We start from the raw sequence: 72,089 nt of genomic DNA, 5'->3' as shown, positions 1-72,089 counted from the left end.
TGATGTTAAGTACTGTAGCAACATGCTTGTTATTACTGTAATATGAATTAAACTATCTAAGGTTGTTGACCTCCTGCTAGAGACAATGTTCTATAGGTCTACTCTGTTCTTATTCATGATGAATTTCTGTCACAGATATAGTGAAATACTCTGTCCTGTTGAATTCCTCTGTGTGTTAGGAGGCAAAGGACATCCAGAGCCTTCTGGGGAATTATGACTTACTAGCCTCGTGGCCTCTGCCATATTTCATTTTTCTGTTTTTCAATTTTCCATCTACAAATTGTAAGGGTTGAGCTGGTCACTGTCTATTCCCTTCTACTTATAAAAACTAAAATAATATGACTCTTTTTGTCATTCTTATTTGCTGGGGATGGAAGCTCAATTCTATGTGGACAGTCTCTGGTGGGTAAAGGTGGGAACTTCTAAATCTTAGAGTTCTCACGAGGCCCCCCCCAGGAAACGACTGGGAATCGAGGTGAACCGAGCTATCTCGTGTATTTCCGCCTCTTTCCGTGAGAAACGTGATGGGAGAGAGCTCTCCCTGCCCTCGAGATTGTCCCGGATCTGGGCACACCTAACAGCACGGTATTCAGATGCAAACTATGCGGCTGGAGAGCTTAAGTAGGATCAGGAAAGCCTGAAAGCGCTCTTTGGCGGAGGAGCCACATGTGAGGACCACAAGGCTCCACTTTTCCTCTCTCCTCTCTCCCCTCCCCCTCTCTCCCCACTTACACTTCTACTTCCAATCTCTTATTGTAAGATCTTTGCCTCCTTGGGAGATTCTTCGCTCTCTCCTAAGGAAGAATTCCCCTGCACTTGTAACTAGACCCTGAAATAAAGCTCAACCCTTGTTCGACTCTGGAACGTCCTTTCTCTCATACAAGCATCCGGTTTGGCCAGCCGAAGACCTCCGATAGAGGTAAGGGAAGACTCGGGTAGCCCACAGGCCTCTAGGCCTGGCACTTATTTCATTTCATCACTGATTTTCTAACCCTGGAACTGGAAGATGGTATTCCAAGCTTTAAGTTTTAGTTTCTGAATGGTGACTTGTCTATGGCCACACAGTCAGTATGTATCAGAAGTGGGATTTCAGTGAAGTTCTTTGTGACTCCAAAGTCAGCTTCTAGGCATCCTCACTCTCATCTCAGTTTTACAGATTAGAAGAACATGATGGTCACTTTTGTCATGATCACACAACTCATAAAGGCTGAGTCAGGATTTAAATTCATGTACCCAAATTTCACCTTAACACTTTTTTTAATTAAGTAACAGTTTTTTTCTCAACAAATAAGAGAAGTTGTTAACATTGATATACGTATTTGTCACTCAATGAAAAATTCAATATCAAAGATGTCATAGTAAAATGAAAGCTGACCTGGGAAAGTTGGAGAAATTCTCTACTGGGAATATTTGCAATATACCATCTTATTGTATACATTAATAAATTATATACTGACATATTCTTGGCCATTAGTTAGAGAGAATAACTAGAATACTGGAAGGGCAAAGCAGCTCATAAAAGCAATACTTTTTTTTATAAAGGAAGATATTACTTCATATGACATATAAAAGCAAGAGAATGTTATACTCTACATTATATAATTACATTAAATCAGTATATAGGAAATAGCACCAAACACTGTCTTGCACATGAAGACTAGCATTAGTATTCTTCAAAGACTTCTGAGTGTAGGACAAAACCAAAATACTTCATTTCAATGGATATAAAGAATGATGAAATAAGAAACATTTTACAATGATTTAGCAAAAATGGGTGCAGTCTTTCCTTTTTCACATCTAATAGACAGGATACAGTTAATTGACTCTGAATTATCAGCATACTAGGACTAGTATATCTCGGGGAGTTTAATAAAATTAATTGGTAAGGAGATAATCACATTTGATGAACTGTCTTTGCAAGGAGTTCATGAGAGAACTTCTTTACTTGGTACCCCATCCAGAGAAATTTTAGCCCTGGAGCCATGGCAGGTGCAATGCTTTCTTTGTCCTTATTATAGATGTATTGTATAAGGAAGAATGCTTTATGCACTTTCTACCACTTCAGTATTTATTACTTAATAAGATCGTCAACTAGGTGGCACAGTGGAGAATGTGTTGGGTCTCAAGTTAGGAAGACTAATCTTCCCGAATTAAAATCTGTCTCAGAAATTTAATAGCTAGTTGACCCTGGACAAGTCATTTCACTCTATTTTCCTTGGTTCCTTATCTGTTAAATGAGCTGGAGAAGGAAATGGCAAACCACTATAGTATCTTGGTCAAGAAAATCCCAAATGGGGTCAAGAAGAGTTGGACATGCCTGACATGATGGAACAGCAACAAGAAGGATTCCATAAACAGTCCTGGTTTCCCCTATCAAAAGATAACTGAAAAAATAAAGAAAGGAAGAAATGATGAGGGGAAGGGATAATGTGAGCAAGGGTATATTTATCATTCAAATATTTAGTTTAAGAATGTTTTGATGGTTATGTGATGTCACATGGAATTCTAAAACTGTGTTTTTAATATAGCAACCAATGAAATTTCATATAAACATTTTGATCTCTCTCCCACCACATACACTTCACTGATTTCTGCTGCACCTACAATAATGATACATTGTGAGTGGGGGTTAGAATTGAAATGACAAATCTATATTCTTAATGATTACTGACATTCGTTATAATTATATTTCATTAATGTATAGTGTAAAGATAATGCGCAGATCTGAGGTGAGGTACAATTCCCTTCATTACTAGATGTATTAACATTTTGTTGCTACTACTGCTGCCATCATCATCATCATCACCATCATCATCATCACCATCATTATTAATTGTTAGTGACCTTGGCCAAATCATTTAACTTTTCTGAGACACGTATTCTCATTCATAAGATAGACTTAGTAATACTTATATGGAGTTATTCAAAAGAAAGAACTTTCTAAATATTTAAAATTTCATATACATGTATGGTATTTTTTATCTTAATGTATTTTGAGGAGATATTACTTAGAAAGGATTACATATTTTTGATATGGAAAAGATCTTTCAAATAATATATTCCAGTCAATATATTTTATGATGAAGGAAATTCAAAGTTAAAGATTGATCAAAGACAAACAAGCGATAAAATAGATATGGAATAAAAATCTCTGTCTTCTGATTACAAGTTCCATGCTTTTCTCACTACCACTCATTGTCTGCCACATTTGATATTGGATAAAAATCCTGTGACATCAATGTGTTAAGATAGTGATATGGGAATATAGTCTGCTAAAAGTCTCCTACTGCATATCTCTGCAGAGAAGTAATTTAGACTATAAACACAGAGCTTATGGATACTTTAGTGAGCATTTAATAGAAGAAACATGTAATTTTACAAATGAGGAGACCCAGAAGTATAATACCCATTGTCACACAGGTAGTGAGTGGCAAAACCATGATCCAAACCAAGATCCCTTGACTCCAAATCCCACATTTCTCACAGTGTACCATATTGCCATTGCAACTGTATCAATGACTTTCAAGGAGGAAACAACTCAGCATTTTTCATAAGACAACTGAAAATAATTAAAAGTTCCCTCTTGACCTCAGCTCTTGGAATGTTATGCAAAATGTAATTTTGTGTGTGTACGTACATATGTATGTGTATGTGTGTTTCTGGGTATGTGTTTATATGATACCACATGACATGATGAATAGACTTTGCCTTAAAGCCCAAATAGGTGACTCTGGGCAAGCCATTTAACTTCTCAGTTATCTGGGTAACTTTTTAGATTATAAGTGGCAGAGAAGGTGTAACTTGTATTAGTAGAGGAAGTTTCCTCACCTAGAAATTCCCTATATGAATTAAATCAGAGATTTAGTTTCTAGAATAGATAGTCTGATGAACAGGAAGACATAAATGTATGTAATTACAGATAAATATAGATGGATAGCTAGATATAGCTCTAGATGTATAGGCTGATAAAGATAGAAGGATAGGAAAAAAGAAAGAAAGGAAGGAGTGAAAGAAGGGAGGAGGATAGGAATGAAAGAAGGAGGAAAGAAAAAGAAAGAGTTAAAGGATTATCTCATGTTGAAAATGATTTTCATTTCAGTAATTTTATTTGTCTCCTTGCTACACCAGCAGGGGGTGCCCAAGCATAGGGTAACATAGATCAGAATGTGGGCAAACACTATTAGAAAAAGCATACAGTTATGTCAGCCTCTGCTGTCATTCCAAATAAGGTTTACTTCTTCACTGATGTTGGGAAGGAACATAAGAAATTTTTCTTTTTGATAAATTCTTCTCCCCCCACCCCCCTTCTAGTCATGAATAATGAATGCTGAAATTCTGAGTAGAGGAAGGAGGCCAATTTGCAAGTTGATTTTCATGCTCATTTTCCCAATTCATTATTTTCGTAGTCCCTTAATGTCGTATCTCCACTTATAGCATATAGGTAGATTTGTTAAGATCCAAGACAGTTTCCTATCCGTATTTTTTTTTTTTTGGTTTTGAGATAGAAATTAGAGAGAGTTGCTCGTTACACTGATAGTTCAAATAAATTGTCTGTGATTCTGAGAATAAGTACTCAGGTCTTATAGATATAAATACGGTTCTTCTTTTCACTACGCTGTGATGTTTCTATTAATTATAAATACAAGTGTTATAGATGTGTTAGAATCCCTGAAATTATACACATTGTAAATTCCTTCAGTACAAGGCCAAGAACTATTCATACAGATAGAGTACTAGTTTTGGAGACACAAGGCCTAAGTTTGAATATCTACTCTCTCATACTTCTTATCTTTGTAAACGTGGAAAAATCACCATGTATTTGAGCTTCAGATTTCTTATTTGCAAAATGAGGCTTGTGTGTGCGTGTGTGCATGCGTGTGTGTGTGTTCATAAATGCATTCAATATGCCCTTCTAGCTTTATAATCCTATCATACTATAAAAACTAAATGTAGAGATACAAAAACCTGAATTCAAATCAAGACTAACATTTGTCAGTTATGTGACCATAGAGATGATGCTTACCTTTTCTCAGATTCAGTTTCCTGATACATAAAATGGGAATTATAACAAAATCTACCTCACATTGTTCTTTCTAGGGTGAAATGGAATTGTATTCCACACCCTACTATTGGGTTCATGCTAAAATTTCATGGAAGAAACCATGTGAATGCCAGCAAAATATATTAGGAAATACACTTACCACTTAATAGCTTGGGAAGCGGTGGAGGAAAGGGAAGGAACTTTGGACTTACCGGTAAGAGATCTTCTAGTGTGTTTGACTTGAACAATGAGGATAAGAGTTGAGAAGCAGTGCAACCCCGAGAGAAGAGGCATCAGTGATGTGCGCAGTAGGTCAGAGATTTTTCAAATGGTAGGTCAAGAGCTGCTGTAGTCACTCTGGGTCAGAAGCATTACCTTTCAATACAGACATATGATATTGCAGCAAGTAGAGTGGAATAAAAGCCTGATAGATAGTAGACTTCCTTGCTTTGTTGCAGAGCCAAGACAGCTAAGGAATACTGTTGTTTTTTTTTTTTTAAATCCTCCTTGCTTCTGCTCTCTGTTCTTCCATGTTATGATTCATAGAGATTCGGCACTAAAATCTTCTATTGCTTTATGCTGATAAATCCAGGTCCATTCTCCCCTGGTTTACTGAATGTGATTTTAATTGTTGACCAAGTGTATAAAGTTTTTACATTTTAAAGAAAATATATGTTGCAACCCTATAGTCTACATTGAGGGTCAAAGAGTTCACCCAGGGGCAGATAAAGTTGATGTTGGTTTTATTTTTACTCCTACAAGTGACCTTTTATATTCCATAGCAGACAGAGAATTTTAAAATTGAGTCCATGGCCATTTATTTCCATAAAAGTACCTTAACTTATCATTACAAGTACGGTTAGAATGAACAAGTTTCTAGCCTGTTCAGTGAAGAAAAGGAGAAAACAAAAGGACTGGGGAGCTAGAAAGAACTAGAGGACCTCCTTTGAGTAGATGGTGAAAGGATTTTTCTGTGAGAATTTTAGTTACTGTTCTTTGTATTGGGAGGACAGTGACCATACAAAGAGCACAGACCCTTTATATTCTAGTGTGCTATGCAGTGTTACAACTGAATAAAAAATTCTTTGTTAACCACAATGTACTAAATAAATCACAGTAATATAGCAGTAGTAGTAGTAGTAGTGGTAGCAGTAGTAGTAGTAGTAGTAGTAGTAGTAGTAGTAGTAGTAGTAGTAGTAGTAGTAATAGTAAGTGAATATTGAATTAAAAGATTTAATTCAGAAAGTAGACTAATAATTCATTTCAAAAAGATTATCCTTCTTGGATTTACTTAAGATAAGCAAATGAGGTGTAATGGTCAAAGGAAAAAAAAAGTTTTTCTGATTTTTACTTTGCCTGTCTAATAAAATGTCCCTCTGAGTTGTTTTCAGTAGTTTGTTTAATGTCATTATGGCAAGTGCGCTTTCTTTCCTTTTTATCTCCAGTGTAAATGGAAGAAATCCATAAGAAGCCAAGGTAGGTAGAAGAAGAAAAAAAGGCTAAGTAAATATTACACTGGTTGATTATTCTGGTGGTTGTATCACTTTTACAAATGGCTTTCCCTTCACTTAATTTTGAAGTAGGAGTTGGCAAGTGATCTGATGATCAATCACGTTTATTCTGGTTTTTTTTCTAAACCTCTTTAATATTTCACTGTATAAAGCTACTACTGTGGAGACGCAGTGGGATTTCATAAGGATTTTTATCTGACACTCTCTATTATAGCTTATAGAATGATTTAATTTACAATATAAACATTCCAAAGCTGATGACCATTGCATAAGAGACTGTGGGGTATGAAATATCAATCTGCAATTTTTTTTCAATTTTTAATCATTTTAAATAGAATTGTTGTTGAGTTTAAGGGTTCAATGACAGAAATCCAGGAAATGGAATGAGAGAAAAAAGAAACAGATATTATACATCACAAATGATAAAAATTTTAAGTTAGATAATGCCAGGTTTTCCTTTCTATCACCACGTAAAAGGTAGCTAAAATAGATAGAATCATTCTTAGAAGGTAGTAACCTCTAGGATTATTTTAGGCTTTAAATCAAGAATATGCACTCCCTATCTACATAAGAAAAATGAATCCTCCAGAGGAAGATACCAACAGGGATGTGAGTTTGAGTATTTTGAGGGATGTGAAGAAACTGAGGACTTAAATCCATTTTTTAAAGTGTTCCTGGGAAATTTAAAAATAATTATGACAGTTCATTTTCCTTAAAACCTTCTTTAAATTCTCATCCTCACTGAACAGAGGCCTTGATTTCTTAAAAGCTATTCTCATGGAACTCAAGGTTCTCAGTTTGAAACCCAACATGTCCTTTTCCTACTAAGATTAGCCAAGATCATCTGAAGATACTGTACCTTTTCCGCATTCTTCCTTCCTCCCCCCACCTTTCTCTCTCCCAAACCACTCATGAAGCTGTCAATTAACAAATGTGGCATGTACCCACATGCCCGTATGAATTGAATATGAATCCTTAGACTCAGATAATAAGATAATAAACTATGGCACACTCAGGCCACAGGAGGGTCACGAATGGAACTACTATCCCACTGAGGGATTAGCCTGAAGGACTCTTTCAAAAGGACCCCAGAGAGAGAGGAACAGAAGGCATGCTATTTCTCTAGTTGCTGCTGAGGCTGCTCTTAGGAGCTGAGTCTCAAGAGTTCAAAGGAAAAACTTTAGCTCTGATGAGGGAGCAACACTCATGAACTTGAAGAGATACCAGGAGGGCTTTTGAAGACCAAAATTCTAAGAAGTTACCCTAGGGCTGTAGAGGGTCAAAGGTCTGGATCTTTTGAAAGGAACTATTTTATGAAGAGTAATAGACAGAGGCCCAGTTTAATTATGCTAACTAAATGAATGACTGACAATGTAGCTGAAAAGAAAATGCCCAGATATCCTGAAGAAGAGGTGGCAGATTTCCCAGAAGGGGTAGGCAAGCATCTTAAACTACTCTTCCCTGGTCAACCTTTATCTTGTGTCAGTTTTTGTTCAGTTCTGGACATCTCTTTATAAAGGACATTGACAAACTGGTGTACACCCAGAAGGGGAACTAGCATGGTGAAGAGACTGGAAACCATTCCACACCATGCCACAGGAGCAGCATTGGAAGGAACTAGGGGTACTTAAATTGATGCATATGTATATATACAAAGATATCATAATCAAAATGTATACATACATGCACATATATGTATATAGGCATATATGTGCATATATACACATGTATTATATATAAATACACACACATATTTGAAGGAAAGGGACGTGGTAGGTGACAGTTATCTTCCAGTATTGAATGGATTGTCACATGAAAGAAGAAGTATATTTGTTATACTCAGCCACATATTACGCTGAAGTGGGATAAATTATTGGAAGTTGAACAGGCAAATTTAGGCCCTAATTAAAGGGCAAAACAAGCAAAACAACATCATAAATTTGGAACTAATTGAAAGTGGATTCCATGAAGTACTGGGGTCCTTCCTTTAGAGGTCATCTCACAAAGGTTAGATGATCACTTATCAGGTCTGTTTAAGAGGGAATTTTATCTTCAAGCAGAGGAAGAAGTTTCTCTCTGAAGTCCAATCCTGACATTCAGATCTTTTCTCCTTGTCTGGATTTCTATTGGTAAGCAATTTCCTTTAGATTTATAATATAGGACATATTATTAAGGGCTTCTGCAGTTTTAATAAATTTTTCTTTACATGACAGTTTTCTGTTTTTCAAATCCAAGAGGAGACTTAGAGATGAGATTTTAGTTTCTCATTTTTGAAAAAAAAGTGTTCCTTAATGCTAACTTCTTCAAACTGCAGGCACAATAAATCTAAGGGATCTGATATGCTATTGAGGGAAAAAAATGGTTATTTGCACTCTAAAGATCCAGGTATCATATATCATATATCATTGAACCTTTGCCACATGAAAGTCTTTAAGACTGGATTTGGTCAGTAACTGTGAAAGATGATTTCCAAGTGAAATCATTAAAGGCATGTGACACACAAATTGTGGAAAGGACAGCAGATCTAGAGTCAAAGGACACAGCTGAAATCTTCCCTTGTTGTTGTGAGTGATATTTCACTTTCTTATTAAGCAAACAAACAAAAACCCAACTGTGTAGACCAGATAACCAACCATTAGGTCTGACTGTAAAGGTCTGAATTTGGACTAGGTTACCTTTAATATTTCTTCTATTTCTACATCCTAAGTAAAATGGAATCTAGTAAAAAAAATATGATCTGATTCCTCTGATGAAAAAGACATTCTTTTAAATTTTAGATGGAAATTATTTTAAAATATGCCAATAGCTGTAATTTTCCTCTAAAATATGTTGAAGTCATTTCCCCATTTCTTCAGTTGTTCAAGTCAGCCGATTATTATATCATAGTGTTCTTAGGGTTTATTGAGATCAATATGATTGCAGAAATGCTTTGCCTTTGGATTTTGGGGGATTATTTTTAGGGGAGATTTTGTTTGTTTGTTTCTATTGCTGGGGGCCTATAAACTTTTCCTTTTCACAGCTTCCAAAGGTATTTTACCTGGAGCAACCATTCTGCTATTTCTAAATCACTGCTTATAATGTTACTGTAGTTTGTGGAAACCACATAATTAATCTGGCTCAAATTGCATATGAACTCTAAGTAAATGCACTATAAAATACAGTTAGAAGACTTCATGTGGAAAGTACAACAGACTGGCTTTGAGACATCAAACCCAAATTGACAGAGGCTTTATCAGTTTTACAACTAGATTCTGACCTATATTTTATTGATAGATAAGACAAGTAAATACTGGAATTCTTAATAGATAAGGTGTCGCACTAACTGTGACTCTGTTGCAAAACTGAATTTTTTAAAGCCGTCTTCACTGGCTGATGAGCACAGAGTCCTATAACCATCAATAAGTTATATATGAATGAGAAAAGTTTACACTAAAGATTGTATCAACATATTAAAACAGTTGTATTTCAGTTATTTTAAGTTTAGTATCAGGACGAGTTAGTTGTGAGTATATAAGGTGTTGGGGAATACGTTATACATAGGAAAAATGATGAATCTAGAGTTGGAAGAATTGTTTAAAATTCAACCATTGATGAATATTCTTTTGGGGATCCAGAATCAGTTATATATTCTTGTTGGGTCTCTGTTTCCTCATCTGTAAAATAAGAAGGTTGAGGGATTCTGGACCTACTGAGTGTGTGTGTGTGTGTGTGTGTGTGTGTGTGTGTGTGTGTGTGTGTGATGATGATTCCTTTGGAAGTCTCATGAATCCTATGAGACCCAGAAAAATGTTTTTAAATGCATAACATACAATACAAAAGATTACAGAAGAAATAAAGATCATTTTCAGATCTACCTCACTAAACCTAGGGCCCTAATTACTTTGCTTGGGTCATTCTTAAAAGCTGATTGATATGGAAGGAATTTCCAGTCTGCTATAAGCATCTGTAGCACTCTTTTCTCTTTCTTGTTTTCAAAAAAAAAAAAACATAGCTAAATAAAACATGTCAAAATAGTTTGACCCCTCTGTTGTAAGTAAAAATTAACTAGCTAGAACTGCATTCTAAGCCAGAAAAATATATCAGAGAATTGTCAAAATTAAGCCTGCATATCTTTTCTGATTTATAGCTTGCACCAGGAAATTATTGACAGAAGTCTAGGATTTTATTCATTTAATAACCTACCCTGAGTTAAATCCTTATTCCTCCTTCCCCTGGGAAGTGTCTGATGGTTTGCAACCTTTCTCTTGCCTCCTTGATAGGTAATTTAATACAGATGCCTCCCTGTGGGAAATAAAACTTGATCTGGGAGCAGCTTTCCTCAGTCACCTAAACAAAGGATGTTTTAGTCACTGTTGATGTTGACTCTGTCATAATGGAAAAGTGTAATTAATGCTTTGGCTTTTCATAGGTCAGGATCAGAATGAAGCCCCCTGACATGGATCCATAAGTGAGGATTGCATGGGGAACTTGTTCTTGCCTAACCATTAATACATTGGATTTTTAGGAAAGAGGTTAAAAAAAAAACACAAAAAACTGAGCTAGGGGATATTTCACACTGAGACTGATCACTGACCATATAGTTGGAATCCTAAATAAAGAAAATCTTCTAGAAAGAAAAAGAGAGAATGAAAAGCTTCTTCAGTGCATGGGAGAGTCTGTACCTTTCCTGATGTAAAAGTCTGAAAAAATAAGCCATTTTCCATTAGTTTCCTGAGGAGTTTGAAGCTGGGATCATAGACATATGTTAATTTTGCAACAACATGAAGTTATGAGATGGAGTTCTAGATATTATTTTTTACCTGCATGTTGACCTCGAATATTATCAATTAGCAACTCATCTTTTCTTGTTGTTGAATTCACAGCAGTGGCTGAACATCTGGTATACAGATTTCAAATACCCTCCATTTTTGAACTTCTGGGATTCAGTTGGGCTGGCTTCTATTTATACTCAGATCTGAATTTCTAAATGGCCACATTATTCAGCTGTAATAGGTCCTAAGTGACTTGAAATGAAAGTTCTCAGCATTTCCTTTTTAAAGAGGGACAGCCCTCCCACCTTTCTAAGCTACAGAGTTACAGAGAGAGAAAACTATTCAATGTAAAAGAAAATAAATATGACAGGGAAACCATTTCTGACAACAAAATAGACTAATGTATGTTGAAAGAAAATGATTTCCAATAAAAAGGAGTGAATTAAAAAGATATGTGGATAATACACTCACAAGAAAATGTAAGAAACAATGAAATAATATGTTCCAAAGATTAATGGTGCTCAAGATTCAGCCCAGGGTGACCTACCCTGTAAATCTGAGCCTAACCATAAATGAAAAAAGAAAGATGTTCAATAATAAAGAGCCATTTGAAACATTTTAAAAAGAAAATCACAGATGAAGAGACCACTGGCTTCTTGAATACTACAAACAAAAGGGATTGAGGAGGAGTGAATAAATACAGTAGCCAAGGACAGAAACAGCAACAGTAATAGCACAGAGACAAATAAGAAATTTATTTCAAAATTAGCAAAATGAGGCAGTGACGAAGGCAGAAATTCATTGGAGGGAATTGTGAAGAGGTAGATCTGGGGCATTATAACAGAACCTGGAGATATACCCCCTGTTCTCTAAGTGAATTAACACTTTTTGTAGTATCACATTACAACATGGTAGAACATATAAAAAGGATGTGGAGGGTGAAGCAGGGAGATAGAAAGGAACATGTGATATAGAAATGATGAAAAGGAATAGGTACAAAAGGAGGAAAATCCTTCCAGACCCTTTCATGAAAACCATCTGGTATTGGTTGCAGAATAGAGAGATCAATGGAACAGACTATCTAAGGGAAAATCAGAAATGATAGAACTCAGGAACCCAGTGCATGATAAAGTAGAAAACATAAGTTACCCAAACAACAATAAAAACAAAAACTCATCTGATAAAAATTGCTGGGAAAATTTGAAAAGGATTCTTACAGAAAGCAGACTCAGACCAACACCTGTATCATATTCTGTAACACATTCTAAATGGATATGCAACCTTAATTTTAAAGAAAAACACTACAAAGAAATAGAAGAGGAACAGTTAATATACCTCTCACAGTTATGAGTAGATATATCATTGATCAGACAGAGAAAATTACAAAAACATACAATGGATAACTTTCAGCACCTGAAAATGAAAATCTTGCACATACACACACGCACACACACACGCACGCACGCACACATGCACACACACACACCCCACCACCACGACCAACAACAGCAGCAACAACCCCCAAAAAACAAATAACTAAAAGCTTTAATGCACTTAAGATAAGAAGGGAAGTGATCAAATGGGGAGCAAATTCTTGTTTAAGTATGTGGCATCTATGATACAAATAATTCGTGGAACACTCTTTATGAGGTTTTCTTGACAAGGATAGTAGAGGTGTTTGTCATTTATTTCTCCACTGGATTAAGGAAAATAAGGGTTAAGTTATTTGCTCCGGATGATCCAACCCAAATTATCTGAGACCAGATCTGAACCCAGACATTCCTGACTTTCTGTCCGGTGCTCTTTCTATAGAGCTATCTAGCTACTTCCACCTTATATATAGCTTGTATATAGGCAATTATATGTATGTATACAATATTATATGTATGTATATATACTTTTACACATACATGTATATTCAGAAGCAAATATATAGTAGCCAAAATATATAAACATTGTATAGACCTTTATTACATATACATATATATTTTGATGTATTACTGTACTATAAGCAATGATGAATACAGAGAAGCATTGAGAGATCTATATGGACTGAGCAGAGTGATGTAGTCAAGAAATCAATACATACAGTGACTACAGCAATTGAAATGGAAAGAGCAACTCACTAAAATATCCAAAGTAAATGTAAAAACATCTTTAAAAGGTGAAGTAGGATCTGGAGGAAGAGATACAAAAGGATCCCCCAAACCTACCCTTCATGGAGAAGGAAAGTTCGGAGGTATTACACAATACACATACTTTTGGACTCTTTCAATGTTTTGATGAGTTGTGTTGTCCTCCCTCCCCCCATCCCCGAACTAAATAATACTGTTTGTTTTTGTTTTTGTTTTTTTGTTTTTTTTATGGGATGACTTTCTGTGAGGACAGGTGAAGGTTACTTGAAATCACGAGCATGTTTTAAGAAAATGAAAATATCAATAAACATGTCTTTAAACAAAAAGAAAATATCTAGAATGTGGGTTTGAGAAGTCTTCCTAACATGCTCATTATACTTGATTTTGGACAACACTTTTTTTTTTTACTAAAGATAAGTAAGAAAATGTGACAATATTAGTTATTATATGAAACAATATTATAGCTTCAAAATGTTTTGTTTTGGATTAAAGGGAAAAGGGAACTTTCCCCATATATTAAAAAAAAAAGTCAATTGACTTGAACTCTCTTACTAGAACATTTTTTTCTTTCTTATTGTAATGGGACTTTACACATGACCAAGTTACCCAAGCTGAAGATACTCATTTGAGTAATAGCAAGGGCTGAAAACATTCTGCCTTTCATTACTACCTGAGTGGAAATAGCTACTTTTATTTGGCTGGATGACTGGAAGAGGCTGCAGCTTTAAAGCTACCAGAATGGAGTCCTGCATGCAAGGGACTCTAAAATTAGGGAAACATTATCACTGGGAGCTTGAACCAATAATACATACTAGATACCCTTAAACTATCTTAAGGGTATGAGAGAGCCCAGAGGGAGGAATGGAATGGTATTTACCTGGCTTTTAGGCAGTGAGGCCTGGTGTAGTTACTGATATCTATTTACCCATCCATCCATCCATTCATTCATTTTTCCATCTATCCATCTAGGTATGTATGCATGTATCTATCTATCCTATTCATCATCTATCACTTTTTTGTTTTCAGTTTCACAGGGAGTTTTATTGAGCACATTCATTCTACTTCTGCTTATAGTCTGCCTGCCACAGAATTTCTCTCCATCTGGCTTTCTAATGGACGGTTGATTGAAATAAAATCCCAAACAGTAGAGTCTTTGAAACTCATTGCTGGGCCAGGATTAGAAGGTGGCAAATGGTTATCTAATGTAATATTTACATTTCTTTCCTGACCTTCAGGTAACCTATAGAAAGCATACTAAAAAGCAAAGACATCACCCTGCTGACAAAGCTTAGCTTACGTAGTCAAACTATGATTATTCCAGAAGAAATGTAATTAACGTGATCAAGACAGTCAATGCTTAAATACATTGATTCAGACAATTCACTGAAAGATCAAATACTGAAACTGAAGCTTAAATATTTTGGCCACATAAATAAATGAGAAGACAGAACTTTTTGGAAAAGGTTTTGATGTTTGGAAAAAGTTAAAAGTTAAAGGTAAAAGAGATGGTAGAGGATGAGATGGATAGATAGTATCATGGAAAGAATGAACTTAAAGTTGACCAGATGTCAAGAGATTGTGGAAGATAGAAGATCCTGGAGTGGTTCAGTTCAAGGGATCAGGAAGAGTCAGACATAGCTGAATGACTGAACTACAGCATGTGATAGAGATTCATAATCCGTGAAAATGTTTATTAACTCCTGGATCAGCAAATCTAAGCCTAAACCAATATGTGACACAGCTGTTAGACTTTTGGGAATCATCAACAGAGAGAGCTCTCTGACTATAAAACATATCTCACCTAACAAAGTAAGGGGTGTGAGGAAGGCAGGTGTCAGAGTCCAGGGGGATTGGGCCACCTGTATCCTTCTAATTAACAAATCCCAGAGCAATGGCAGCTGCTATGGAAATGCATGTTGACTTACAACCCTAGGGAATCACAGATGAGCTTATGATGGAGAATCTGAAAAAAGAGTTTCCTTCCTTGTGGCTTCCCTTAAATTACACAAAGGTAGGAAGAATAAGAGCTTTGAAATTCAACAAGTGGTCAAAGGAACATAATTTTGAACTAGAAAACGTTTAATTCCTCCCACCCTCAAAAAACTCATAAATCAAGGGGTCCTGACTATTATTTTTCCTGTTTACCCCTCACTAGACTTAATAAAAGTTTGATTTGAAAGTTTCATCATACTGTAGTCATCATCCTGGGTTCGCTAAGGAGCAAAGTAGAATTCCTAACAGTTTCTCTTCAGCCAGAAATACTACAACTGCACATGAAAAATAATGAATTCACTATCAAACTCTAGCCTTAATAATAATTTTTGGCCTGAACTTGGCCTGAATTAGAAGATGAATTCTCTGATATGGAAACTTCTATTACCAATCAATGCACACTGACAATCTCTCCTCCTCCTCCTCTCTTTATCTTCCTCTTATGAATTTTTTTCAAATAATTGACATAATTTTGATAGTATCTGTAAAATATTTGCAATGCTGAAGATGCTTTATAAGCTTTTTTTCAAAAAGTACGCTAGAGCTTTTTTTTTATAATTCCCTTTAATGCTCTCTCTCTCACACACATTCTCTCTCTCTCTCTCTCTCTCTCTCTCTCTCTCTCTCTCTCTCTCTCTCTCTCTCTCTCTTTTTCTCTCTCTCTCTCTCTCTCTCTTTTCCCCTCTGTCCTTTTCTCTATCTTGTCCTGATATGTCTGATTATCTTTTCTCTCTGAATGTAATCATCGTTCCTGTGATTTCCTATTTTTGATATAAACTTTAGAAACATACTCAGTACTTTGTACACAAATCCCCTATTAAAGTCATTCATTTCAGTCTTGAAAACAATAATAAGGAGAGTAGAATAGTAATAAGCCTCTTTAAATAAAAAGTGTAGGTAAGTGAACTAAATATGACCTTGGTCAGCATGGATGGAAATATGGGGAGAAATTGAATGCCAGTCTTTTTCTCAGTACTATGAAAGTGATGCATAACATTGATCCCCTAGGCCATTTTTTTAGTACTCCAGAGACACATTTGCACCTTACAAAGAGAAATAAAAAGTTGAGAAGTATATCTAAAAGTAAGTGAAGTGTGACAGAACTAAGGAGCTGTGTTATGTTCATTTCCCCTAAACAGCAGTTTGCCTATCTAGGGGAGTTTTCCAGGATCTACCAATGCAAAAGTGTGTCTTCAATATGGAATAAAAGTATAGATTGCTGGCAGAAACATTAAGGCCACCATGTCTGAACTTACATCATGTAAACTACTAGAGAACATTTAAACCGATGTGAAAAAAATGTTGTAGGATGGAGAATCCATTCTCTGTATGAAAGCGTCAGGCTGTGCATCTATGCTACCCCTACTTGACTTCTCATATTTTTCTTCACTTATTTTTATAAAGCTTTCTGTTTATGAAATTTAACAGACTGAAAAGGAATCCCTTACACACATCATTTCAGGCACACAGCATGTAAGAATTCCTTAGAGGTCTGCCTGGTGCAGTAAACAGATTTCCCCGTATTAACTTCCCTTACAAACAGCTATTTTTTAATCACCTCCTTAGTTTTAAGGTGCTGGGGGCATAATTTAATTTTAATTGTTTTGTTTGCAGGTCTGATGGCTACAGAATCTAAGCAAGAAATATTCTCAGGCTTCTGTTGAGGAAGCCATCCTAAAAGGTGGCCTAGTTCAGCTGGAAGGTAAAACAAAGCAATTTGGGCTTTATCATTTAATATGTTAACTCACTGAACACATTTTAAAGAGATAGTTCAATGAGTCAAGTAGAATAAAGCACCATACAGAATGTCTTGACAGAGATCTTGAGATACTATTATGAGTGCACACTATATATCAAAGCCATGGGAGACCCAATCTAGACTCATAGAAAGCCAGATGGGATATTTATCATTTATACTGCTTCTGGGGTTAGGACCTCAAGCTTCCTTATGATGGTTCCACTTGAGTGGCATAGGGATTAATGTATCTCTCTGTTCCTGAGCCTTCAAAGTTATACATTATTAGAACAGCTTCATACATACTGAGGCATTTCTCACACTGGCAGAAGCTGAAATATTATCAATTGAAAGTACCAGAGCTCTTAATTTTTTTTTTTTAATGTTGGGCAACCTTCATCTATACTCACTGCACATAGATCTTCTAAATAACTAGTTACAAATTATAAGCTCTAATGCCTTTTTAAAGTCTTTCTGTTCAAGTATACTTAGAAGAAGATTCATGTGATAGGTACCTTACAAGTTAACTATGAGCATCAGCTTCCTCATTAATAAAATGAGAGGTTTGGCAAGATTATCTCTAAGATTTTTTTCCACTTCTAAATTCTCCAATTCTGCAGCTATCACTTGTTTTTCAGACGTGATTTCTTTGATGAAAGGAACTTGCTGCTCTGATAAGAGAAGAGCAAATGATCTCTAATGTTTGTGTAGGGTCTGGAATTGACATTTCATTACTGTAAGGACCTTTCTGTGTAGAAATTCCTGAATGCAGATCAGCCCTTGTCTACAGTATATAGATTCTACAGAATGTGATGGGGGAGGGGAGGGGACCCAGAAACTGTTACTTAAGTCCAGCAGGCCTGATTGGAAAAAGGACTTAGTAGTCACTGCAGCATGCTGCCTCTCAAAGTTTAGGATACTGAGAAGTTAAATGGTTAAATGAATTGTTAAAGACCATTTAGTCTGTGATAGATGTTAGACTTGAACTCAGGTCTTCTTTACTTCAAGGCTAGGTCTCTCTCAGTCCTCTCTCTCTTTCTCTCCTACATATTGCTACTCCTCTCCAATAATCTAATATTAGCAATAGTTTGATATGATTGACAGAATTAAGATTTATTTTATATCAATGAAATATAAATACATTTGAGGAAAAGACTGATTTCAGTTTTTGTATTGCTAGCACTTAATACAGTGCTTGACACACAGGACACTCTTCATGAATAAATTCTTTATACTTTTTAAACATTGAATTGATTGTTAAGAGACATGAATTCTAATCCTGGTTTAGACACCAATGAACTTTATTATCTTGAACAAATTACTTCGTTTCTGTGCTCTTCAGTAGTCCCTTCTGTAAAACTTGTTAGTAACTACGTAAGGCATTAAGCGTCCTGGGCATCAGATTTCTCACATGACAAAGGGGAAATTGGAGTAGTACCCTACATAGTTTCCTTGGTGTCTAACACTCCATAAGTTTTTGAAATATACAAACAATTGTCCAGGGAATTGGCACAGGGAAACACCTTGCACACTCTTACTAGTACCATTATAATTGATGCTCTCTGCATTACCCCAGAATGTGACGCACAGTGTTTTCCACAAAGGACCCTGGAGTATTTGGGGATCCTGATACAGAGTGACTGAGGTTGCTAAGGGGTTTTCCATGTCCCTTAATTAGGGGAGACCCATTACTATTGTTTATCAAAGGAGTTTCTGTGCAGCAGGTGGATTCTCATTAAATATTCAGTCTCTTGGCATATGAGTGAATTTCCATGTGAGTCACTGGAAAAGGGTGTGTGCATCTTATTACTTGTTGCAATGAGAGTTGAAGATGTAATTCTTCTTTAATTGTTTTGAAAGCAGGCCCTGCATAAGAGTGTTAATAAGTTCCAAGGAGAATATAAGAAAAGAGCATTGCAAAACTTTTCATGAGTAAAATCACTATATTACTATATAAAAATAGGAATATATTCACACACGTGTGTACCTACGCATCTATGCATCTATGGTATATATGTATTAAAATATGGAAAGTTAGATATGTATATTAGAAATAATAGGTACAACTATTCTCTGTTTCACAAACATTTGGTTCAAGCTTTGGACTTTCTAATTCTCAGGAATTAACAGAATCAGCAGGCTTTTCTTTGATAGACACATCTCAGAAGTAGTCCTTTCATGTGTGATGATTACAGCTAAGCTCTGATTTATTAAATGTCTCTGGCTTTATCATAAAAAGGTTCAGAGGTATGCTATTTTAAACTTTGTACCAAAATATAAAATTTGTGGAACTATTCACCAAAAAAAAAAAAAATTCCTTTCCCCATTTGAAAGAGACAAACTTACCTTTGGGATATGAATTGGGTACCTATTGATTAGGCAATGGCTGAACAAATTGTGGCATATGAATGTAATAGAATATACTTGTGAAGTTGAAAATGAGACAAATAATAGAAATTCAGAGAAACTTAGAGAACAATGTGCATAATTACTGTAATTATCTAATGGAAAGTATTAAAACACAGACTCATAGAATTACAGAGTTGGAAGGAAAGTCAATTGCTAGGTACTCCAAACCTTACCTCAAAAACAACCCCTGTTTCAACACATCTGACATGTGACCATCTAGGCATTACTGCAAGACCTCCAGGGAGGGTTTACTCTTGGTTTCCCAAAGAGGTTTATTTCCTTTTATGCTTTGGTACCTCTAATTGTTAGGACCAAAAGATATTCTGGGAGCAATAAATTCCTAAGGTAGGAAAAAAAGTACTGGAACAAACACAATTCCCTCCTCCCAGAAGAGAAACAAGAGGGCTGATGATAACTTGCTGTTCAACTTATCTGATATGGTCTCTGTGCGATATACTTTTGCTCACTTATTTCTATTTGTTATCAGGAAGGATTCCAATGAGGATGGGAATAAGGATATGTTAGGAAATAATGTGTGTGTATTCCTGTGTGTGTGTGTCTGTGTGTGTGTCTGTGTGTGTGTGTTGGAGGGTAAAGTAAGCTCTTTTGCAGTTTTTGTTTTTTTTTTGTTTTTTTTTTCTTAATAAGAAGTATAATATGTTTGAATAATGTGATTAAGGAGGATCTTTCTCACCCATTGTTGGGCATGGGAAGATGTGTAGGAAGGTCCTTACCTTTTGCTAATAAGGCACTGGTTCTCCAGGGATGTGATGCCCTCTGGCTCAAAAAAAATGTGGAAAGACTCTGAGGTATAGTTTTGTTTTGGGGCTTACTTTTTGGTAGAAGGTTTGTGTGCCAGATGAGAGACTCTGCAAAGCCACTAAGCAGTTGTCCTCCTTAGAAAACCCAGATGTCTGTGCTTCCGTCTCTGGTAACTATGGTCATACCTTTGGACCTGTCTGTTGATTTGTGATATGTATATATATATACACACATATATATATGTGTGTGTGTGTGTGTGTGCGTGTGTGTGATATGTATATATATATATATATATATATATATATATATATATATATATATATATATATATATATATATATATGTTATGCTCAGATAGAGGAAGCCATATCAGTTGATCTTTGATTTCTCTGTATTTTCTCTGAAGTTCAGGGTGCTAACTCCACTGAACTAGGTGAATGATGTATATGTTTGGTTAAAGGATGATATATATGTTTGATTAAAGTGATTATTAACTCCTCAAAAGTTCCCTTTCCTTTTAGAGAAGCAGATCAAAGAATCTGTGGTAGTAGACTCCCCTGCATATGTTGGGGTGCTTACTGTTATGTGTGTGTGTGTGTGTGTGTGTGTGTAATATGTTGTGTGTGTACACACACAAATACAGACAAACAGCTCCCCCCAAATTAGGCAAGTGACAAAATTGAAAAATAAAATTTATTGCTTACATTGTTTTTATTTTCTTTAGTTGAAATTGTCTACATGACTTATTTTTGCATATAACATTTTTGCAAGTAAAAATAATACAATTTTATAATGATTTCCAAGATCTTAGATGACTAAATGCAGGAGAGCTATCTAAAAGCATTTACAGGCTTCCTGTCAAAGTGGGTAAGGACATTTCTTTGGTGGCCCAAAGCTATAACTGGCATTCCCCAGGGGGCCATGATTCTATATTTTGGCTTAGGGTCTCTGCATAATGTAACAGTAGAGCACTGCTAAGCTTTAGTCTCTTAAGAGGAATCCATTTCAGAGAGTTGTTTGGATTAAAACAGAAAAGGCTGATTGACATAAATGTATTCATTTAACTGGTTTAGTCTTTTATCATGTCAATCCTCTACTGCATTTTATCTCTGGGTGTGCTGCAAATGTATTCTTTTCCTCAGTGTTAAAGTATTAGAAGACATTTAAGACTCTCAAATTTTAGTTTTTGCTGCATTTAAATTAGACCGTGTTGAACTTTATGGACAGCTGTCAAAAATAGATATGGTAGAGGTTTTATATGTTGATTTTCCCCTCTCAATTGTCTCTTTTACTATCTGTCTTTTGATCTCCACTCCCATTTCCTAGGCCCTCATCAACTCAAATATGGAGTACTTCAATAGTGTCCTTGATGGCTTCCTTAGATGTAGAAACTGCAAAAACAATCAATCCATTAACAAGTATTTACTAAGCACCTATTTTTTTTTTTTTTTTTTGGCAAGCACTGTGCAAAAATGAAATGCTCTCTGCTCTCAAAGTTCTTTTATGCTCTCAAGGAGATAACTTATTAATGTCAAAGTATATAGAAGAAAAACATATAATGAATACTAGAGACTTTAGGGGGGAATGATACTAGCAATGGAGAGAATCAAACAATCCTCCATGGAGAAGTGTATTTTATAGCTTAGAGGAGATAAAAATAAGTACAACTCATCTAATAGACTGTCACTAGATAAAGAGGTTTTAAGAGCAAAGTAGTGGGAAAGAAAACTGAAGAATTAAAACTAGGAGATCAGTATTCTAGTCTGAACTTTTCACTAAGTAATGCATGAGGCATTTCACAGCCACTTAACCTCCACCTGTTTGCATTTCCTTAAGAAAGGTTGGAATAAATTATATTTAATGTGCTCTCAAACTTTAAGATTCTGTGCTACAATGGTTATTACGAAGATTCCCTTTGATTACAAAATTGATAATCTGATAGAAAAAAAAATCCTCTCCTCTTGGAATTTCTTTGGAAGTTTTCGGAAAACAAGTCAGAGACTCACAATATGACCCACTTACATAAAATGACTTAATCGGTAACTTTTAAGTCTTATTCTTCTGTGTGGTATGGGCAGAAAAGCAGCGTGCTTCAAAAATGGTGACAAACCTGGAGTCAGGAAAAACTGCATAAAAAAAAGGAAAAATTTCTGAATCTAATTAGCCAAGTGACCATGGGCAAGTCTGATAAGAAAATCTGTCTGAGGCTCTTTCAACTCTCTAAAATTTACCTACTAAATTACAACAATGACTTTGATCTTCATTAATAAAGAGATTCACTATGTCTATAAATCAGAGATTTTGGGTGAAAGTTTTGGTGAAATGGTATGCTTGGGTCAGGAGAATGAGTATCTGAAAAAATGTTGTTGTCAAAGAAGAAGGGATGGCTTCCTTTTTACTAAAACAAAATAGATCCATTATTATTTGTTAGGGAAGTAGTTTCATGCTCATTGGGATACTCATACTGTCTGGAAAAATGTGTCTAAAGTAGGTTCTCTTCAACTCTATCCCCATAAAAAGATTGAAGAAGGTCTATAAAAGACATCATCAGAATTTCTCTCACAGTAATGATTATCTAAGACCACAAAGAAGATTCACACAGAAGATAGTATGACATCACTTTGGTAGAAAATGTCCTTACTTGATGTATTGAGACATGATCAAAGTTTTAGGATAATCCTTGTGTGCATTCATGGCAGTCGTTAGCCCTGATACACTCACTGACTATTTTGTGAGTTTATGGACATCCTTATGCTAAGCTGCATGTTATTAAGACCACCAAGGTATTCGTAGTCTCTGTCTAGAAGAGCTGAGGTGTCCAAATATAAGTTCTTTCTGTCAGTAGGTTATGTAAGTAACCCTTTAAGGCAGAGAGAGGGTAAGTTGTTGCTAAAATAAAGACAGATGTTAATCTTAGCCCTGGAGCAGATACAGAGAAACTCCCCTTCCTTCTTACCTTGCAGAAGTGGGGAGGATTTAGTTTCAGAATGATGCATAGGCTGCCATATATAGCTTCAGTAGTAACTGATTTATTTTTTCATCGGTAGAGAAGGCTAACAGGTTGAGTGATAGGTATGTCAGAAAATGATTATGACATGGGAGTCAGGTAAAGGGCATAATTAATAGTGCCCTGGAATTTGAGTCCTCAATTCTAAATTTCAATTCTTTCTCAAATGTTTATATGCTGAGTAAGCCTAGAGAAGCCATTTAATGTCTCTCAACCTCAGTTTCATCAGTTGTAAAATGGGCATTAAAATAAAAACACCTATTTTTTAGTGTTGTTGGGATCAGATGGGATAATAAATGCAAAGTACTTTGCAAATCTCACAGCACTACATACATTTTAAATAATTGCATTTTGTAAACATATAATTATCAAAAAAGCTCTTTTAATATATGAAAAAGCTTTTTACCATAAAAAATAATTGTCATAAAAACTAATATTTGTCATTCCTGCATGATTTGTGATCTATATGATCTATCTAATCATCTCTCTATCTATTTATCTATCTATCTGTCTGTCTATCATCTGTCTATGATCTATACCCTTTTATTGCTACATTGTTAAGGCCCAGAGAGTTATATAAAACTATTCTGTAGGGTAAAGGAAGTCAGGTTAATTCTCCAGAATGTGTTAAGAGGACACAGGAAAAAAAAAAGTATTCAACTTGAAATTGGGAAAGGCCAGGTTTGCGTCTTGCCCTGGACACTGTTACTCTGTCACTCAAGTACTCCAAATTTCATGTTTCCTCATCTCCATAGTGGTGATTATTAGCTATACTATCATAACAAAGTTGTTATGAGGATCAAGTGAGGTCATGTACACAAAGTACTTTGAAAAACAAAGTGCTGTTTCCTAACTGATAAATGGTCAAAGATATGAACAGGCAGTTTTAAAATGAAAGCTATCCATAATGACAGGGAAAAATGTCCTAAATCATTATTGATTAGAGAAATACAAATGAAAACAACTCTGAGATGCCTCCCAAACATATTAGATTGGCTAACATCATAGAAAAGGAAAATGACAAATATCAGAACTGTGGGAAAAGTAGAGCACTAATATATTGTCCGTATTAATGTAAACTGATTCAACCATTCTAGAAAGCAATTTGGAATCATGCCCAAAAGGCAATCAAACTGTGCATACCTTTTGGTCCAGATCCAACAACACCACTATGAGGTCTGTATCTTGGAGAGATCATAAAAAAGGGAAAATAGCGCACATGTACAGAAATATTTATAGCGGCTTTTTTTTTTTTTTGTGGTCGCCATGAATTAGTAATTTAGAGGACACCAATTCACTGGAGAATGGCTAAAAGAATTGTGGTAGATGAATATAATGGAATATTATTGGTCCATAAGAAACGATGATCAGGCAGATTTCAGAAAAACTTGGAAACATTTGCATTAACTGACGCTGAGTGAAGTGAGCAGAACAAGGAGAACATTGTACACAGCAACAGCTATATTGTATGATGAACTTAGCTCTTTCCAGCAGTAAAGGTATTGAAGACAATTCCAAAAGACTTGTGATCGAAGATGCTAACTATATTCAGAGAAAGAACTATGGAATTTGAATACAGATTAAGTATACTATTTTCTCTTTTATTTTTTTCTTTCTTGTGGTTTTTCCCCCTTTGTTCTGATTCTTCTTTCACAACATGACTAATGCAGAAATATGTTTAAGATGATTGTACATGTATAACCTATATCAGATTGCTCACTGTCTTGGGGACAGGGAAGAAGAGGGAGGGAGGAATAAAAATTTGGAATTCAAAATTTTGCAAAAAGTAATGTTGAAAATTATCCTTTTATGCAATTGGAAAAAAATACTATTAAGAAAGTTTATATATGTATATATGTGAATCAAAAAGAAAAACAAAGTACTATATAGTTGTTAGCTATTATTTTTGTTGCTGTTATATTATACCCCATAGTCTAAACTTTGTGTTACCCCTCCTTATAACTAGTTTAATGGAATGTGTGGGTTGAAGCATAATTATGATGTGGAGCACCTAAGAATGTGCATCATTTCAGTGAATACATGTATGGGGGAGAGATCCAGGATAGTTCTCCTAGTATAAAATTGAACATGATCAAGATTTCATGAGCAGTCAGAGGGAGTGAACACACACAAGTGCTTGCTCGTACAATATATTCCCTACAGTTGCTGGCATGCTTCATTCCCTTGTAATAATACTTTGGCACTTCTTGACTCTTCCTGGGCAGGAAGATAAGTCGTAATGTGATTTCTAATTTTGCACAGACTGAGGATTTCACACATGGGTAGCCCAGCCACCTGAATGAGGAATACATGCCAATGCTGGGACTTCTAGGCCCATTTTCTGGAAACAAGTGGTGAGGAGCCATACACAGTTTGGAAAAAGGTTACACAAAAATGACCTCATGTTACATTTGTGTTTAATGAAGGTTAGAAATATTTTTTCCTATATTTTATTAGAGTATTTTAAAGAGACTCATTTCTCAAATGACATTTTTATAATAATTAGCATTTAATGGCACTTTAATTTTTAAAAGTGGTATAGTAGGTGGAGCATTGTTCTTAAAATAGGGAAGATCTGCATTCAAATCTTGCCCTAGGCACTTACTGGTTGTATGAGCTTTGCATGTCTTTAGTTTATATAAACTTTACTTTTCTTGTTTGTAAAATGAAGATTGTGCATTATCCATTATGAAACACTTTTAAGGACTTATTGGAATAATATCTGTAAAGTGCTTTGTAGACTTTAAAGTGGTATATAAATGTTAGCTGTTCTTGCTAGCCGTTATTGTTATCAGTAAAATGTTTATCATTATCAGGCATCATTTTATTTGACTCTCAGAATAACCTGCAACATAGGGGTTATTGTTCCATTTGCAGGTGAGAAAAGTGAAGCTCAAGGAAGCTGGTTAACCTTGAGTCTCATAGCTTGTAAGCCTTTGAAATGGGATTGAACTCAGATCTCCCTAACTTCTACTCTAGCACCCTATTCATTGTACAATGCTGCCTTTGGAACGAAGATGACTCCTACCAAAAAAAAACCAAAAAAACAAACCTACATTTTACTACAAATCAAGAAAAACATCATCTTTGAGTTTTATTTGCTTTCTTTATTCCTGTATATTATTTTGACAGAAAATATGCTTTTTTTTACAAATGAATGACATCTAAAAACATAAAATATTTCAATTAGGTGTTTCTCATGGATAATTATAAGCCATTGTAGGTACGATATAAGAGAGTCTTAGTATAGGTGATGGATTGCTGGACTTGGAGGCAGAAAAGCTGTGGTTAGATATTGATTCTGAAGGATACTATATGTGTAACCATGGACAAGTTTTTCAAACCCTCAATGACTAAAGTGACTCTAAGAATATAAGCCATATATGAATTACTGATCTGAATTGGTGGAAAAAAAATGGCCACATCCAAAGTTTCCCAAGTATTGTTAATGTATTTTTTTTTTTTTTTGCAAAATGGGAAGATCTTTCCCATCCATTAATAGGCCCATGTGACCTGCTTGAATTACAGGGAGTCCTGAGTCATATGAGTCTGAGGTTGGAAGAGTTTGTCAAACAGGTGAAGCAGGAAGGATGGAACAGGGCTGATAGGCAGTTGGTCACAGAATTCAGAGCTGAGGGAGAGAGAGGAAATGGGTGGCAAGCTATGAGTGTTTCTTTGTGGTAAGGTCTTAGCAGGGGGAAGACTTGCCCCCTGCATTGTCATTGTGTATAGATTTCATTGTTGCTATGATGGATTTGGCTTTCTGGTGTTGGGATTCAGCTTTCTGGTATTTAAATAAATGTTTTAGTTCTATCTTCAATGTGGAGATTCTGTTATATTTTGTGATTCAGAATTAAACGGGCGTATTCATAGCTGTCATAGGCTCTGTGAATATCACATTGATATTTCAGCCCCTAATAATGAAGTATATACTAGGTGTGATGTTTCAGGCTTTTACCATACATGTGTGTTATCTTTCGGGGTAGGAGAATTTGACAATCATTGTTGTCAAAGCCTAAAATGACATGTTATAATGGGCTGTCCCACCAGGGAGTCTTGTTCTTCTTGGAGTGTCTTGGCACTTTGTCAAAGAGCTCATTAGTATTCTCCTACAGAGTCCTACAAGGATCCATACTGTCAACCCCTACCATCCTCTTGTTCAGTGACACAAAAAGCCTCTTAATTAAGAGAAAGCTTTGATATTAAAAGTTAGTAGTTCTCAAGCCTCTGTGTCCTTGTCATATATTCAGGTAAAATTGGCACTGAGATTTTCTGTTACCTGAACAATTCCTCAATTTGTTTTAATATTTCTTTAAGTCAGGGTTTGACATTTAATCTAAACAAGACAGAAATTATATGTAGATACACATTAATTCCTGACAGTAAGCTTCTATAGTCTACTAATTCTCAAAGTATGCAAATCATTTGATGACAGAGAAATTTTTCATTTACGATTTTTTCTTTTTATATATCTACACAAATATGTGTTTATATGTGTATACAAAGATACACATGTATCTTTTAGAGAGAGCAGTGACTAGAGTCTCAGATTACTTGGTACCTGCTGCTTATCCTGGATTCAATTCCAAGGAGCAAGATGCCCCTCCCACAATAAATTCATCACTTCTAATCTTACTTGTTCAAGACTTGATTATCACCATCTCTCACAGTCTCCTTTCTTTTCTGATTGGAGGGTTAAAAGAGTGAGTATTAAATTCCTCCTAATGCATTCCTTTATAGAGTGCAAAAACTTGACTAATCTCACTCTACTACTTGCCTGATTTTAACCCCAAGGAGCAAGATGTCTGGATAACTCCTGCTGTCCCCCTCTTCTCTCCAACTGCATAGGTTTTCTATCTTCTTTTTTGTTATCTACTCATTTAGACTGTTTGATCCTGGAGCACAGGGATTGCCTTATAAAAAAACCAAATGATTATATTGTAATTCATTTAGCACAGTGTATGGCACATAGTAGATATTTAATAAGTATTTTTTAGGATTTTCTTTTTCCTGATGAAACTATCTCCATCCATGAAAATGAATTGGACCTAGCTTCTCAGATGCAGCATCCCAGGACCAATAAAAGTCCCAAATATCTTGATCAGTTCCTGAAATGGCGATATTTGTTTTACACTTTACTTTGATGACCACCTGACAACTGATCAGATCTGTTTCCAGAGAGAAATGAGGAAAGTTTTATCCAGAAAAGCTAAGAACTACTATATTCTTACTGTATATCCTCGTTGTGTGTTCTTGCTGTGTTAGGGCAAATAAACTTTCTATGTTAAATATTTCCTGACCTGTGAGTACCTCCCCATTTTGTCAAAACACTGACACTAAACTAAGAGGCTTTAGAGTCATACCTACAATATGTGAGCCTGTGTGCATGTACATACACTTATACACACATGTAAATATATATTCATATATGTGTTATGTACATTCATATATGTGTGTCCTCTGACTCAAATTTAGCAGTCTTTTTAAAATTTGCTTCCATTTGCTCTTCAGCACACATAATTGTAATATCATAACATGTAATCAGAACACAAAGCCTGTACCAGCAACAAATTTGGGTAAAAGAATAATGTGATATTTTTCCTGTCTATGAATAGTATTTCTGAGTTGTCATCTTCAGAATACAAACTCAAATTTAGTGTTTTGAAAATTCCAGAATATACTTGCATGAATTGCCATTGGGGATTCTGTTGGTCATGGGGTGGGGGACAATAAAAACTGTGAATTTAAAGTGAGAAATTTTAAGGGAACCATTCAATAGATCCACATTTTCTTGTATCTTCATATTTCTTGTCTTATGACATCATGACACTTCATAAGCATTGTATTGTGTTAATATACCACAACACGTTTAGTCATACTAAAATCATGGAGAAGTTTATTACTTTTTTGCCTTCCGACATAGATCTCCACATCCCTTTTATGGAATTTCTGGATAAAGTTCTAGTACTGGGATCCTTGGATGCCTGACTGATTTCATAGAATGCCCACTAACTTATATCTGGAAGTATTATTCAAGTGACAAGCTGAAGCCCATTTTTGATAGAATGTGGAAATTTTGTGAAAAATTTTGCTTTTTACAAAAGGAATAGAAACAAGGGAAAAAGAACTTCATGGCAGTGTATTAGAATCCAATCTTTCTCCCCTCTTCAGGTTCTAAGAAGCTTGTCATTCTCCTACACCCTCAACCATCCCTGCCATCCCATAAAACATTAAGTTTGTGGTACAGTTGGGTTGAAGTGGGAGCAAAGAGGAAATTTAAGAAATTAAATGGATAATTAAAAAAAATCTACCGTGAATTTATTCAAATTGCAATAGTTTTGTTCTATTATTAGATTTGGAGAATTTGATTATCTATTCTTTTTTATTTAAATTAAAATTAATTTTATTTATGAGTAGTTAGAATGGACTGAAATATTTTGAAATATTTCTAAAAAGTATGACTGCTGTATAGAGTAGAAATGTCCACTAAAGTATTTATGGCTGTGAAATACTTTGTCACTGTTTTTTAAGCAAATTTCATTTGGGACTGCTTATGATCTTGCTAAATTAAAAATAAATTAAAATCAAGTTTATTTTGTAAAGGGGCTTGTCCTAAGTATGCCTAGATCACCAAACTTGGAGGCACTCCAGGTTACTTACATAGGTAGACTCCTTCGTTTGGCTGCCTAACTAAAAAGACTGAGTCTTGAAAACTGGCCAGACTGACAGTCTCTTTCTTAATGCACCCAGATGCTGATGATCACAATTCAACCATGCACTTAACTTATGAAGGAGGGAGAGACTTCAATCCTTTATTCTCCCCTTTTGACCCAGTTTAAAAAAAATAGGCAGAGGGTGTTTCTCTTCTGTTTCATTTGTCTTTCTCAGTTTTTTGGTGTCTATGGTGATCCTCAAGCTCCTGGAGTTTCAGCCATGGTGGCTTTGTAGCTAGAACTCCAGAAGGGGTATTGTAGCCAGCTAACCCAGGAGGGAAGCACTGAAGAATCAGGGTAGCTAGGACTTGCTTCTCAAAGATGTTTTGAGTTTGGAAATGAAACAATGTTTGAAATGAAATTAGCTCAACTATGAACCTAATCTAGTTCCACCCCCAAGACATGGTAAATACAGGATTAAACCCTATGTGTTGGGGTGTAATTTTATTCTTGTAGTCATACGTTTTAAAATAAATATTTCTTTGTAAAAGGTAATCTGCTTATTAGTGGTTAAATGGAAGTGGGATGCAATGGACCTCTCCTATACAACTTGAGGGAGCACCATTTGTGGAGGTTAGAGACTTTGCCAGAGAGCTTATACACAGCCATCACCTTTAAAGGTACCAGAGAACCTTAGGAAAAGGGTGAAAGGTGAAAGCTCTGTCCTTCAGTGTGTGCACATATATGGAGATGTGTATATGTATAAGTGTATACACATGCATGTATATTAAGGAAAATGTGTTATTTTTAAGTTAAATAAATGGGTTAATAGTGATTTATATTTCATTTTTAAATTTGGCATGAAATACTTTAAAACATTTCCCACTAGCACATAAAAACATCTCAGCACTTAGAACCTAATTAATCTTTCAAAATTGTCTCCTCTGCTCATGTTTTTAGATGTGATTTTCAATTCGCATAACCTATCTTGGCCTTCTCAGGAAACCTCATGATTCTCTCTATCTTAGTTTACTTGGCTTCATCTTTCTTTTTAATTTTACGGCTCGATTTATTATTGCTCTCCAGCTATGCCCTTTTTCTCTTTCTTTTGCATTTTCAAGACCCTGTTTATCTTTCTTTCTCTTCCTGACCTCCAGGGTCCTTTTTATGACTTCTATATCTCTGGGTTTCTTTATTATTCAATCCATCAGACCAGATTCCTTTCAAACCCTATATACTATGCTCTTCGATGTTAAGCCCTTCTTCTTGTACACTACATTCTTTTCCCGTTTCATGTTGGAGCAAAACTTTAATCCCATCTCTTAAAAAAAAATACTGCAAAAATATCACAGGAATATTTATTGTAATTACTAATACATACATATTTTATAATGTATTTAAGCACCAACTAAAACATTTTATGAAAAAATTAATTTACTTTTTTTCTGAATGAAATTCTTTTGTTCTTATGATGAATGGATACTTGGCAATCTGATTTTAAGTGAACATGAAAGATCCATTATTTAGCAGTGTCAACCTCATGACTTACTTACTGATAAGGTCTTAGTTTTACTCAACACAGTTAGCTCCCATCTAAACACCTTTTATTGATAATCGAAATTCTTTACCAATTTATTGTTGTCATTGTTGTTAAGTAAGTACAAAAATTCCAAGTTTTGTAAGCCATTTGATGACTGAAATAATTGAATGCCTGCTAACTTAAATACACAAGGAAAATAAAAATATACTAAAAATACTCTATCAATAGCTGAGTATTGACACTAGAGCATCAAAGTTATAAAAAAGAAAATATGTGGAATATTGAGAAAGCTACACACTTGATCAGTTATGATTATGAGTAACTTTTTTAATATTCCTATGTGAACATTCATCAAGAAATTAAATCAGAGATCTGAAAAAATGGTTAATAAAAATGTCATTATAAAAATTGCAATGGAATCATTACAAGATTCTTAGATACATGTATACCTCTAAGAATAAAATTTATATTTACAACTATCTGGAAATGGTTAATATTTTAATATCAATATCATGCCCACTATGAAAGGATTAAAGGGCAGGATAGGTAGAAGTTTAGAAATTCTAGGGCAGGTTAGATTATTGGGGAATGCAGAAGGGAAGAAGCTGAAAGAAAACCAGAGATATAATAAGCTGAAATTCAAATCAGGTCACAAATTATGTTTACTACCAGAAATTAATATGTTGGATTTATATCAGTCAAAACTGAAAGGGATCTTAGAAATAATTGCACTAAAACCAAAACAAAATGGAAAAATTTGAAGTCTAGATAGGCAACGAAATGAAAAAACAATATTGAATTTGAATTCAGAGTGTATGGGTTCAAATTCTAACACAGTATCTGGAAATGGTAAGTACTTAATAAATGTTACTGACTGGTTCCTTTTTATTGTCCTATGTAATCTTGATCCAGTGACAATGTTATCCCTAAAATAAAGGAGTCTGACTAGACTAACAGGAATGATTTGTAAGAATGCTCTAAATGCTCTAAACCTATGATTATAAAAAACTTACTTAAAGTCACACAATTGTTACCAGGAGCTGAATTTGAATGTATATTTTCTTTCTCCAAAACTAGACATCTTTCTTCCATACAAGAATACCCTCAAGATATTTGATGACATTCAACCACAACTTTTTCTTGTAGAAAGACATAGACATTTCATATGATAGATCTTATGGCTGGTAAGCTTTGAATTAGTTATTTTTAGAAAAGAAAATTTTAAAAAATCATTTGTTCAGCAGACTTTTGTCAAATAGCTTCTAAATTGGCTAAGCACTGAGCTAGGTTTTTTTTTTCCTTTACATTGTGACATACTAAATAAAACAAAATATAAGCAATTCAAAGTGCAAAATTTCCTAGAACAACAATAGTTGTCAATAATAAATATGTTCAGCTTCTGGAGAAGAATGTGAATGGAGCACAATAAAAGCACTTCCAATCTTTCCATAAAATTAAAATTAAAGATATTCTGGATCTCTCAGCCACTGGGCAATTTTAAAATGAAGTCTAAAATGATATAGTTAAACTCATCGCACACACACACACACACACACACACACATACACACACACACACACACACACACAGAAAAGGTTTTACTTCTTTATAAATTCCCCTGTGTTAGAACAGAACAAACACTGCTCTCTGATGCAGCTAAATCTGGATTGAAAATAAAGATAAAAAATGTTGAGAATGAATAAAAAATTCACCTTCACAAAGGATCATCCTACCCTGTGACGAATTACTGCCGTCTGGCTGCCTGTTGAGAGAGCATTCAGATCTTAGCTCTTGTGCAACAGTATTTCCTTCTCTCAAATCATAACCAACATATATTTTATGAAGTCTTTATTAAGGTTTTTTTTTTATGGTTTCCTGATTCTCACTTTTATGGTTTCTCAATTCTCATGATTCTTGGATGTACTTTGGCGGTAGTAGGCTGCTATAAAATCTTCTTGAACTCCTATTAGAATGAATTGTTATGTATGGTAATTATTGTGTGGGGGAAAGAGAATGACTTCCTCTGTGCCTTTATATGGTACCCCTGCATATAGCCTAGGGACCAAAACTTCCAAAGGTCCAAATGTGGAACGCTCTTTATTCTGGTACTCTTTCAGGTGTACCCACTGGATCCATTTCAGGGACTGCTATTTTTGCACACATAGTCTGTGTGTATACACTGTTGCTCAATATAGAAATGATGTGGAATTTAGGTCTACTGTACAGAAAACACATTTTCTGTATTCTTTTATGCACCCTTCAGGGCAGTGTTTTACCTCCTACTGTGTGCATGCTATCATGTACTTCTTTTCTCAAAAGATAACATAAGCATGGAGTGAAAATCACAATTACAGCAAAAAAGACATTCAGAAAATTATTTTCTCCATATTTTTAGAGAACATATTCAAGATGCAGTGATTATTGTTTGATTCTTCATTGTTAAAAATAATAGGATTCTGTCTTGTGGACGACATTTTTGGTCAAATAACACATCCTTTGGCAGATAACTGTGATAATTCAATCCAGTGTCTAGAGGTACTATTCAGTTCGAGGCAACATGTGTTTAATGGGTACCTATTATGTGTCAGGTACTCTTAGGCACTATTGATACAAAGATAAAAATAAAATATATGCCTAGGTTATATTTTACTGCAGGAATATAGGAGATAGATACAAGCTGAAATAAATACAAATTATACAAAAGCCAATGCAAAGTCATTTGAAAAGGATAATCAAATTCAAAGAACTTGGTAGAGTTATGAGAGAAGGTCAATCATATGATACGATACCTTGAGCTGACCTTTTGGAAAGTCTGCTGCAATATTAAGATAGATTGATTGAAGGCAACTAACAATTCTTATTTTTCATAATTGATTAATTTATTTTAAGTGTTCAACATTCATTTCCACAGGATTTTGAGTGCCAAATTCTCTCCCCATCTCTCCCCTTCCCCCACCCCAAGACAGCATGCATTTTGATTACCCCCTCCCCTAATCTGACCTCCCTTGCATCACTCCCTTCCCTATTCTTATCCACACTTCCTTTATTTTCTTGTAGGACAAAACAGATTTCTATACCCCCATTACCTGTATTTCTTATTTCCCAGTTGCAAGTAAAACAATTTTTAACATTCATTTTTAAAACTCTGAGTTCCAACTTCTTTCCCTTCCTCCCTCCCCATCCATCCCCATTGAGAAGGCAAGCAATTCAATATAGATTACAAATGTGTAGTTATTCAAAAGACTTCCATAAAGACCATGTTGTGAAGGACTAACTATATTTCCCTTCATCTTCTCCTGCTCCCATTTATTCTATTCTCTCTTTTTATCTTGTGCCTCCTCAAAAAATTTACTTCTAATTACAGCCTCCTCCCATTTTCCCTCCCTTTTATAAACCCCCACACACATCCCACTTATCCCCTTCTCCCCTACTTTCCTTTAGTGTAAGATAGATTTTCATATTAAATTGAGTGTGCATGTTATTCCCTCCTTAAGCCAAATGTGTTCAGAGTAAACTTCACTTTTTCCCTCTCACCTTCTCCCTTTCCCCTCCACTGAAAAAATTTTTTCTTGTCTCTTCTATGAGAGATAATTTGCCCCATTCCAGTTTTCCCTTTCTCTTCCCAATATATTCTTCTCTCACCCCTTAACTTTAGTTTTTTAGATAATATCCCTTTCTATTCAACTCACCCTGTGCCCTCTTTCTATGTGTATATAATCCCTCTAACTACCCAAATACTGAGAAAAGTCTCAAGGGTTACACATATTACCTTTCTCTGTAGAAATTTAAACAGTTCAACTTTAGAAACTCCCTTCTGATTTCACTTTCCTGTTTATCTTTTGATACTTCTTTTGACTTATGTATTTGAAAGTCAGATTTTCTATTCAACTCTTTCCTTTTCTTCAAGAATGCTTGAAAGTCCTCTATTTCATTGAATGAACATTTTTTCCCCCTGAAGTATTATACTCAGTTTTCCTGGATAGGTGATTCTTGGTTTTAATACTAGCTCCTTTTCCTGACTGTGTTTCCAAAATATTTGAATTGTTTCTTTCTGGTTGCTTGCAATATTTTCTTCTTGACCTGGGAACCCTGGAATTTGGCTACAACATGCTTAGAAGTTTTTCTTTTCAACTCTCTTTCAGGAGATGATCAGTGGGTTCTTTCAATATTTATTTTACCCTTTGGTTCTAGGATATCAGGGCAGTTTTCCTTGATAATTTCATGGAAGATGATGTCCAGGCTCTTTTTTTGATCATGGCTTTCAGATAGTCCATTATTTTTAAGTTGTCTCTGCTGGATCTATTTTCCAGGCCAATTGTTTCTCCAGTGAGATATTTCATGTTGTCTGCTGTGTTTTCCTTTCTTTGGTTTTGTTTTAAAATTTCTTAATTTTTCAAATAGTCAGTAGCTTCCATCTGATCCATTCTAATTTTTAAGAATTATTTTCTTCAGTGAGCTTTTGGATCTCCTTTTCTATCTGGCCAATTCTACTTTTTAGTGCATTCTTCTCCTGATTGGCTTTTTGGATCTCTTTTGCCATTTAGGTTAATCTGATTTTTAAAGTGCTATTTTCTTCTTCAGCATATTTTTTTTGGGGGGGTCTCCTTCATCAAGCTATTGACTTGTTTTTCATGATTTTATTGCAGCACTCTCATTTCTTTTCCCAATTTTTGCTCTACTTCTCTTACTTGATTTTCAAACCCCTATTGAGCCCTTCCATGGACTGAGACCAATTTACATTTTTCTTGGAGGCTTTGCATGGAGGAGCTTTGACTTTGTTTTCTTCTGTTTGCATGCTTTGTTCTTCCTTGTCACCAAAGTAAGTTTCTGTAGTCTTATTCTTTTCTCAATTTTTGCTCATTTCCCAAGCCATTTACTTGACTTTTGAGTTCTTTGTCAAAGTAGTGCTGTGCTTCCAGTGGGGTAGGAGGTGTACTGACAGTTGCTTGATTCCCCGCCGCAATCTGTGGGCCTAGAGCTCCAGAATCAGTGGCTGCAATGGCCCCTGCTGGTGCTATGGCTGTTGCATGTTCCACCCCACACTCCCTTCTGAAACACTCCACTCTCCTGCACTGGTCCCACAGGCTTCTCCCACTGATCTTCCAATTTATCCTCAATGTTTTGGGGTCATGAAGTTTAGAAACCACTATGGTATGACAGATTCCGTCTCCTCAAAACTTGCTCAGTTCCTGTCTGTGCTGGCATGGCCCACACTGAACTGCACTCTGCCTCTTGCTGGGCATGATAGACACTTCCTGGTGACCCTCCAGGTTATCTTGGGCTGGAGATTTGCTTCACTCCATCATTCTGTGTGTTCTGCAGTTGCAGAATTTGTTCAGAGCCATTTTTTACAGGTATTAGGCTGGGCTTGGTGGGAGCACTACAGAAAGTCCATGCTGTTGCCCCACCATCTTGGCTCTGCTCCTCCTTGCAAATGGAGAGTCTAAAAAAAAATGGAAGCCTCAGGTTCAGCCTGGGGTACCGAATGAAGGCACATAGGTGGAAATGACATGTCCCATACAAGAAAAAAGTGGCCAGTCTCTCTGAAATGTAGAATGAATTAGGTAAAATGAAACAAAACAAGTATTGAAAAGGTTAATGTGACATAATGGAGGAAAAAAAAAAAAACAACAGTCTTTAAAACCATAAAGGCTTGGATTTAAATTGAGAAATATTTATTATGGGACAGGAAAGCAGATCACTTACCCTCTCATTGTTTCTGGCACTTTAAATATTTCTGAGACTTTAAATTGCAGAAACATTATAGTTCACTACAAACAGAGAGAGTTTCCCTCATTTAAATATTCCTTAAATAAGATCAAGGTATAATTCCTAAATTTGAAGGGTGTGGAAGATAGAAGGAAGGAGTAGAAATAGACTGGTGTCAGATTTTCAATTGTTTTAAAAGTTAAAGAAAAAAAATAAGAGGAGTTTATATTTTATCCTAGAAGAAATATGGAGACCTGGATTCTTCTTGAACAAGAGAAAGACTTATTTAGACCTCTCCTTTAGGAATATAAATTTGTCAACTGTGTGAAAAATTAATTTGTTATGGAAGAGACTGGAAAGAGAAACATGGAGGGTAAAGTTAAATTGCTTTTTCTGTTATATACAAACATGTTCAAGTGAGTGCAAGAGTATATATGTATACACATATGTATTTGTGCACTTCTGGGATAAAGGAACATTAAAAATGTAGTCAGTTGTGTATCTAATTATTTCCCTTGTCTAAATATATGAGTAAGACAAATAACTTATTAATAAATTAATAAGTTATAGTAGTTATGTTAATTTTAGCAAATTTATCATAAATAATAGTAAAATTGTTACTGGATGTACTCATTGTTCCTTGAAGTAGAAATAATGCTGTAATGGATCATATTTCCCATAATCCCAAGTGCTATTGAGAAAGAAAACCTAAAACTTGTGTTATCCAGTGCTATAGTTTTTCAGTAAGATAATAATAAAAACAGAAAACTGCATTTTAATTTAGGTAAATATAATAAGGTTGTATTGTACACCGAAAAGAAAAAATGGTTTAAAAAAATTCAAGATTATGTGTTTGGTTTATTTAAAATATGTACTTAATAAGATGATTTTTCCTACTGCTTAAGATAATTGCATATGTAGGTGAACTCTCACCATTTTGCATTACTTTCCTATTGCTGATTGGTCTATATGAAATGTTCTTCCCATTCTTTTCTTACCTACATTTCCATGCCAAGCTTGAGCCCACAGTTCTTCCAGGAAACATGCAAGAGACTATCCAGTCCCATTTTCAGTAAGTCCCTTGTCTGTACCCTTTTATACTTGGTATTCTTACAGTTAGTACTTTTATTTAACAGCAGTTGTAGTGAAGTTTGGTTAAGGACAAGGCTTATGTTTGATATTTACACGATTTCTCTTTTTTGGTGACCATAATTCTTGCAACATTAACCTTAAGTAAAATTTTTATAGAGAGACTGAGTGATCCTCTAATTACTTCCTTGGTGTAATATAATTTCTCTTTAGGATCTAGGTAGGAGGAAGAAAGAATTTGCCTCAGCTATGACACACCTTGTGTTTGAAAGTAAAATATTGGGAAAAGTTTCAAGCAATGACTAAAATAACATTTTACATTCCCAGGAGATTAAAATTCTGTTTTTCCGAATTCTATGAATATTCTAAACGAGTTATATTTTTCCCATCCTCCTTCTCAATACATAGAACCTTAGAAAATTTAGTTTGGGAAGATAGTTTACAGCAAATCAGAAAAAGAAATAGCAATAGTTGCAGGAATGTGATGTGTGTGTGGGTGTGTGTGTGTAATGAACAAGTTCTATGCATGCTTATAAGTACTTTTCTTGTAGCTTATAATCTTAGGTCATGTTAGAATATCGGAGAGTTACCATTCAGAAAATGAAGGGCTTATCAAAGTTCATTTATTCACTAAGTGTCAAAAGTAGGATTAAGCCTAGATCTTTCTAGATTTGTGATCTACCCTTCATTTACTCAGTCACATTGCTTCTCATATTGCACAAATGGATGAGGTCTAGCCTCTATCCACTATAAAATTATAACTAATGATCAATCATAACTAGAATTTTTTCACTTCATTCAAAAACAGTTAATAAGAGAGGTCAGAGAAAAGTCTCCCTGGAAATAGCAATGATACAGAAAATATTCCCACTAATTGTACAGTCACACAAGAAGAGGCAACAAGAAACATTTGAAAGATCTGAAGGGGAAGGTGAACCCTAGGAAATGTTGTTGTTTTCATTGTTGTTTATCCTTCATTCTCAAAGACCATGGCATAGGGATGTGATGCCATGACATGCAATTGAATCGGATCTAAATGAGGGAGGGCGGTGCAGAATCATCAGCCTCACTCACTTCTCCTCCAGAGTCATCTGGATGCAGTAGCAAGATATAGATTAGAATGACAGGAGATGACTCTTAATGCATTGGGAGACCTTGGGCTTTTTAAGCTAAGGTTTTTACCAGAACTCAGTTTGACTGAGGCAATGCCTATTCAGTGATTAAGGGTAGGTAGGAAATGAGCCAAGAACGGTCTCTTTTACTTACTCAAAGGTCCAACTCTTCTTGACTCATACGGGGTTTTCTTGGCAATGATACTGAAATGATTGGTCATTTCCTTTTCTAGCCCATTTCACAGATGAGGTAGCAAAGGCAAGCAAGGTGAAGTGACTTGCCCAGGATCACATAGCAAGTGTGTGTCTGTGATCATATTTGAACTCAGAAAGATGAATCTTCCTGACTCCAGACCTAGCATTCTGTCTACTGTGTCACCTGAGTATGCTGAGCAATGACAATAAAATTTAGTAATTGACATGCATAATAATGAACATGAGTCGTTTTAAAAAAATAATGATCAGTATAAATACAGCATATTATACTAGTGATATGGCATTTGTTAAGCATGTCCTTTGTGCAGGGAAATGAGGATTGATTATGACTAAGTGAAAAACATATTTTCTTAGGCTCAGTTTCCTCACCTGTAAAATGAAGAGGAAATTAATTATATTAACTAAGAGATAAGGCTAATTTGAGGATGAAATTAGATGATAGTGTTTTTTATATATTACCAAAATGTTGGTCCTCTGTTAGGGGGGAGAGAGAAAAAAAAAAACAAATAAATGAAAACAAAAAGAAATAAAAGATGTATGCTTTCATCTTTTGATGAGCAAGTACTTTCATTAGATCCATACAACAAAGTTAATGAGTCTTATGGTTCTTTCTTCATTCTTGTCACAATAGTATATCTAGTTCAGTTCTCATCCCAAAGTCAAAGATAAATAAACTATACCAATTTGATCCAGATCAAGACTTTGGAATTAAGATCTAGTTCTGTGGTGGTGGAATCTAAGAGTTTCATTTTCTTTTTCTTTGATTTATTGCTCATACTTGTTATTACTCTGGAAAAGAAATCCAAATGCATTTACATTTTTACCTTAGATCCTGAATATTAGTATTCAAAGAGGTAAATGCAAATCGCATGCAGGATAGCCTTTATTTTTCTCTGCATATAATGCAAAAACAAGATTCTCAGGAGCGCATAGTCATACACAGAAACATAAATGCACAAAAATCCTACATCAACTTGGCCTTTCTATGGAGACAGCCAACGATATTCTGATGAAGCACATATTTATTCCTACACACTTCACTTGAGACTTGTAGTATCAAATTACACCTTGAATTCCTCACAAATACAAAATTTCAGGACTCCTGAGTAACCAATCCCTTTCTCAGTGGACTTCCTTCATCAGAATAACTCTTTGCAATGCTGGAGGTACCACAATTTATATCTCTTGGTTGCTCTACTAAGACATAGCATTGTATTTTTAGATGAGTGATCATTTTAGTGATGTTCTTCCCTCTTCACCAAGTATACTATTGAAGAAATATTATTCCTTTAGAAAGCCAAGGTTTCAAATCTTAAACCTGACAACTTGACAGCTGGGGATTGCTTATGAACCAACTCCTCATTTGACACTGCTGAGGAAATCTACCTTCTATGCTTTAAAAAATCACCCAGTATTATGCTGACTAAAAACAATCTCAACCTCATTCTTCAACATTGTCTAGTGCTTATCAAATCTCCTGAGTATATAGTAGGTGCTTAAAAAATATTTACAGAATAATTGACCTTTTTCTCAAATCTCATGCATGTATATTACTGAAGTGAATAGACTGTAAATGATCACCAGTGATCCTCCTTCCTTTTCCCTTCCCAGAATGCAGATCTATACTGCTATATCCCTTTCTGTATTTTCCAGAGAAATGCAGAGAAGTGAGAAGGCTGTTATCATAACTTTATACACAATTTTTCATCATCTGAAATTCTTGTCTTTTTCTTCCTTTGAGTCTTCTATGGAGTATTTAATCAGAGCACTAGAAGACTTCCTCTGATGATTTTCATTTTCTTGTTGGCATCATTGCTATTGATGTCACTGTGTATCATTCTATCATTAATTACAGTAGTTAGATCAAAAGTGAAAATGAAGCCCCAAATGTAAGAGTAAAGAAATATGGAGACATTATAAGCAATCAAAATATCTCCAACTTTATCTGGTAAAAATATATTTATATCCAACCAAAAAATGACTGATTACATTGAAAGAAATTACACTGATGCTAACTTAAGTACCAAATATAATGATGATTGAAAATTTTTGACCACTGTGAAGAGGTCGAAAAATCCTGAAACTCAACTGAAGCAGTAAAAACTTAATTTCTATGTCAACCACAGAAAACTTTCTCAAAACATATTTTATTGCCAAATGTTATAGAGGAGGATGGTAGAAGATTGTGAGGAATTTCTGATAGTAAGTACCTGGTACATAACAAGCACTTAATAAATGTTTATTGATTGATTAATTGATTATTGCCTCATAAAGAAATAGAGGTGGATGTACCTGAAACATTTTTGGCATGATATTCTCCTAAGATCATTCTGAAAGGATTTATAAAGGAAACAACAACAGTTACATATACATGAAAAATCAAACAGATCTGTCTCTGTTTGGATAGTGATTCATTTTCATTGTCTATGACAGTGCAATTTACTATAATCGTTTCTTATTACTCAGCTACTATAGAAAACAGTGAAAATAAAGTCAGGTTGAACATCTGGAATTAATGGGGTACATGGGAAAGTTTTTCATTGGAGGTGAGAAATTCAAAAGCACTGAAATTTATTTTCAAAATAGCTTAAAATGGTAAGATACTGTATGATTGGTTGGAAAAAGAATATTAATAATATTATTTTCCCCCAAATGCTATTGAAAGCACAGCAGTTTCTATTGAGTCATATGACATTCTTATCTTTTCTTTTTGTTTTAGAGAAAATGTCTTCAAAAAAAGTTATTCCTTAATGAATACATGAACAAAAGAACACTCATACTTGGCTAATGATTTCCTAATGATTTTCTGAAACATGTTATATCTCCACAATCTCACAAAGAGGTGAAAGGTACAGAAAATATGCACATGTGTCTATTATTATTTTAAAGAGACATTTGACTCTATATATTAAAATAGAACTTTGAATATGTTCCTCAAAAGGTATCTCCCAGGAAGATTTTATAATCATGTGTATAGAAATCCACTCACAGAAAGTAAGTTTTAAAAATTCTTCTCCATATCAATAATACATGAAGTGTTTCAATGCATGCCATCGGTGTGTTTTCCTATGACAGAGCATGTTTTCTTCATGAGGGAAGTTTGTTATAGATGTTGAGATGTTCCAAATTCTTTTTTCTATGTAATATGATACATCTTGCATTATACAAAAGAATGTCACAAACTTCTTCAATCAGAATTATTGTGACTATTAGGAAAACTATGATAAGTAGTTGGGAAGGCTTAGTCCAGAAGACATCTGAAACACTAAATAGGGAGAATCCACAGGACAGTTTCTAAGACCTAAACTCAGTTTATGGTTATGCAAATAGCCATAACCATAGGTATAGGCATAGGAAAAGGTTTATCTTTATTTCTATGTAGATATTTGCATGTATCTATATATAGAGGTATTTAAGACATCTAGGTGGCACAGGGAATAAGGTGGCAGTCCTGGAATCAGGAAGACCTAAGCTTAAATCTGGCCTCAGATACTTTATGTGATCCTAGGAAAGTCATTTAACCTTCTTTGCCTCAGTTTCCTTATTTTTAAAATGATTTGTAGAAGAAAGTGGCAATTTACTTCCATGCATTCACCAATAAAACCTCAAATGGCTTCACGAAGAATCAGACTTGATTGAAATAGCTGAAAAAAATACATAGTTATAAGTATTTATATATCTTTATTCACATTCATATCTATATATATAACATATATTTCCACCTATATAAACTTACATGTAATTTTTAATCATATATAAGCATACATATATACATATACATACACACATACACACAGAATTAAGTGAAAGGAAGTTATTGAACTATATTTATTTGCAGAACAATGCAATAATTTCAGTAATCCAAGACAATATTTTTAAAAGCAGTCCATCTTTATAACACTAATATTATTCCATCAACGGAGCGACTGTGAATCAGAATATAATACATCTAAAGAAACAAAATTGTAGGTAATCCTAAACACGATGTAGAGATGTATGATGAGAAGAAACGAACTGTGTTATACTACTGACAATAACATGCAAAATGCCTGGTGAAAATGATGTCATTCACAAAAAAAAAGTATAACTGGGAAATTGAGAGAATAAAATTCAAAAAAAAATTGAGGATTATATGTATCCCACCCAAAATGGATAACAGGTACCCATAAATTGGTAGAAGATAAGGATGTAGAGATTCTCTCTAGAGAATTTTTGTCAGGGCATGGACAAGAATTGCAGGTGCATAGAGGACATTGATTCATTGATATTTGCCACATTGGAGGGAGTTTTCCCGTGGAGAAAATTTTCAGTGTCCAGAAGCATTCAATTTTTGACATTTCCATTGTAACCCTCTCTTTATACTATTTTCAGTTTGACTCCATTCCGTAATGACTTAAGTACCTCATTATGTACAAAACTAAATTCTAAGAATAGAAATAAAAATAAAACAATTTCTATCATCTCAACAACAAGCTTGTATTTCTGTTAACAGTTGAAAAAATTTCTTTGCCTTCTTTCTTATATTTTTGAGTAGAAAATGAAGTACAAATAGATAATGACAGTTTTCCTTTTGTCCTTTCCTAACTATTCATTTCTCCTAACAATTCTCCTTGAATGAGTGTCCATTTTTTTTTTTTTTGTTTTGTTTTTACTTTGAAGCTTTGCTTAGTGATGTTTTGGAGTCATTCTCTTCTGGGTTTGTGTCTTAAGCATTCTTTTCACCAAATTAGCTTTCTATGTTGGGGTTTTTTGTGTATTTGTTCATTCTTCTGTCACCCTACTTCCTGATTTGTGGCATGTTATTAAGTCCAACCTTTGTGTACTCTTATAGAAAATGGTTAGGCTGGTTCTGCTATTGTGTTCTTGAAGTACTAAGTGTACTTGATCTTAAGGAGAGCTCAGACTGGGGACTTGCAAGGTTTGAAAGCCCCTCAAATGTTTTGATTCCTGTGCCCTTATTCTGAGCTCTTTGAAAGTTTTTGACCTGGATTTGGGTTTGAGCAGCAGTCTTTAATATCTTTCTATTTGAAGGTTCAGTAGATTCCTTCTGGACTAAGCCACCATTAGCCATTTGGAAGTGCTGATAGGGTCAGGGTGATGGAACAACTGATGCCAATTTATCCTCAGTTACTTGCCCTGGTTATTTTGCTGCACACTTCAGATGAGACTGGAGGTTATAACTGAAATTGTGCTTTGATCCTGGTATGTAAGCCACCCAACTACTGCTTTTTTTCCTGAATTTGCTTCTCACTCAGTGTATAGTCTAGTAGCTACATTTTACACTGGAATACTATGTCTGAGCTAAGGTCCCCTCCTCAATCTGCCTTGGGTGTGTGACCTAGAACCTGGTAGTGAAAAATAGCAATGCCCATAAATTCTTGCATTGTGTATGAATTTAAGTCCTTCTGTGATAAATTATGGTCTTTTTGCCTTAGTGCAGGGCCTCTCCCTGCCCAGGAATGTCAATTGCATAACCATTTGGCCAGATCCATCCCCTGTCAGTCATCTAGTCAAAGAATGTCTATTAAGTACTGAATATATGCCAGGAACTTCCTTAAGTACTGGGGACACAAAGAAAGGTAGAAGATACTCCATTGCCTCAAGGAACTTTCAGTCTAAATGGGTAAGACAACAAGAAGCTTCAGTGCATTGGTGGTGGAGAAGTTCAGAGGAGGCAGAGGAACATAAATTTTTTTTGTCTATCATCCTATGCTGATCTAGACTGGAAAAACAACTCACTGTAATTTTTTCTTAGATTTTCCAATCAGGATTAGGTCTAGTGTGTTTTCAATGTCTGTTTGGAGGAGTGTTTCTGGGCAGAGGGGTGAGGTGGAAATGGGAACCTGTATTGCTTCCTCCTGCTTTGCCATTTTGGTTCTTCCCTTTCCTAAGTTATTCTTGATCTAATTTCAACTTCTGCTCTTAGGATATGAGTCATTCATAAAGACTGAATATATGATTGTACTGGCAAAGGGAACTCTCGCATAAGGAACCTCATTCTACCAATCAAAGGCTGGCAAATTCTCTGCAATGTGTAGTGTCAGATAACTGCTTATCAAACTAAGAGTTTGAAAGACTTTCCAAGACACACTGGTTATATATGTCAGATGAAAAACTTGAACCCATTTTCCTAACTGAAAGACTGATTCTCTTTGTGATATGCCAAATTGCCTTTAACAAGTTACTCATTAATATATTTTAGTTGCTGTTTCTCTAAAAATACCAGGACTGATGATCTGCATGATAGTTTAGCTACTAAACTAACATTACATGTAATGTGTATGGAGTGAAAAATAATATCTTATAAAACCAATACAACTTTATCAATAATACGCAAAATGACTAAAATAAGACAATGCAATTCATCCTAAAAGGAATTTCACCTATACCGATAAAAATTATTTGAGTGATAGGATTTAACTAGGCTGCATAAGAGTAGTTTATATGACCTGCCTAAGTCAAAACTGAAAATTATAAAGATATTAAAATAATGAAGACCAAAATGAAAATACATAATTGAGATAAGTCAAAGCAGGGGAGAATGATAGTTTGCTTAGTATTTAGTCACAAAAGCCTAATTAAGTAGTGAATATGACAGTGTATGTATGTATACCTAAGTGGGGGGGGGGGGCGGATGATGATGTACACTAGGATAATAATATACAATGTTTAATTAGTAGAGACTTTATTATTCAAGATTATTGGTTCCATGATCTAGACTTCAAACAGCCCAAGAGTAAAGTCAGAATAGTAGCTGCCAGCCCATAATTAGTAAATCTCATTCTGAGAAAACGAAAGTGTCCTTTCTGCTTTGTGAGGCGAAGCTTGTTGAGACTCCCTTTATTTGTTTCTGTCTCTATGTGTTAAATCATTGCTGGAGAAAAAGCAAACAATCTGCTACATTCATTTTCTAAATATAATTATGCACTTGCCAAAAGCAGGTTAGCCAGAAATTAACATGACAGCAACACTCACTTTCCCATAGATTATTTATGAACTGGTTCCGCAGACATCCTATAGTCATGAAGAGAGAACCAGGTGTTGCTATAAGAGACAGTATTGTTGCCATAGTGACAAAAGGCCATGAGGTGGTCTATAAGATATGATAAACTACAAGTACCTTGTAAATAGGAGAGGTAACATAAGTTAGACACTTGAAAAAAGTATCCAGCATATTTTAAATTTATAACCCCTTAGAAAACTCCTTCTTACAAAGGCTTGGATTATCTGGGTGATTAAGTTGATTCAATTTTTTCTTATGCATTTTGAGATGGCTAAATCCCTATTGCCATAGTTTCTTGGCACTAAAGCCATTGACATAGACCTCTGAAATAGCCATATGATGATACTTTCCTTTCTTTTGAGAGTTAGCTACTCAAACTTCTTTGAGGCGGAGTTGAATTTTCAATAATTTATATGGCTTCACATTTTTAGATTCAAGCTACCATGGAAACAGCCAGAAGATTTTCTAAATAAACTGTATCATATAAACCACATTGCCTTGCAGTTCCAAACCATACCCACTCCCACTCTGAAACCCTTCAAAGAAATCCATCTAATGAATATAAGGGGCAGGGGCATACGAGAAGGTTCTTAAAAGTATTAAGAGTAAAAAAACAAAAAGTAGAGAAAGTTTTTCAGGATTCCAGAAGCTCAGATTTGGGGTCTTTTTCTCCAAAGTCAAATAACATACCAGCTGACCTAATGTTCTCCACCAAAGAGACTTCCATTTCCAGCAAGATGATCTGTCCTAACTGATCAAAGGGGTGTAGTCTTGAGTTCATTAGTCAAAGAATCAAAGTATTGACATGAAAAAGGGAAAGAGAAGCTTCAGGCAACATGTTCAGAAGGCCTTGACGCAATTTTCTTTTTCATGTGCAAAAGTTCAGTGGGAAATTGAAGAGAATTTCAAGCATATTTTATCATCCTTATGAAATTTTCACTTCACTCTTTACAGACTCATGATACCATTTTGGTACACCTAGATCTGAAATGTAATTCAACAGCCCAAAGAAAAAATAACACCTCTTGATACTGTGTCCCTTAACTAAGACAACATATTAGTCATTTTACTCCACATTTTACAAGTTGTGTTTCTTTAGATCTGTTGAACTTATTAACTCCTCAATATTATAATAATAACATTTTGACTTTGTAATGATTGAGGCCAGCGAATTAAACACTTTAGAAATGTCAATTAATACTCTCAATATTACTCTGATATGTGTATAATTACAGAATCATAGCACCTCAGAGCTAGGAGGAACCTTGTGAGCAATATAATCTAACCTGGAAAAAATACTCTACAACATAACTGACAAGTTCTTATCTAATATTTTCTTAAAGACATCTTGTGAGTAGGAAACTTCTCCCTCATCAAGCTTTTGTTTCCAAATTTCAATTTTAGGATGTGGCTGTATATGAAGTCTACATTTTCTTCTCTGTAGTTACTACCAATTTTTCTTAGATTTTTTTTTTTCTTCTAGGTCCAAGTAGAACAAATCTAATCTCACTTCTATAGAACAGCCATTTAAAAACTTATAGATAGCTATAATTATCATATGCCAATTTTCTTTTCTACAAGCTAAATATCTCCTCGACCTTCAATTGATGCTTACATGGTATAGAGTGAAAGATTGTTGTCTTACTCTTTAGCATTTCAGTTCTTTATAAGTATTGTTTCACTCTTTGTACTTGTATCTCCAGCACCTAGTACAGTTACTGACACAAAGTAGGTATTTTATAAATGCATTTTTCATTAATTAATTATCCTTTTTTAGATGTTCTTTAGCTTAGCAATACTATTTCTAAAGTGTGATTCACTGAACGAACATAATATTCCAGAGGTGTTGTGTCCAGGACAAAACACAGTAGGAATCTCAACCCCCCAGACCTGGATCTGACTTCTCTTAATGGAATTTTACTAAACATTTTGGCTGGCATATAATTATGCAGTGTGATAAGGGATTTTGTTGAAAAGGAAGAAAAGCTGGACAAATATGACCAAATCTATGACTCGCTCTCCAGGCTTGCTAACCAAAATATATAGTAATTTGCATAAAATATTAGAAGCCAGAGATATAACCAGAGATAAAAGAAATTTATTTGCTCAGCATAACGTAAGTATTTGACTGACAAGTTATTCTTTGGGAGAAAAGTTATAATTTAAGTTATGCTTTAGGAAAAATTTAAACATTACTGGCTGACTGAGGAAGTGATATACCCTACAAAAGAATGGAAATAACCTGAAGTTTTGGGCTGTTTTTCAGAAGAGGCATATCCACTAAAGAGAAGAGGCAGCACTGTTAGGGGTGTAAGCTCAGTTCCATGTGGACAGTCTCAGGCAGGTAAAAGTGAGGACTTCTAAACCTTAGAGTTCTCATGAGGCCCCCCAGGGAACAGCTGGGAATTGAGGTGTGAGACCGGGATATCTCGTGCATTTCCGCCTCTTCCCCATGGGAAACTTGCTGGGGAGAGCATCCCACCCTCGAGATTAATCCATGGTCTGAGCACACCTATTGTTGTCTAGCTAAGGGCTGAGAACAGGCACGGTATTCAGGTGCAAACTAAGTGGCAGGAGAGCTTAAGTAGGGTCAGGAAAGCCTGAAGGCGCTCTTAGCGTTGAGGGTCCCTTAGAGGACAGAAGGCCCCTCTCCCCTCTTCCCTCTCCCCTCTCCCACTCCCACTTCCATTCTCTGACTGTAAGATCTTTGCCTCCTTGGGAAGAGGATTCCTCTCTCCTGAGGAAGAATTCACCCTGCACACGTAACCAAGACCCTGAATAAAGCCTAACCCTTGTTCGACTCTGGAAAGTCTCTTCTCTTATACGTTTATCCAGTTTGGTCAGCTGAAGACCTGCGATAGGTAAGGTAAGACTCAGGTAGCCCTTAGGCCTCTAGGCCTGACACAGCATAGGTATTGTAATTTAGATGTCAGTGGCAGATGATCATTTTAAGTAGGAATGTTTGAGGGTTCAGACTCAGACACTAAAATATTATCCATTCATGTTCAGTTTTCAGTCTACAAACAACAGAGACATTGATCTCTTTTCAAAGAAAAAACAAACAAACAAAAAAAACCTTTTATTCACCAAAGCATTTGATTTTTAGTGTCTCATATTTGTAACAATATTGCACTATGCCTACTAGGAGAGATAAAGCCTAAGTTAGACGCAGCATGGAAAGGAATGCATGCTATATACATCTTAGATTTTTCTTTTATATTTCCTTACAGTCTGGAGATTTCATATCCATTGAATTGTTGAAAGTCTCAGTTGCCAAATATGACCAAACTTCTCAGCTGTATGCCAGCTGCAATCTACCCAACAAGTAAACATATGGAGCTCACCCTTCTGATATTTCCATGTCTTGCAAATTCCTATCTGCATTTTATCCCTTTTATATCAAAAGGAAAATAGATGTAGAACTGAGGTACAAAGCTGATAAATGTTCATGTATATATTCTAGAGAAGGGTAAACTGAAATGATGAATGAATTTCTGATTTTAAATCACTGGATCTTTGTCAAAATAGATTACAGAATCACAATTCTTGAAATGTGCATAGCTTTAGAAATGGAAAGCACCTTAAATTGTTATCTGATATATGACCATTCAATAAAAATCATGGTATAATAACATATAGTGATTGATGATGATGATGATTCTTTTGCTAATAGTATATTTTTAAGTATGGTGGTCAATCAGATGCTTTCAGTAATGATCAACATCAAAGCTTTGACCAGCTCTAATTCAGTCCTTAGGCAATTTGGTGACCCTTTGTTGCTATGGCTTACCATTATGATGTCAAATATTGGTGTAGATATACAATTATGCGTGGCTATATGTATACACATGCACACACACACACATATATAATATGTATATTGTGTATACACCAACATGATTAAGATATATCTATATATCCACAAACATCCATACAAATACACAAACTCACAAATGATTACAGATCACAGTCATATATACATATTATAAATATGGATATGTAACGTGTATATATTATCCATATGTGATATGTATTAAAATATAATATGTGCATATATTATACACATGTGAATTCTCTAGATAGATGGAAGAAAGAAAGAAAGGGGGAAAGAAAGGAAGTAAGGAAGAAAGAAACAAAGAAAGAAAAGGAATGGAAAGAAGGAAGGAAGGAGAAAAAAAATTTCACATAATTAAGTTATCTAGGTAAGTGAAAAGCAGCTTGACATAGTGAAAGAATACTTGTTTCAAGATTTTCCTCTGATACATGCTGCCTTTTTGACTTCCATAAGCTAGTTAAACTCAAAGATTTTTAGGAAACTCTCTGAAACTATAAGTTATATGGAAGGGTGCAACCTAAATTGATAGGAGAATTTTTCTCTCCTGAGAGTTTCTTATATCAATGACATCATAGATTTTGTTCTAAGCACTTATTTCAGAGATAAACAGGCAAAGACTTTTCAGTTCTGGATTGTTTTTTAATAGCGTTACTAATACATTCTTTTTAAAAATCATTTATTTTCATAGCAATTTATTTCTGTAACAAATCTGAAGTAAACTGATTGGGCTCAGTTCCAACAATTTGTCTTCAATGTGAATTCTGAGAAACCAGTGATCTGGCATTTGTTCATCATTTATGGAAACTCTGTTATAAAAATTATTATTCTGAAATAACAAAGGTATGTTGAGGGATTTGATTTGGTACAGGGACATATAGATAGATAGATAGATAGACAGACAGATAGATAGATAGATAGATAGATAGATAGATAGATAGATAGATAGATAGATAGATAGATAGAGATACATAGATACATAGATACATAGATACATAGATATAGGTATAGATATATATAGTTAGCTATAGTCTATGAGAAATATTTCATTCTTAAGAAACTGAAAACTTTCTTTTTGATCAGTATGAGGTATTATGATTGTAATAATGATCAAGGAAATCACAAAGACATTTCTTAAGCTTAGAGAATAGCAGAAGTTAACAAAGGATATGTTGTCACTCCATTATGTGGCAAAGCAATAGAAGCCAACCATGTATCATTTAAACTAATAACACATAGATATCTAATTGTAGGCCAGTGTTTGAATTCATGGGTTCTGAATGACCATATGTCATATAATAATATCCATGATGCCAGAAATGTATACTGACTTTTGGGCATATACACACATGCATACTTATGCGTACATATGTAGACATATATCCAACATAGGTATATGCTTGTGTGTCTAAAAACACATATGTATGTAGTTAATGTGCACACACATGCATATATGTACATATTCTCATTGCATTCACATGCACAGTACATTTATGCACATACATGTTCATGCAATATACATTTGCATTTACTTACTATTTACTGTGTTTTGAACTGAAATCATGTGTTACTAAAGATTCTAGAAACTTCAAGAAGAATGTTTCCAGCACGGGAAAAGTTGTATTCTTGTTCTCTTCCTCCTACTTCCTCCTCCTCCTCTTCCTCTTTCTTCCTCCTCCTCCTCCTCCTCTTCCTCCTCTTCTCATTCTTCTAGCACTCTGTGAAAGTACATTTGCTGAATTGCTAGTTTTATGCTGTCTAGCATAAATGTTATGCACATTCTATATGCAGAAAACCTTTACAATGTAGAGTTGCTCAAGACGCAGCCAGTAGGGAAATGTTCAAATTAAACCAATAACAATTCTTCCTTCAGATTCTTTTAGAAAATGAAGTGATCTGTGCAATCAATTAACCACAATACAAACTAAAATTTTGTACAGATTCATGGTAGAATTATTGTTATGGCTTTAAGTAATAATATGAAGCTCATTTGTTAAGTCTTTGTAGGTGCCATTTATCTCTGAAATGAGTCATGTACTTCTTGACTTTCAAAGGAACTTTTTAAATGTAAGACATTAGACAAAGTGACTGAGTGTTAGAGTTGAGAATTGATCTGATTGAATTTTTTTCTTTGGGATTTTCAAAATTCTAATTCTTAGTCTAGTTGCAGGTCATTTAGCTATTTTTGCTCAAACATAGCATTCCATCTAGTCCAAACCTAGGGTACTTTCTATTCTCAACTAGCCTCATAATCTTCCTAACTTCTTTGAAGTCTCAGCTCATGTATAACTTTCCATAGGAACTCTTTTTAAATGTCCATAGATAACAGTAATCTCTTTTGCTTAAAGTATTACACACACACACACACACACACACACACACACACACAGATACGCACATCTCTTAATATATAAATTTAATGGACACCTTGAAAGTAGGGACATTTTTCCTTCTTTTTTTTCTTTTTATATTCAATGTGTAGTATTACACATAGGTAATTAGTAATTATGTGTTTGATTAGAATGAATCAAAAATATCTGATTCTTTAATAAATATCTTGTGCCTCACAGGGCCTGGGTTCATTCTTAGAAAAGTTTCTTATTCACTAATGCTTCACTCTGAGATTTACACCTACTATAAAGCGTACTTTATGTCATCTAATTTTAAAGCACAGTCTGGGGTATTTTGCTTGTTGTTGTATATACACAAAGAAAATATTAACTGAAGGAGAGAATGCTAAAACATACATGCATGAATGGTGGTGTTGATGAGAGATTTTAGTACATTTGGGATTTATATTCCTTTTTGAAAGGACATTAATGGTGCTAAACTAGTTTGTTTTTTTTCAGGGAGGGGTGGCTGGTGGTGGTGATGATAATTTCAGACTGGTAGAAATTATAAAAGATCTCTGGAAGTTTCAGGCATGTATGGGATACGACCTTCTCAACATATCCTTGGTTTTGGGTATTGTTCCTAGAGGTTTCTGGGAATTTCCCCTTTGGCGAGATCTGGCTGTCTCTCACGGTAGAGTTGAGATCTCATATAACTGCTACCTAAAGGGGTAATTTTATATGTATGCATATATATATATATATGTATATATATATATATATATATATACATATATATATATGTGTGTGTGTGTGTGTATGGATATGTATGTATAAAATTTTAACATTCAGAATTTTATTTTTTGTTATTTGCTCGAAAAACTTTTTACACCCTATTCACTTTTGGGGATGGACTTTTTGAAAATTTTGATGCAAGGAGTCAAACTGTTTTAAGTTATGGACTAGTACTTAGGGAAGTATCTTTATGGTTCTGAACCTAAAAATCATACCCCTAGACCAGCAATATTTTGGGTACAAGATAGATAAGCTTTTTGTTTGTTTGTCCATTTCCTCTCTCAAAGCCTTGAAAAATGAGTGTCAATTCTTGTGGCTCTCATTCTGCTTCTTTGGGGCAGAAATTACAATCTCTTAGAGAAGTAAGACAAATACTCTGAAGACATACATCTGTGCCCCATGAATGCAATATTTATACCACCCAATGTACATATACATCATATTAGAACAAAGAACAATTTACACATAACAAAGTATGAAAAGATAATATTAATGCATCTTTGCTTTTTTATGTGTAAGAGAGAGCTCAAAATATTTGTGGGCTTTGCTGGTTTTATCTGTATATAAGAAGGTAAAGGAGATTATAAACTTATTTTCCAGACTTATGTCTGTTTCTGAACCTTTTACTGATGTCCTCATCTACATGGAAAAATGGAAAAGCCTTGATATTGAAAAAAACACTTATTGGGTAAAATTTTTACATGAAAAACCACCAATATAGGCCTCAGATATCGGAATCCCAAAACACAGAATGATTGCCATAATCTAGACTAGGTTCTCTGTAGAAGAGACCGAAGCAGGAGTGTGTGGGAGCCAATTCTTACTGGCTTGGGGGAGCCAGTTACTAAAATTTTGATATGAGTGTTTTATGCCTAATAAATAAACAAAATCTTCCACATCTACTTCTTGAATACATTCATTTTTTCCCTAAATGCATTCCTCCTCACACCCATCCCTTAATACCACATACTTCTCAAAACTGATGGAGGATTGTGTTCCATGTTTAAGGAATAATGTTACACTACTATTTTTTTCTATGTTACTTCATTAAATGTTTTTGCTTTCAATTAATTACTTGCTGTGGCTATTAAAGGTAACATATTGGAGAAAAATTGAGAGCTATGATTTCAGTGGATATAGAGTATCCATCCTGCCATAGATGTTTCTGTTAGACTGACCTTGATATTAGGGGTAAGCTTTAGATCTACATATAAAAATTACTTTTATATTTTCATTGCAGGTTGTCATCTATTTTTCCATGTGAAGACATTTTAAATTTTTTTTAAATAAACAAAGGCTATTCATTATTATAAGAAAAGACCAATATTCAGTATACTCAGATTCTTTTGTTAAACAATCAGAATTGTAAGGTGTTTCTGTACTATTTCTTTTTTTAATTTCAATTTATTATTTATTTTTAGTTTTCAACATTCATTTCCACAAGATTTTGAGTTCCAAATTTTCTACCCATCTCTCCCTGACCCCCAGCCCAAAACACTGTGCATTCTGATTACCCCTTCTCCTAATCTGCCCTCCCATCTATGACACCCCTCCCTTCTCTTAACCCCATCCTCTCTCTTTTCTTGCCTGGCCAGATATATTTCTATATCACATTCCCTGTGTTTCTTATTTCTCAGGTGCATGCAAAAACAATTCTCAACATTCTGTCCTAAAACTTTGTGTTCCAGCTTCTCTCCTCTCCTCTCTCCCCACCCATCCCCACTGAGAAGGCAAGCAATTCAATATAGGCTATATATTGCTGCGGCCAGCATAATCCAGCAGGTCCGGGGTGGTTACAGGGCTCACAGAGAGAGGATGAAAAGACAGGCGGAACACAGCAGTCTAAACAAGCTTGGTTTATTCTAGATGTACTGATTCAATAAATTAGGGGGTCAGGGTGCTTAAATAGTAAAAAACCATAGGGGTAGCAATTGAGGCATGAAACAGAACAGATTGTGATAAGTAGAAAGGGAGGCCTCAAGGCCTCTTTATTGAAATGTTATCCTGTATAGCAGGGGCCCTGATTCCTGGAACTTCAACTCCCGAATTCAAGGACGTGCACCTGAGAACAATATATCACTTAGCTTCTCAAGTCAGCTCTTAGTCTCCCTTGGAGGAGGGGAACTCTTGATAAAGGGCTCTTTCAAACCCCTCAAGGTTCTTTACAATATATGTGAAGTTTTGCAAAAGACTTCCACAATATTCATGTTGTGAAAGACTAACTATATTTCCCTCCATCCTATCCTTCCCCTCATTTATTTTATTCTCTCTTTTGACCTTATTTCTCCTCTAAAGTGTTTACTTCTAATTACTCCTTCCTCCCATTTGCCCTCCCTTCTATCATTCCTGCCACACTCAATCTATCCCTTTCTCCCCTACTTTCCAGTAGAATAAGATAAATTGTCATACAAAATTGAGTGTGCACGTTGATAAACCCAGGGACCTCACCTTCTGGGATAAGAATTCACTGTCTGACAAAAATTGCTGGGAAAACTGGATAACGGTATGGTGGAAATGAGGCTTAGACCAATGCCTGACACCATATACAATAATAAAGTCCAAATGGGTATATGATCTAGGTACAAAGACTGATGCTATAAAGAAATTAGTAGAGCAAGGAATAGTGTATTTATCAGATTTATGGAGAAGGGAAGAATTTTTCATTAACAAGAGATAGAAAACATTATGAAATGCAAAATGGATAATTATGATTACATTAAATTGAAAAGTTTTTGGACAAACTCAATGCAACCAAGATCAGGAGGGAAGCAGAAAACTGAGAAAGAATTTTTGCAAGAATTTTGCGATAAAGGCGTCATTTCTAAAATATATAGAGAACTGAGTCAAATGTACAAGAATAAAAGTCATTCCCCAATTGATAAATGGTCAAAGGATATGAACAGGAAGTTTTCAGAGGAAGAGATCAAAACTATCTATAGTCATATGAGAAAATGCTCTAAACTACTATGGATTAGAGAGATGCAAATCTAAACAACTCTGAGATACCACATCACACCTATCAGATTGGCTAACATGACAAAACAGGATGATGACAAATGATGGAGAAGATGTGGGAGAGTTGGAACATTAATTCATTGTTGGTGGAGATGTGAGCTAATCCAGCAATTCTGGAGAGCAATTGGGAACTATGCTCAAAGGCTACAAAACCTTGCATATACTTTGAGCCAGCAACAATGCTTCTAGGACTGTATCCCCAAGAGATCATAAAAATGGGAAAAGATCCCATATGTACAGAAATATTTATAGCAACACTATTTGTGGTGGCCAAAAACTGGAAATCAAGGCGATGCCCATCAATTGGGGAATGAATGAATAAATTGTGGTATATGAATATAATGGAATACTATTGTACTGTAAGAAATGATGAACAGGAAGACTTCAGAAAGGCCTGGAAAGACTTTTATGATCTGATGCTGAGCAAAAGGAGCAGAACCAGGAGAACTTTGTGCACAGCAACAACCACAATGTTTGAGAATTTTTTCCGGTACACTTAGAACATCATTGCAATGCAAGGACTTAAAAAATTCCCAGTGGTCTCTTAAGACAAAATGCTTTCCACATCCAGGGAAAGAACTATGAAATTCAATTGCAGAATGTAGCAGATCATTTTCTTTTGTATTATGTTTTGGTTTGTTTTATGATTTATCCCATTCATTTTAATTCTATGCAACATGAGTAAAGTGAAAATGTATTTAATAGGAATGCATGTAGAGAACCTATATAAAATTGTATGATGATTCAGAGAGGGAGAGGGGAGGGAGGGTGAAAGGAGGAGGAAGAAGGAGGAAAATTCTAAGTTACATGGAAGTAATTGTGGAATATTGAAAATAATTAAAATAATAATAAAAATATAGATAATTGTCAGTTAAAGGTATGAAATAATTTACCTCTAGTCAATTTAACATATTCATCACTCTTTCCTCATGTTATTCCAGAGCCTTCCCAAATAAAATGATGTTATTAAGATTAAAAAAAAAAAAGGAATTTTAACAATTCAACTTTAGTAAGTCTGTTATGATTTCTCTTTCCTGTTTACCTTTTAATGCCTCTCTTGTGTAGTGTTTGAAAGTCAAATTTTCTATTTGTCTCTCGTCTTTTCATCAAGAATACTTGAAAGTTCTCTATTTCATTGAATGACCATTTTTCCCTATATTATTACACTCAGTTTTACTGAGTAGGTAATTCTTCATTTTAATCCTAGTTCTTTTGACTTCTGGAATATTGTATTCCAAGTCCCCTGATCCCTTAGTGTAGAAGCTGCTATATCTTGTGTTATCCTGATTGTATTTTCACAATACTTGAATTGTTTCTGTCTGGCTGCTTGCAATATTTTCTCTTTGACCTGGATACTCTGGAATTTGGCTACAACATTCGTATTTATTTATTTTTTTCTTTTTTGTATCCCTTTCAGGAGGTCATTGGTGAATTCTTTCAATATTTATTTTACCCTCTGGTTCTGGACTATTAGGGCAGTTTTCCTTGATAATTTCATGAAAGATGATGTCTAAGCTCTTTTTTTGATCATGGCTTTCAGGTAGTCCCATAAGTTTTAAATTTTCTCTCCCAGATCTATTTTTCAAGTGAGTTGTTTTTCCAGTAAACTATTTTGCATTATCTTCTATTTTTTCATTCTGTTAGTTTTATTTTGGAATTTCTTGGTTTCTCATAAAGTTATCTTCCAACTGCTCTACTGTAATTTTTCAAGAACTACTTTCTTCAGTAAGTTTTTGAGCCTCCTTTTCCATATGATTAATTTTGCTTTTTGAAACATTCTTCTCCGCATTGGCTTTTTGGATCTCTTTTGCCATTTGACTTTGTCTATTTTTAAAGGTGTTGTTTTCTTCAGCATTTTTGGGGTCTCCTTTAGAAGGCTACTGACTTACTTTCAATGATTTTCTTGCATCACTTTCATTTCTTTACCTAAATTTTCCTCCACCTCTCTTACTTGATTTTCAAAATCATTTTTGATTTCTTCCATGGTTTGAGACCATTGTATATGTATTTTGCAAGTTTTAGATGCAGAATCATTGACTTTTGTGTCTTTCTTTGATGGTATGCATTGTTTCTCCTCATCCAAAAAGATGCAAGAAAGTACCTGTTCACGAATAAAGTAACCTTATATTATCTTATTTTTTTTCCCTTTTTTAAGCATTTTCCCAGCCAGTTACTTGAATTTTGCATCTTTTTTTCAACAGGAGGGTATACTCTAGGGACCTATAAGTTCTCAGTTCTTCCAAGGTGGCACAATCAAAGGAGAAGAGTTTATTCCTCTCCAGGCCTGCACTTTGGTCTGGGAGCAACTATAAGCACTCCAACCCAGGATGTGCAAATAGAATTCCCCATCCATAGCCTGCACCAGCTCCACCATGACAGTCAATGCTCCTCCTTATCCTAGGGCCATCACTCAGGTCTGAGACCTAGATCAGTCACTGGATTCCCCCATGGACTTTAGACCAAGGGCTGCTGCCCCTGGGCATGGGGTTATACTGTGTTCCATTCTCACACAGATGAAAGAACTTTCTCGTTGACCTTTGAAGCTGTCTCTGTCATTTTTTGGTTGAGGAATCTGGGAAGCACAGGTGCTGCTGGGGATACCACCCCCTCAAGCCAGATCTGGTCCTATCCTTGCTGGTGCCACTGGTCTAAGGCTGGGCTGGGCTCTGTGGGCTGCACTCCACTCCAGTACCAGTGTGGTAGACCTTTCCTGACATCCTTCCAGTCTGCCTTGGATGGGAAATCTCTTTCACTCTGTCCTTTTGTGGCTTTTGCTGCCCTACAATTTGTGTAGAGCCAATTTTTACAAGTATTTTATGGGCTGTGGGAGGAGAGATTTTATACATACATCCTTCTCCTCTGCCATCTTAACTCTGCCCTAAAATTTTCTTGATTTTATAAACTAGATATATTTATGTGTATATACGCATATATGTTTATTAATATTCTTACCACTAAATAAATGAACAGAAGTTTTATGGATATTAAAAAAATATATGATTTCCAGTTCCTGAAGCCAAGATGGCAGAGTGATCAGTAATTGTTATCTCGCTCCCCATGCTGACCTTGACAAGCCCAGAAAATATCTTCCTGGGAAAAAATAACCATATTCAAATTTAAAATTTCATTGTTTTATTTTCTTCTGTTTTTTATTCCTCTTTTTTTATTTTGTAGTTAACTTTGTAGTCAACTACTTGCTTGACTTTTATGCACTAATTATGAATCCTCAAGCAAATGGAATTTCTTTCTTTCTATTCCTAAGTATTTCAGTACCCTAAAGTTTATGCAGTGATTTTTCTACAACAACATAATTGTAACATATTGTACAATAACATAACAATAACATTCTTACTCAGGGAAGAAATGGAGGCGCAGAGAAGGTCAGTTACATGTCAAGTATCCCACAAATTGTGTCCTAATCACAATTTCTATGCAGTCCTTGTTTGACTCCAAGTCTAGAATTCTTTTCACCACATTATTCTGCCATTTTATTTATTTTTATACTTTATTATATGTTTACTTATTGGTGTAATTGCAATTTAAATGGAAATATTTTTCTCATCCCTTAATAGGTCCATTTGGCCTGTTTAAATAACCTGGAAGCCTAAGACACATGAGGTGAGAGGAACTTTCTGAAGGAGTGGAACAGGAATGGTGAAGCTGAACCAGGAGGAAGTGAATGAGTGAGGTTGGGTTAAGGGAGGACAGATGCAGGCAGACAGGCACAGCAAAGATTCAGGCTTATGAGTGTTTGCTTGTGAGAAAACCCTGGCAGGGGGTGAAAAGGAGGGGTTGGCTTGGGAATGTCTTTGCTCCCTGAGGTTATCAAGTTTATTAACTTCTTAGTCACCATGACATATTTTGCCTTTTGGTTCTGGAATTTGGCTTTCTGGAGTCTAAATAAATGTTTTTCTTCTGTCTTCTACATAGGGAGTTATTTTTTTATATTTTGAGATCGATAATTATGCAGCCATGTTCATCGTCACCACCAGTGCTGTGAATATTGCCCTGGCAATACAATTTCTCATTTGTTTATTTGTTTGCTTATTTATTTGTTTACTGGGGCATCATGGGTGTGAAACAATTGTATCAAGCAAAACTGAGGAACAAGCAGTGAAAATCCATTTGCTTGATGATCCATACCCTGAAGGGACTGGGGGATTAGAATATTGATAAGCTTTTGAACTTACTGGAAATGGTAACCAAGACTTGGTTATTATATTTAGATTTTGTTAATGCAAAATTTTTTGGGGAAAGTTGATGGGAATGTAAGAGGATAACAGAAAATTATTTCTTAAGATTATCTTATATTTAGAACCAAAGGAGATTTGGAAATAAACTGGACTGAGTCTCATTTCGCAGTTGAGGACACAAGAAACAGCATGATGAAGTGGTGATAACACTGCTTCTGGAATCAAAAGATACAGGTTCAGATTTTTCCTTTTAATCTACCTCTGTTACCTTGGTCAAATCATTTAATTTTTCTAGTCCCTAGTTTCTTTATTTATAAAATGAAATAGATGACCCCTGAGGTCTCTCACAGATTAAGTCAATAAGTATTTAATAAGGACTTACTATAGGCTAGGCAGAACTCTAAATGGACTTCATGAGCCTACAGTGAAACTATACACAAGTATTCATACATGCATACATAAATTTCATTTTCTTTAGGTTTTAACATCCTCTCACACCAGTACTTTAATGAATGAAAAACTCCACTATCTATTAACCTTTGAAAGATAACATTGAAAAGTAAAATGTTAGGTCCTTGTTGGTACGAGCAACAGGTCCACCCCGATGACCTAACCAATTGCCTTTTTAAAAAAATATCCTAAGAATGAAGAGATGGAGCACGTTCTATTACTCCTTGAAATGAATCATATGTTCTCTGCCTCGATGCTAATGAAATATGCTGAAATGGAATTATGTCTCCTTTCTCTCTCTCTCTCTCTTGGCAAGTATCATTCAAAACCTGTATTCGCTGGCAATATTAATCACACAAATAAAATTTAGGCAGCCATCACATTTTATTTTATTCAACATATGATTGGGAAATGAAAGGTATACATAGTGGCTACTTTTGGCTATTACTCTGGGAGGGACTTATCTTTATTTCTCCCTTTGCCTTTTCTTCCACAAAATTACTTGGGAGGGTGGAAAGGAGGCTGTAAGGGGACTTAGCCAAACTTAGCATAGGAAACACTATAAGTAAGTTATAAATTTTCTGTTTTTGCTTACATGTTCTTTTCTGGTCTTTACCTTGACTCTCACACCATGATCCTATGATCAATTCCCTGTTACCTGTGCTAATTTTGGGCTAAAGATTAACACCAGGAAAACACAGGTGCTCCATCAGCCACCACTACACCATTCATATGCGGAACCATCAGTTACAACAAAGGGAGAAGTTTTGAATGTTGTGGATAAGTTCACTTACTTTGGTAGTGTACTTTCCAGGGATGTACACATTGGCAACGAGGTTGACACATGCATTGCCAGAGCGAGTTCAGTGTTTGGGAGGCTCCAAAGAAAAGTATGGGAGAGAAGAGTTATTAGATTGACTACCAAACTGAAGATCTACAGAGCCTTTGTGCTGACCTCACTGTTGTACACCTTTGAAACATGGACAGTCTACCAGTGCCATTCTGGAAAACTGAACTGCGTCTGTTTGAACTGTCTTAGGAAGATATGAAGATCACCTGGCAGGATAAGTTACACTGAGGTACTTACTCGAACTAAACTGCCAAGCATTCAAACTATGCTTCAGAGAGTGCAACTCCAATGGGCTGGAATATTGTTCTAAATGCAAAATGTACACTTGCCAAAAAGATTATTTTATGGAGAACTCTCATGGGGACAAGGTGATCAGAAGAAGCTATACAGGGACACTCTCTAAAGAACTCTCAAGAACTTTGGATTTGATTGTGTGACATGGAGACACTGGCACAGGACCACTCAGCATGGCATGCCCACATCATACTCTATGAGCAAAGCATAACTGAGACATCACAAATTAAACACAGGATCAGCAAATTTGGAGTACCCACCCACATTTTCACATGAATTGTCTGTGCCCAATGTGTGGTAGAATATTCAGAGCTCATATTGGTCTTATCAGTCACAGGAGAACACATTGAAAGTTGAGTTTATCATGTTGATGTCATTTTAGTCCTCTTCAAGAATGAAGGACAACAACCAACCAACCATGACGCTACTGATATCAACTTCATGGGAACAATTTGAAAGCTCATTGCTCATTCTCTAGCTTGGGGTTTATTAGCATTATGCCTTCCTATTTCTCCTTCTTATAACCCACAGAGTCCTCATGCTTCAGAAAAACAAAACATAACCAAACAAAGCAAACAAGCAAAAACGTGTTGTTCTCCAATTATAATAGAATGAAATTAAAACAAATGAGCAACAATAACCCAACCCTGTGCTTCTCTTTTATACCCTTCATACTCTAACTCCAACTTATTCTGGGATTACTATCCCCAATTATTAGGATATAAATTCCTTAAGGGAGGCACACTTTTTCTTTTTCTCATTGTAACTGAAGCAGTTGTTAAGAACCTAATAAGCGTTTGGCAAATGAATTAAATTTTTGAATTGAATCAAATTAATTAGCCTTTCTAACATTTCCCACTAGCAAAAATATGCATAGCACATTTTGCGTGTGTATACACACACACGTGTGCACATACACATGCATACACATGTGTATTTGTGTGTATATATGTATACATACATATATGTTTGTATGTGAATCCATAGTATGGTATAGTAGCTAAAAAAAGATAATGCTATGTAAGATTGTTTAATAGAGGCATAATCCTCTCAATGAAAGATAAGCAAGTCCTATTTTTCTCTTTTACTATCAAACCATAATTGGAAAGTACACATATATATGTACATGTATATACACATAAACATATATTATATACATATATAAGGCCTGCATGTTTGGACATATACATATATCCACATACATGCATGCATACATACATACATACATACATAAACTTAAGGTATTCAATAGTGAATAGACAAATGGTTTGTATATGCTGAGCATTTATAATTTTAACCAATTGTTGACTGACAAGTTTTATTAAGTTTTATTCTATTATATTTATCATGGATTTTCTTTGTTTTTATAGATCTTATCAAATCATTACTGCAAGTACTACCTAAATATTTTTTTAAATTCCAACTAAGTCATGCTTTCTGATCCTGTGTCTTTTCATAAAAACATCCAGAGAATATCTTGTAATTGTAATTCAAATGGGAAGGTCTTGCCCCATTCATTAATAGAACCATGTGACCTGCTTAGATCACCTGGAAGCCTAAGTCACAGGGGGTAGGAGGAGCTTACTAAACAGGTGGAACAGGAAGGACTGAGCAGAACCATGAGAAAGTTAGTGAGAGCTGTTGGGGTGGAGGAGAGAGGACACGGTCCAGCAGGCATAGCAAGGTTCATAAGTATTTACTTATGGGAAGGCCCCAGCAATGGGAGAGGGAGGTGGGAGGAAAGAGGGGATGCTTGGCAATGCCTTTGTCCCCAGCAGTGCTAATGTGTAATGTGTCTTGGCTACTATGACAGTTTGGCTTTCTGGTGTCTGAATAAATGTTTTTCTTCTGTTTTCTAATAGAGAGATTCTGTTATACTTTGCGATGCAGAATTACACCAGCATATACATAGTCACCTTCAGTGCTCTAAATATTGCCTTGATGATACAGATCTAAACAACACACTGCCACCCTTCCTAAAGTCTTTTAATGTTGTAAAGGTTCCATTATAATGGTAGCACTGTCAATGGTCTATTCATTGGTATTCCAACTAAGCAACTTACTTTTTCTTCTTGCTATTCTTATCCATAATGTCATTAGTTCAACTTTTCACATTCAGGTCACATTCTATCCCACCTATTCTCATCGTATTATTTCAATTTATTTTGGAGGGAGTCATAAATAATTTTACTTATTGGGGGCCATAAGGTTCTTGCTTTTTCTTTGATATATGACCAATGTGGAAATATATTTTACATGATATCCCATGTATTATTTGCCCTTTCAGTGCATATAGGAGGGGGAAGGGGAAGAAGAGAATTTGGAACTTTTTTTTTTAATGTCAGATAAATAATAAATATATTTTAAATCATCTAATTAACTTTGTAAATAAAAGAGTTAAAAGCAGTTTTTCACTTTATTCAACTTACCAGGATCTATTTTGATTTGAAAATAGACCTTCTGGAAAGACAGCATGGATCAGCTTATTTAAAAAAACCCTTAGTCAGAAAACGAAAGTATTAACAGTGGCACAATCTACTAATTTGCTAACTGTTGTTAGGCATTAACTGTGACATATGTTTTCTTGTGCAACTTAATCAGATGAAGATTTTTATAAATGATCCAGAATGAATGAACACATTTGGTATGAAATTTTCCATAAAATTCAAAAATCAGGCTAACTACTTGGTTATTTGTTTTGTAATTTACTTACTCCAACTATTTTATATGATTCTGAAGTAGAACTTGGAGACTGAATTTTCAAACTTTATACTCTTGGATCATGTTGATTTGGCCTTCAATAATGAGGTATCAGCCTAATGAGGTAACAGCAAATGTTTGGCATGAGTGTACCCAATCTGTTTCTCAAACATTGTTAGTCTTTTCTGCATCAGTAATAGCTCCATTGTGCATCAAAACATTTTCTCTTCCATTCTGGCCAACAGTTAGGAAAGTTGGTGAGTTTTCCTTTCATTGGAGGCATAATTGAACAGAACTCTAAAAGAGATTTCAGAGAAGGGGGATGAAAAGATGAAATATAGAAAAATAATTCATAACCTAGGATTCTCATTTCTTTCCAATCTTCTTCTACCTTACTTTCTGTCATGTACTATTTGATCCAGCTGTTTGGTGTCTCAGCCCTGGGTATTTTCTCTGGTTGTCTCCCATGCCCAGAATTCCCTCTCTTGTTACCTCTGCCTACTGGCTTCCTTTAAGTCCCAACTAAAATTTTACTTTGTACATGAAAATTTTCCAAACCTCTTTTAATTCTAGTGTTCTCCTACTCATAATTGTTTTCTGTTTATCCTATATGTAGCTGGTTTGCACATTTTTTTTTTGTCTCCTCCAATAGATTACACTCTCCTCAAGTGCAGGGACTGTTTTTTTGCCTCTTTCTGTATCCCTGACACTTAAAACAATGCTTAGCACATAATAAACTCTTAATAAATATTTATAATCTGATTGATTCAGTAAGGCAGAATCCTTGCAGTTAATTCACTTCCCCATTTTGTTCCATAACTTAATCACTCCCTCTCCTACTGCTTTTCACCTAACAAAAATGAGAAGCAATCATGTCATCATGTACAATTATGAAACTTGCTTTTGTCTGTCTCTGTTCCAGCAAAATAGAAAATCATCTCATATATCATTAGGACTCATAAGAGTTCATCAACAATTTTGGTCCAAATCACAGTTTACAGGTTAAGAAACTGAGGTCAAAGAATAAAAGCAATTTTCTCAATTCACAGCTTGATTCAGTTGTAAAATCAGGACTAGATGAAAGTTTTGCAGATTCTCAATCTTATACAGTTACACAAAACAAAGATATAATATTTTCAAAGACAGATATTAATTTAATAATTTATTTATAACTTTGAAAAAGCAAGAGTTATAATACCTACTATATTTGAAGAGTTACAAATAATACTCTTGAATATCTGGACTAGCAGAACAAAACTTAGAACATTTAGCACGAAACACTATGGTAAGCATTCCCCAAACCCTCAATTAAAAAAATTAATAATGTGAAAATAATGCACAATCTAACTAATGAAAATTAATTTAAGGAGGAATTAGTATCCCATTAAATTGTAGATGCTGGAAATTTTATTAATAAAATTTTAGTAATTATTTTGTTTTCAAAGTTTTAAGTAGGTTCCCAGGACAAATTATCTGTTCATCCCACCCTAGTTATAAAAGAAACTTTAATTTTGCTTGATTGTTTGGATTTTAGAACTGTGATTTCTTATACTTGGCCAAGAATAACTTGTGAAACCAGGAAAAGGCAGTGCTGCATAGTGGATTGATGCTTTGCCTCACAGGAAGAGTTCTTTTAATATCTTTCCATTTTTGTAGATTCGAGGTCAACTGAATTTATAAGTATGAAACAAAAATTCTTTACAGCCTAAAATATTCTTCTATTGCATATTTAACTTACTGTAACATTTTCATAACATTTTCCCCAATAAAACTAAAAATTCAAGGCAATTTGAGAGTTACTCAGAGAAAAGGGAATCACTAAGCAATCCTATGAGCAAAAATCATTTCGTTTATAAATGTGTTTTTTTCAATAAGAGAGGAGAAGACTCCATTAGACAAGAATAATCAAACCCATTCTAACACAGAACCCAGCTCTAATACAAAATTCACAATTATCTGCATAATTCCAACCTAATTTGAGTCCCCTGAAATTTTATAGTAATGAATTATGATAAAGAACTAAAAAAACAAATAAAAGAAAAAAAGCATGCATAGGATTTCAAGATTGCTTAGCTGTCAGGATGTTTTGGGAATATCATGGGAAGATAACTTAACTTGATTTTTTGCAACTGAATTCCCTTTAGAAGATAATAATTCCTGCTGGTCTCATTGAAGTCATCTCACTTGGTACTAAAAGGCTGAATTAAGACACATCATTAAAATGTGTTTATCTGTTTGTTGGAGTAAGGTCATTCCTGATGATCTGATCTATCCAATGTACCACCTGGCTTCATTGTCACCTGGTTATGTGTTTGAATTATAAGTTGAGTGGAAGATGTAGAGGAGAATATTACAATGAATACACCGACATAATTTCTAACAATCAGAGCTCCTTAAAATCAGAGTGGAATGCCTCAGGTGTGAGGAAATTGAAGGAATTGAAGGGATTAGAAAAATAAATGGTTAATTTTGGGAATTGGGTGAACTACACTCACACCATCTTGTGATTCAGTTCTGGAGCTAGCTCACTTCCTTTTCTATTCAGTTGTGGATATAGTCCAATTTCTATCTTGCAAGACAGCTTCATTCAATTGTGAGAAATGAAAGAAAACCTGATTGTATTGTTTGAACTTAACCAGGCATAAATGGGAAACCAGAGCACCTCTATCTGAAATTTAGAGACTCTTACCTAAGGACCTACTTAATGCTGAACAGAAATTAAGATATAAAGATTGATATAAAGAGTTTTTTCACATTTTTCCATCTCAAGTAACTCATATGTTTTATCATAAAACTAGCCTCATATAATTAATCAGTTATTGCTTTCATCTTCCTTTGATTGTATATGCCCAATGTATAAAGAGTCACCTTTTTTCTGAATTCAAGGAATTGTACCTTTTTGCTCTTCCCTTTTCAACTTAGAAAGTCCTTAATCTTTCCTATTAGAAATCAGATTAACTATTATTGCAACATTTCCTTTTAGTTAATTGACTTTATTTGATTAATAGTTTTTAATTGGGACAGAACCAAGATGACAGGGTAGAAGGACTACCTGTAGGAGCTCTCCCCCTACAGCCTATAAATTGCCTGTAAAAAATGAATCTAAACAAATTCTAGAGCAGCAGAAGTCACAAAACCACAGAGTGAAAGAGATTTATAACCCAAGGCAGCCTGGAAAGTCAACGGGAAAGGTCTACTGCACTGGTCTCAGAGTGGAACATAGATCAGCCTTGGCCACATGGCATGGTAGGTACAGGACCAGAATAGACTGGGGCATGGAATTCAGGACAGCAGCTGCAGTTCTCAGATACCTCAATCCACAAACACCATAGATAGCTTCAAAGTGCAGTGAGAAAGCAGTTTAACCTGGGTGAGAAGGGAGCAGGGTATGCCTTTATCCCTGGCCCTAGGTGGCTGCAGCAGCAGCAGCTTCCATTTTTGGAGGCCTCAGCCTAAAGCCCATGGAGGAATGAAGTTGCTTATCTGAATCTTACCCCTGAGTTGTGGTCCTGGGGTGAGGAAGAGTACTGGCTGTTGGAGCTGGTGGAGGCTCTGAAGAGGGAAATCTACTCACAGATCCTGGGCATAAAAACTTGCAGTAGCTTCCAGACCAGAACACAGGCTAAGAGAGGAGGAGATTCTTCTCCCTTGACTGTGCCACCTTGCAGGAACTGAGAACTGGCAGGTCACTAGAGGATATCCTCCTCTTGACAAAGGACTCAAAAGTCAAGTAACTAGTGAGGGAAATGCCCAAAATAGGGGAAAAATAAGACTATAGAAGGTTACTTTCTTGGTGAACAGGTATTTTCTTCCATCCTTTCAGATGAGGAAGAACAACACATACCATAAGAGGAAGACCTAAGTCAAGGCTTCTGCATACAAAGGCTCCAAAACAAATATACAATGGTCTCAGGCCATAGAAGAACTCAAAAAGGATTTTGAAAATCAAGCAAGAGAGGTGGAAGAAACAGTGGGAAGAGAAATGAGAGAGATACAAGAAAATCATGAAAAGTGAGTAAACAGCTTATTAAAGGAGACCAAAAAAAAATTCTGAAGAAAATAGCACCTTAAAAATAGATTAACTTAAATGGCAAAAGAGGTCCAAAAAGGCCATGAGGAGAAGAACTCTTCAAAAAGCAGAATTAGCCAAATGGAAAAGAAGTTCCAAAATCTCTCTGAAGATAACAGTTCCTTAAAAATTAGAATGGAGTAGATGAAAGTTAATGACTTTATGAGAAACTAAGAAATTACAAAACAGAAACAAAAGAATGAAAAAATAGAAGACAATGTGAAATATCTTATTGAAAAGGAACAACTGACCTGGAAAATAGATCCAGGAGAGATAATTTTAAAATGATGAAACTACCTGAAAGCCATGATCAAATCATCTTTCATGAAATTATCAAGGAAAACTGCCCTAATATTCTAGAAACAGAGGGTAAAATAAATAATAAAATAATCTACTGATCACCTCCTGAAAGAGATCAGAAAAGAAAAACTCCTAGGAATATTGTAGCCAAATTCCAGAGTTTCAAGATCAAGGAGAAGATTTTGCAAGCAGCCAGAAGGAAGCAATTCAAGTACTGTGGAAATATAATCAGGATAACACAAGGTCTAGCAGCTTCTGTACTCAGGGATCAAAAGACTTAGAATATTATATTTCAGAAGTCAAAGGAACTGGGATTAAAACCAAGAATCACCTATCCAACACAACTGAGTACAGTGCTTCAGAGGAATAAGTGGTCATTTAATGAAATAGAGGACTTCCAAGTATTCTTGATGAAAAGACTTGAGTTGAAAAGAAAACTTGACTTTCAAACACAAGAGACAAGAGAAGCATGAAAAGATAAACAGGAAAGAGGAATCCTAAGGGAGTTACTAAAGTTGAACTGTTTACATTAAGGGTTGAGAGAGGAATATATTGGGAGGAAAAAGGGAGACATGGAATGGGGTAAATTATCTCTCATAAAAGAGGCAAGAAGAAACTTTTTCAAAGGGAGGAGAAGGGGGAAGGAAGAGGGAAAAAGTGAAGCTTATTCTCATTACATTTGTCTTAAGGAGGGAATAACATGCGCACTCAATTTGGTAGGAAAATCTATCTTACACTACAGGAAAGTATGGAAGATGGGGATAAGTGAAATGGGGAAATGACAGAAAGAAGAACAAATGGGAGGAGAAAGTAATTAGAAGCAAACTCTGTAGGGGAGGGACAAGGTCTAAAGAGAGAATAGAATAAATAAGGAGAAGGATAGGATGAAGGGAAAGGATGAAGGGATGAAGGGGAAGGATAGGATGAAGGGAAAGGATATTGTGAAGTCCTTCACAACATGGTCTTTATGGAAGTCTTTTGCATAACTATCGGTATGAATTTATAACCTATATTGAATTGTTTGCCTTCTCAGTGGGGATGGGTGAGGAGGGGGGAAGGGAGTGAAGTTGGAATTCAGAGTTTCAAAAAATGAATGCAGAAAATCATTTTTACGTGCAAGTGGGAAATAAGAAATACAAGTAATGAGGTATAGAAATCTATCTTGCCCTACAATAAAAGAGAGAAGATTGGGGTAAGGGAAGGGAGGGGTGTGATAGAAGGGAGGGCAGATTGGGGGAAGGGATAATCACAATGTGTGATTTTTGGGGTGAGGCAGGGAGAGATGGGGAAGAAATTTGAAACTCAAAATCTTCTGGAAATGAATGTTGAAAGCTAAAAATAAATAAATAAAAAAATATTTTTTATCTATAAAATTCTGTCTTCCCCATATTCTCAGTCTAGTTCTAAGCTGAGGCAGGGGCCTGGTCCTTATTTGTTAAGCAATTGCCATTCATTACTTAATAAACTAATATCTTCAGCAGATTGAAGCTTTTTTTCCTCAGTCATTTAATTTTTCAACTCAAGTTGTTTGTAGTCTACCCCAGTTTGGTGGTCTTTATGCAAAAGTCTGATGACAATTAGTAACTGATATTGAATGTGGATTGTAAATGTATTTTTTGGACTAGATTACTCTAGAGGTACATTCAGACTATTGTATTCTGTGACTCAGAGACCTTCCAGAGCTTATGCTCTCTTAAAACGTTCTGAAAAGCAGAGGTTCCTGTTGTACATAGTAAGTTCTCTAAAAATGTTTCTCATTGAAACCCAGAGCAAGGTCCTAAGTCCCAGATAAGCTTAACCCAATCACTTTACTTATCCTTATTAAACACATACACAGAGAGATATAAATAAGAAATATTAGGGTGAAGGGGAAAATAATGTACCATTTGCATTAATAAATTTTTAAAAATCACACCATCTTAAGCCACGGATACTTGAAACACGTTTTCAGGTATTATAAATTACTGATTCAATTTATGAAAATGCAGTTGTTTCTAAATCTTTTGGTGCATTAACAAAACTAAAAAATATATCAACATAAATAAGATAATCTACGTGTTGATTACAACTATCACTTACAATGAACTCAATAACTTTCTATCAGAATATGCTATAGAGAATTTCCCTTCAAACCTTCATCCCTGGATAGGAGTTTGTTCCATAAAAAAATTGAGTCTTCCTTTAATTATACCAGGAATTTTTTTTTTATAGCAATAACAACCTCCCCCAAATTATATATATATAAAAAAAAAACCTTGAAACTAATGACTTTAGTGATCTATTTCTAACATAGATAAAGTGATGGTTTGAGTTTCTTTAGTCAAACTTTTCAACATTTTTGCATCTTTGATATGCTTTGGCAGGGTGGTATGACTCATTTACATTTATCTTAGGAGTCCTTATCCATATTTTCTTAGATAGTTCGGTAATTTAAGCCCCTCTCCTAGACATGTGCCTTCATAAAGTCATAGTTGGGATAGTTCTCAAATTATTACTGGTGCGGGTTATCAGGGGAAGTGAGAAGAACCTGAACTGTGCAGGTAAGAAATGTTTCCTCTCCATCTAGTGCTATAAGTTTTGTTGCTGTCCAATTGTT

General features: G+C 35.1%; 1 long non-coding RNA gene across 1 annotated transcript; it reads left to right on the top strand.

Annotated features, from left to right (window-relative positions):
* Nucleotides 1-36,134: 36,134 nt before the first annotated feature.
* LOC140511800 (uncharacterized) lies at nt 36,135-64,283 on the top strand. The gene is made up of 2 exons (XR_011969677.1): nt 36,135-38,317; nt 60,210-64,283. It is a non-coding gene; the product is annotated as an uncharacterized lncRNA (long non-coding RNA).
* The last annotated feature ends 7,806 nt before the right edge of the window (nt 64,284-72,089 follow it).

This window comes from Notamacropus eugenii, chromosome 6 (assembly GCF_028372415.1).
Source record: "Notamacropus eugenii isolate mMacEug1 chromosome 6, mMacEug1.pri_v2, whole genome shotgun sequence".
In the NCBI taxonomy this organism is placed as follows: Eukaryota; Metazoa; Chordata; class Mammalia; order Diprotodontia; family Macropodidae; genus Notamacropus; species Notamacropus eugenii.
The sequence above is the reverse complement of the archived record's forward strand: the minus strand, read 5'-3'. Positions and strand labels throughout refer to the sequence as shown.